The sequence below is a fragment of the Primulina eburnea genome, chromosome 14 (assembly GCF_022965805.1).
Source record: "Primulina eburnea isolate SZY01 chromosome 14, ASM2296580v1, whole genome shotgun sequence".
NCBI classification, from domain to species: Eukaryota; Viridiplantae; Streptophyta; class Magnoliopsida; order Lamiales; family Gesneriaceae; genus Primulina; species Primulina eburnea.
This window is the reverse complement of record NC_133114.1, coordinates 17,336,569-17,408,657: the sequence shown is the minus strand read 5'-3', so window position 1 is coordinate 17,408,657 and position 72,089 is coordinate 17,336,569. Positions and strand designations below refer to the sequence as shown.

The 72,089-nt window shown below is 36.4% G+C and overlaps 1 protein-coding gene, 1 long non-coding RNA gene and 1 pseudogene across 5 annotated transcripts; 2 read left to right on the top strand and 1 right to left on the bottom strand.

Annotated features, from left to right (window-relative positions):
- Positions 1-1,498: 1,498 nt before the first annotated feature.
- LOC140811219 (protein gamma response 1-like) lies at positions 1,499-3,874 on the top strand (annotated as a pseudogene).
- Positions 3,875-32,950: 29,076 nt separating this feature from the next.
- LOC140811438 (SURP and G-patch domain-containing protein 1-like protein) lies at positions 32,951-46,358 on the top strand. 4 transcript variants are annotated; one of them, XM_073169323.1, is made up of 9 exons: positions 32,951-33,111; positions 34,098-34,538; positions 35,816-35,942; positions 37,162-37,268; positions 38,208-38,351; positions 44,619-44,753; positions 44,900-45,079; positions 45,805-45,983; positions 46,123-46,358. In XM_073169323.1, the coding sequence occupies exons 2-9, from the start codon at positions 34,142-34,144 to the stop codon at positions 46,147-46,149; spliced, it is 1,296 nt and encodes a 431-aa protein (XP_073025424.1). In that variant the 5' UTR covers positions 32,951-33,111; positions 34,098-34,141; the 3' UTR covers positions 46,150-46,358. The 4 variants fall into 4 exon arrangements, with proteins under 4 accessions (XP_073025424.1, XP_073025425.1, XP_073025423.1 ...); XM_073169324.1 differs by having other exon boundaries at positions 32,954-33,111; positions 34,101-34,538; XM_073169326.1 differs by having other exon boundaries at positions 32,964-33,111; positions 34,077-34,538.
- On the bottom strand, positions 35,041-37,155 carry LOC140811439 (uncharacterized). The gene is made up of 2 exons (XR_012113459.1): positions 36,171-37,155; positions 35,041-36,051 (listed from the first exon to the last, which is right to left on the bottom strand). It is a non-coding gene; the product is annotated as an uncharacterized lncRNA (long non-coding RNA).
- Positions 46,359-72,089: the final 25,731 nt, after the last annotated feature.

The window sequence follows — 72,089 nt, the reverse complement described above, 5'->3', positions numbered from 1 at the left end:
AGGATATGATAAGTAAGTGATAAACAGTATAAGGATAAATCAAGGATAAATATAATGATAAGATAATATGTGGAATGTTTGGTATGATTTTAACAAGAGTGATTAAATTTATATATTGACATGTCACACATATATAAACCCATCCACTTCATTTTTTTATAGATTACAATACTGGCTTCTTTTCCCATATTTAACATTGACAAAAATTATTTTTCATTTTTGTTCCTTTAACATTCGTACTCCAAAAGATTAATTTTGATTAATACCTTAAAAATTTGAAGTATTTATTGTTAGTTACGTCAATTGTTAATTATAAAAAGATCAATAGTTGTTTTATTTTAGTTTATAATTAATTATTTATTAGACATCAACAAAAATTAATATAATAAATTTTAAAATTTCATGAAATTTATATTCCCTCCCCTCCTCTGGCTTGGAGACAACTTCTAAGAGACGCTCTTCCAAGCTACTGCCGTTCCGACCATATTTGGGCTTCTTCCATTCCACTGCAACCGCCGGTAACCAGAACCACTGCCCTCTCTGTATATAATAATCGGATGATGGATTCCTATCATGCCAAATTTGAGTTTGAAATTCGCAGCGTGTTTCATTTCATTTTCTCCATACTTTGAAGCGTTGAATTTTGTTGCGATGCGCTTAATTTTGATCCAATTGCATAAAATCTTACATTTCGATGAGAATTTGTGAATGTTTTGGTGTAGATTTATGATTACATTGTTATTTAAATCTGTTGCAGTGTTGTTATTCGCTTGCTGGCTATTTACTGTATTCGTATCAAGTTCCTTCCGTGATTGTTGAAGTTGATTGAAAATTATGTTCATAAGTTATGTAAGCGATTTTCTTCTTCTGGTCTTTATGCATAGCTTTGATTTTGGGCAAAATTGTGGCGAGAGAAGAGATGATGGAAAGAGAGAATCGAAGTTTTTTATATTGGGCCTTTTTAAGGTGGAATAAGAGATGAGTCAATATAAAAGTATCGAAATATAATGATTATTTAGCTATTAATTGAACGGTGAAAGAAGTTTAATATGGGTCGTTGGGTTGCACTTGTTCAGTCTTGGTCTAGGAAATATGGTTCAAGCTATCCTGTTAATGCCGGATCAAACACCATATGAAATCTCAGTGAATGTGGATCTAATTACCGTTATTTTGTTGATTAGGTATCTAAGTTGGCGTATGTGCATTAAACCTGCCATTTCGAATTTTCTGGCGCACTTTTAATGAAGTGGTCACCAACAAGTTAAGCGGCTTAAATTGAAGCTTTAATGTTTTAAAATGGTTGTTAAACAAGTAAATACTGTATAGATTGTATTCTCTAGTAAGTTTTCATTGTTGGAGAAGCTACGTCCGTGTTCTTAGGTGTCAGAATATTGTTTAACATCTACCAATAATTGCAAATTTATCTTCAGATTACTTCCATTTGTTACTGCATTATCGGAATCAACATTTTTCTGCTACTACAGGAGTCCAATTCATTTTGGCTGATATACAAAGCCGGCAAGAAAAATGTGTTGAAGCAAGGGATGCTGCTGAAGATGTGCGTATAAAGAGGAGAAAAATGGTTTATTGTGTCAGATTGACAAGCTTAGTTTTGGAAAAAGAGAAGTTTTGGAGGAAAACCAATTACTGAATTTAGACAATTCAAAATTTTTGAACATGGAAAGTAAGTTATCTGATCATATCAAGGAAATCCAGAAAGAGTTGAAACAAAAAAATTTGGAAGTAGATGAGGGGAGAGTGCACACAAAATTTCATTATCTCCTTGAATCGAAGGAATGCCTCATACGGAGTTATGAAAATTCAATAAAAGAGCTCAAGGAAAGAGACACCATGCTTCTAAAGCAGCAGAAAACTCTGGAGTTAAAAAATGAGGAATTGAAACTAGAGCTGATGAGAAAGTGCATGGAATTTAATGAATTAATGGATTTACAGAATAAACTTCTTCAAATAAATCAGTCAAAAGTTTCTTCAATCGTTCAGAAAGAAATCCAATTGAAGCAGTGTGAAGAGAAGTCTCATGGACTCGGTATCAAACTAGAAGATATGGAGAAAAAAGTCAGTAACCTTCTTCTAACAGTCAGAGAAAAGTCCGAAGAAGTAGATAAGGGGAAGCAATTGCAAGGAAATTTGTTAAAAAAAATCGAATTTCAAACCTTGGAAATTATGAAGAATGAACAGTTGTTGAGGAACTATGAAATGGATAACAGACTTCTTGCTGCAAAAGTTCAGAATTTTTCGACCGGTGCAGATGAGATCCAGAAAGAACTTCAGAACAAAATTAATGAATTGGAGGAGGTAACCAAGGTGCAAAAGCAGTTACTCCAACAAAGAGATGCACTTGACTTGGAAAGGATCAAGAGAGGGCAAGAATTAGAAGAATCTGAGAAGGAAAGGAAAAAAGTACTGGATAAGATAAAAGATTTGGAGGAGAAAGTTGATAAGCTTCAAGAATGTCTCTATGCGATGACCAAAGAGTCTTCTGAAGGGATGGAGTTGCATGGCAAGTTGCTGCAGAAAATTGAAGCAAAAAATTCTGAGCTGCTGTCCGAAAAGAGAAGACGAAGGGATGCTATTACTGCGTATAAGAAGCTGAAATCTGAACACAACTTTCTTCGGAAAAAATATTACCCTACTCCAGAAAACATGCTTCTTGCAACAAAGGAAAAGATGAAAGCGAGGTAGTCAGAAATGATCAAATTCCATCAGCTTCATGCGGTAAGCTCCTTGTCTTTTATGTGTGCAACTTTCTTTTTGTTAACCGCGTGTAACAGTTTTTGTTCTCTATATGTCATTTGGACATACAACATAATGGACATATATCTTGTTTATCATCCTACTGATATTGGGCATGTATTTGTACATGCCAGGAATATATCTCGGTTGTCATCTTGCAAAGATTGGGCATGTATGCTAATATGTCGTATTGCATGTAGTCAATTGATATGAAACCTATGTTCTATGATCGCACATAATTTTCACGTACAATTTTTCCTTTGGGGTGTGTTTGTCTTTTAAAAAGAAAAAATTGAAAAATCTGTCTCCATCGCTATTTCTTTCTTATTTTAGGCATTGAGAAAAATGCTTAAAAAGCTTTTGGTATTGCAATGACGTAACAGATCAAGAGGGTGGGAAGGACATCCTAGAAGACAACAAAGGAGTTGCAATTCTTCAAACATCAAGTCCAGTCTCACCATCTATGTCAAGTATCCTCATTGCTGCAAAATTCCCAACTTGCGTAAAATCTTGCCCGCCAATGGTTACAAAACGAGTCGTTTCTCGGTGGAGGGATACAAGGTCCCGTCAGAGCCGTTTGGGGCCTGATCCCCATGATGATTTCCTCAATACTCCTCTGGAGAAAGTGCTGGAAAAGTTGGGGAAAGTTCCAATGGAGGAGAATCACGAGCTTCCCAAGCCACGTTCAACAGACACAAACTTTGTAAACTCTGACAATGAAACACAGGATATGAATATTGATTCTGGACCACGAAAGCAACAAGTGCCACCACCAAATACGGTAACTTCAGTTTTTAAGTACGTCAAGCCGGTGAGAAAGAAATCAGAGAGGGAAAGCCTGAAGGGCGTGGAATGCAAGCAATGCAAGAAATTTTATGATGCTGTTCTTCCTGAAGCAAGAAAAAACCCGGATGCGAATAAGCAAGGCATATGCTGTGAGCATCATGATGGAGTTTCTAGGCATCGATATCAGTATGGACCTCCTTCCACTCCTGATGGATTTTGGGATATTGGATTTGAGTCTGAAACTTGAATTCTTGTGTTTTATTCTTTCAAATTGATAATAACACATTTGTAATCAAATGTTATTCTTACATTTTAGCCAAGAAAATTCATTCCATTACCGTAATTTTCTTCCGCATGCTACCCCATATGCGCGGGTATGGCGCGCTAGCGCGAGTGTCCAGTACAAGGAGCTCGCGCAATGCGCGACGTCGGCGCATCTGATCGTGCAGAGAAATGGCCACATGCGCGACGTGATGCGCAGCCAGGCGAGGGACAGAAGACCCCGTGATATGCGCGCGATGGCGCGCATAGCCGAGGTGTCAGTAGCCTAGGATGTGAATCGTTAGATTATGAGTTTTCGATATGATTATGAGTTCTGGTATATATCTATGATGTGGAATTGACGTTACGGAGACGTCTGTTAGCATCGAAAATCTGTGGATTGATTTGATCGCGATATGATAGATTGTGTCTTGATTCGATATTGATTAGATTATGTTTTGATTTGAGTATTGATCAGAACATGTTCTGAATTGAGTGATATATTGATATTGTGTCTGTTCGGTATTGTTATTACCAGATTGAGAATGGACAGAGTTGAATTCAGGACTTCGTCTTCGTCAGAGCGGGAAGATAAAGGTATAAGTCAATGTGGTATTGGGAGATCGACTTGAGTCGGTTTAGACTTGAGTTTCCCTAAATCACATACTTTACTTTATTGCATTGATTTGATTGATGTACTTGTTCTCTTGATTTATAGATAGCAGGTATTAGAAGAGTAATCTTATGACAGAAGTGCCTGTTAGTGGTGGAATCGCCACAGGCACATTGCACGATGTCATAAGATAGTGTATTGACAATAGTGCCATAGTCTGTCACCATAGGATTGGTTATCGATGTGGATAAAATTAGAGCTTTTTCTATTACTGGTGATCGGTACCGTATCGATGTGGATAGAATTACAACTTCTTCTATTACTGGTGATCGATGTCATACCGATGTGGATAGAATCGGAGTTTTCTTCTATTACTGGTGATCGATGTCATATCGATGTGGATAGAATCGGAGTTTTCTTCTATTACTGGTGATCGATACTATACTGATGTGGATAGAATCAGAGCTTCTTCTATTACTGGTGATCGATGCCATATCAACGTGGATAGAACTGGAGTCTTTTCTATTACTGTTGGTTGATATGGAATGCCAATGTCTGGAAACCGGGATCCCTAGGCTAGGATTGAGTCTAGTCTGAGTCGTGGAATTACGAGTATTGTCCACAGTTTGATATTGATTATATTTCAGCTTTTGATATATATATATTGTTGTTATCTGTCCATGCTTTTATGTTTATCATATGATTGCATGTTTCGTTGATTTATACTGGGATTTATTCTCACCGGAATTATCCGGCTGTTGTCTTGTCTGTATGTGTACTTGACAACAGGTGGGACAGGTTCAGGGTTGAGGAGATGAAGAGGGAACGTGATTAGAGTGGAGATTCCGGACTTGAATTAAAGATAGGGTTGGACACTTGACATTAGATGTTAAACCTTAGTTGAATAAATGTATGTGATACAGGATTTGTACTTTTATATACTGAAATGTATATATATATATATATGTTTTATTTCACTACGTTCCGAATTTTTTTAAAAAAAATTTAGACCCTGTTTTATAATTGATTAATTAGTCTCAATGATGATTAAGAACATGATTAGCGTCCGGGTCCCCACATATATAAAACAAATGGTATATTTGGATTTGTTTTACTGAAATAAATGTTTCTCCATTTTTTATTACCCTATATGAATATTATTTTAGATTTATTTTTTAAAAAATACCCAAAAAATGTTAGAGTAGATGTCCAGCAAGCCAAATTGTGGCTTGAACTTTATTGGCTCTAGTGTAAAACGATTTTTATTTTAATAATATTTTACAATTTTATTCAATTATGAAATTATACTTTATCTGTATATCAATGCAAGCTGCATAAATAAAGAATTTGAATATATAATAGGTATCATAGGTCTGCCTCGCAACGTAAAATCATGAAACTCTTTAGGAAGTATGCCGTATATTCTAAACGAGTTCCTATTCGAATCAGCTGCCTAAAATAAAGATAATGTCTCTTGAGCTTGAGACTAACATCTGTGATGTAAACGTCATGTTTTATTGACAAGGCCATAGGAGATATATATTGATATAGATGGGTGATTGATAAGCCCAAATCTTATAGAGATTTAGGGATTTTATTTGTGTTTATCTAGAAATTTTATCCCTAATTATGTGCTTAATTTAATTAATAATTGTAGATTTGAATAAAAAGTGAAAAGTGTTTAAATTGAGAGATAATATAAATTTACTAGATTTCGAAGGGAACAAAATATTAGAAGAAAAGAAATTAAATACTCTTATATTCTATTCCTTGATGATATTGAAATCTGGGAAAAATCTATGTAAATCTTTATAAATATCTTATCTACACTTTATTTACTGGACATGGGCTTTAAAAAGGAAAGGAAGGAGGAGGCCCATGAAGAAGAATAAAAAGGGCAGAAGCGTACAAGAGAAGGGAGAAGCGCCGTAACGTACAGAGTGAAAGAATAGCAGAACAGCGCGGAAGAAGGAAAAGAGAGGAGGAAGATTGAAGGAAAAGCAGGAGGAATTCCTCACACACTACAAATCACAGAGAATCTCTTTCATTCCTTCTTAATCATGTTTTCTGCATTAACTTTAAACACTGATTTTGACTTTTGTTTTGAATTTATGGAGTAGATTTTTAGAGACTAAGGACATGATAGGGCCGAGACATATTATTTTCTGATGTTTTGAGTTTAATTCAATTCTATTGTTTATTTTATTCATTGATTGATGTCGTTTATCACGTATTCTTTTAATCTGACCAATTAAATAGAATACTTGTTGATTAATCTAAAACCGGAAGGCGATATATTCATATTTACTTCATACATCAATCAACATATGGTTAAATTGACTAGAAATAGTATTCGATTTCAGTGTGCGACTTTAGGTTGAAAAACTGGAATTTCACAGCAACTTAATGCGGTTGAATCTAATTAAATTCAGTTAAGAATAATTGGTCTGTTAGATTTAATTAGATTTATTAATTCGAGGAATCGTTTAATAAATAATTTTGAGAATTCCGTCGTGAATTAAATAACTAATATATTGAATATAATTGACACGTTGATTATAAGTTTGTCTCGGTACCGCTGTGCGCCTTAGTCGTCTTTAATAATTTGAATTTCCGTCTAATTTAATAATTTGGATTTTTTTGTGATTTAGTTAATTTATTTAAATTGTTTAATTTAGTTTTAATTAATTTATCTCCACTCATTTGAATTTTAATAGCCTAAATTAGGAACGATAATTTATATTCTAGTATTTAAATATCGATATCTGTGGGTACGATACCTGGACTCATCTCCAAATACTATTCTTGACCTAGTCCGCTTGCTAGATTTATTCCCAACCAAAATCGTCGGTCAAGTTTTTGACGCCGTTGCCAGGGATTGAATTGTTTAATTTTAGAATTTATTATTTTCTTGAGATTAGGTTTTATTTAATTTTGTGGATTTTACGCATATCACACTGTTTTAAGTTTATTTCTTATTTTCAGGATTTATCTAGCTGTGCATGAGCCGTGCTAAAGGTGACACAGAATTGGAGCCATTTGATCCAGAGATTGAGAATACCTTTCGACGGAGACTTAGAGCACAAAGGGAGAAATCCTCAGACTCTGACGTGGAAGAGCAATTCAAATGGCTCTGTCTATGATCTCACTAGACAAACTACTGGAGGTTATGGTTCAAGCATTACTCGTCCTATTATGGAAGCAAATAATTTTGAGTTGAAGCCATCCATCATTCAAATGATACAATATCAAGTGAGATTTGGAGGATCGTAGACCGAGGATCCTAATGCACATCTGGAGGGATTTCTATCTATCTGTGACACAATCAAATTCAATGGAGTGAGCACGGATGCCATAAGATTGAGACTATTCCCTTTCTCTTTGCATGGGGAAGCAGAAGAATGGCTTAGAGATCTACCAGCGGGTTCTATTACTACATGGAATGGGTTGGTGGAATTATTCAAAAATCAATATTTTCCACCCACCAAGCTAGCACAACTGCATATGGATATTTCATCTTTTCGCCAGAAGGATGGGGAGACACTGCATACAGCTTGGGGAAGATTTAGGAAGATGTTGAGGAGGTGTCCTTAGCATGGTTTCTCTTCATCTGAGCAAGTTCAAATTTTCTATAACGGAGTTGATCCTTCTGTGTGTTCCATGCTAGATGCGGCAGCCAATGGTATCTTATACAGGAAGACTCCACGAGTTGCACTGGAAATAATTTCAAATATGGCAGAAAATAGTGCAGGTTGGCCGGACATTAAACGAGAAAAGAAGGCTGGAGTTCTTGAAATGGATGTCTTGAATGCACTTACTGCTAAGATTGATGGGTTGGCTCATCAATTCTCTCAGCTGCAATCAAATCAAGCAAATCAAGTCCAAGGAATAGTCATCGAGGAACAACCCATTTTTGATGAAGAAGCAGTGAATTTTGTGGGGAATCACTGGAGACAGCAATCAAATCCATACAGTTCCACGTATAATCCAAGATGGAGGAATCACCCTAATTTGTCTTGGAAGAATACAGAGAATTCCCTTAATCCAACACATATTCCCCCACTGCCCATTCCTCAACAAATGAGACAACAAGGATTATTGGTACCTGCAGCACCTCCAGGATTCAAGCAAGAAGATCAAAAATCAATTTATGAGGATTTTATGATGAAACATGTTGTGGGGATGGAGACGAGGCTGCAAAATCATGATGCTATCTTACGAAGGTTGGATGCTTAAATGGGTCAAATAGCCAATCAATTAGCAAATCGACCCCTTGGAACACTACCAAGTGATACTGAGAAAAATCCAAAAGGAGTGAATGCAGTGAATACAGTGATCAAGGCCGAGGAGGAGAAATCAAAGAAGCAGAATTCTACAGATGTGGAAAAGAATGATGGATGAATGAAATTAAAAACAGAAGATGCTAAGGAACAGAACACTCACACCACCCTTCCACAGAAGACATGTAAGAAAGGTAAGGAATTTGATTCTAATGATAATATTGATATTAATACACTTCATTTTCCTCAAAGAGCAAGACAACTACAATTGAATCAACAATTTTCGAAATTTCTTGAAGTTTTTAAGAAATTGCACATAAATATTCCTTTTGTAGAGGATTTGGCTCAAATGCCTTCTTATGCTAAATTCTTGAAAGATATTTTGACTAAAAAGAGGAAACTTGTTGATTTTGAAACTGTTAAGCTTTCTGAGGAATGTTCAGCTATTCTGCAAAATAAATTACCTCCTAAGTTTAAGGATCCAGGTAGTTTCTCCATTCCTTGCACTATAGGTAATTCTAATTTTAATAAGGCATTGTATGATCTTATTGCTAGCATAAATCTTATGCCTTATTCCTGCTTTGAGAAATTGGAGATTGGAGAAGTTAAACCAACCACTATTTCCCTTCAACTTGCTAATAGGTCTATTAAATATCCTAGAGGGGTTATAGAGGATGTTTTGGTTAAAGTTGATAAATTTATATTTCCAGTTGATTTTGTTGTGCTAGACATGGAGGAGGATCATGAGATCCCCCTTATTTTAGGTCGTCCTTTCTTAGCTACTGGAAGAGCTCTCATAGATGTGCAAAAAGGTGAGTTAGTTTTGAGGTTGAACGATGAGAAGGTAACTTTTAATGTGTTTCGTAGTATGAAATATCCTGTTGAATCTTCTGATTGTTATAGAATTGATGCTATTGATGATATTGTTGAGTGTAGTGTGCATGATACTTTAATTGAAGACCCACTGGAAAAGCTTTTGGTTAACCCAAAGTCCACGGAATCCAACAGAGAAGAGGTGGAGGAATGTATGAACTACTTGGAGGGATCAAAACCTCTGCCAAGATTAGTGAATTCGAGGATTGGGGAGCTTGGATATATTCCAAAATCACTTAAACCTTCCATAGAAGAACCCCCATTGCTCGAACTCAAACCACTTCCTCCTCATTTAAAATATTTATTTTTGAAGGAAGAAGATAAACTGCCAGTGATTGTTTCTTCTTCCTTGACAGGTAATGAGGAAGATAAGCTCTTGAGAGTGCTGAAGGATCATATATGTACTATTGGATGGAGCATAGCTGACATCAAGGGAATAAATCCATCAATGCGCATGCACAAAATTTTAATGGAGAAGGAGCACTCTCCCACTACTCAACCTCAAAAGAGGCTGAATCCAGCTATGCAAGAGGTTGTCAAAAAGGATGTAATCAAACTCCTTGATGCAGGTATGATCTTTCCTATATCCGATAGCAAGTGGGTAAGTCTTGTGCATGTTGTTCTTAAGAAATGGGGAATCACTATTGTTGAAAACGAAAATAACGAATTAATCCCTACTAGAACTGTTACTGGGTGGCGTGTTTTTATTGATTATCGCAAATTGAATGATGCCACAAGAAAGGATCACTTTCCCTTACCTTTTATTGATCAAATGTTAGAGCGTTTGGCAGGTCATGCTTTCTATTGTTTTTTAGATGGTTATTCTGGATATATGCAAATCCCCATAGACCCCGAAGATCAAGATAAGACCACTCTTACTTGTCCCTATGGTACATTTTCTTATAAAAGAATGTCATTTGGTTTGTGTAATGCTCCTGCTACTTTTCAACGTTGTATAATGTCGATTTTTCATGATATGGTTGAAAAGTATATTGAGGTTTTCATGGATGACTTTTCTATATTTGATTCTTCCTTCGACTCTTGTTTGGTTAATTTGTCAAAAGTGCTAAAGAGATGTGAAGAAACGAATATTGTACTTAACTGGGAGAAATGTCATTTCATGGTAAAGGAAGGAATTGTCCTCGGTCACAAAATTTCTGAAAAAGGGATTGAAGTGGATGGAGCTAAAGTAGAGATCATAGAAAAACTTCCTCCCCCTACTAACGTAAAGGGAATTCGTAGTTTTATTGGGCATGCAGGTTTTTATAGGCGTTTTATCAAGGATTTCTCGAGTATTACTAAGCCGTTAACTAATATGCTAATGAAAGATATTCCTTTTGTTTTTTCTGATGATTGTTTACAAGATTTTCAGGTATTAAAGCAAAAGTTAACCACCACGCCGATCATTGTTGCACCAGATTGGCATCTACCTTTTGAACTCATGTGTGACGCAAGTGATATTGCTTTAGGGGCTGTTTTGGGGGAAAAGAGGAACAAATCCTTGCATGTAATCTACTACGCAAGCATGATACTTTCAGGAGCTCAATTGAACTACTCTACCACTGAAAAAAAGTTGTTGGCAGTTGTTTTTGCTTTGGACAAGTTTCTGCTTACCTTGTAGGGAGTAGAGTGATAGTCCACACGGATCATTCAGCTTTGAAGTATCTCTTAAACAAGGAGGCCAAGCCAAGATTGATAAGATGGATCCTTCTACTGCAAGAATTTGACATAGAGATCGTGGATCGCAAGGGAACTGAAAACCAAGTTGCTGATCATCTATCGAGATTGGAGAAGCCCGAGGAAGGTAAGTATGTAATTAGAGATGAATTCCCTGACGAGAAACTTTATGACATCTCTAATTTACCATGGTATGCTGACTTTTTCAATTATTTATCATGCAAATTCATTCCTTCTCATCTTACATATCAGCAGAAAAAGAAGTTTTTTTCGGATTTAAAATTTTATCTTTGGGAAGATCCTCTTTTGTTTAGAATTTGTGCAGATGGAATTATTCGTAGGTGTATTCCAGGGGAAGAGGTAAGCTCTATATTTGCTCATTGTCACAGTGGTCCAACTGGAGGACATTTTGGGGCAAGTAAAACTGCTACAAAAATCCTTCAAGCTGGATTCTACTGGCCTACACTGTTCAAAGATGCACACACTTATGTTTTGAATTGCAATGAATGCCAACGTATTGGTAATATTTCAAGAAGACACGAAATGCCATTGAATAATATTTTAATCTGTGAATTGTTTGATGTGTGGGGAATTGATTTCATGGGGCCTTTTCCAGATTCCTTAGGGAATAAATATATTTTGGTGGCCGTGGATTACGTATCCAAGTGGGTGGAAGCAAGTGCTTGTAGAACCAATGACTCTAAAACTGTGATCCAATTTTTAAAGAAAAATATTTTTGCAATATTTGGCACACCTAAAGCCATTATTAGCGATGGGGAAAAACACTTTTGTAATCGTTATTTTGAGTCTCTGTTAACTAAGTATGGGGTCACGCACAAGGTGGCAACACCTTATCATCCTCAAACTAGTGGTCAAGTAGAAGTGTCAAATAGGGAGATTAAGAAAATTCTTGAGAAGACCGTTGGATCTTCGAGGAAGGAATGGGCTAGTAAATTGGATGATGCATTGTGGGCATATAGAACAGCATTCAAAACCCCTATAGGAACTTCCCCTTTTCGTTTGGTCTATGGAAAAGCTTGTCACCTTCCTGTTGAACTAGAGCATAGGGCATTATGGGCTACTAATTTTTTGAACTTTGATGTGCAAGCTACAGGTAATCAGCGTTTTCTACAACTCAATGAGCTGGAGGAATTTCGTCTTGATGCATATGAGAATGGAAAAATCTACAAGGAAAAGACAAAGAAGTGGCATGATGCAAGGATTGTGCACAGGGAATTTGAGTCTGGACAAAAAGTTCTTCTTTATAAATCTCGTTTGAAACTCATGCAAGGTAAACTTCACTCCAAATGGTCCGGGCCTTTTACTGTTACTGAAGTTTTTCCCTTTGGTGTTGTAGAAATCCGTGGAGATTCTGGATATCCCTTTAAGGTGAATGGACATCGGTTGAAAATTTTTCATGAAGGAATTATGGAGCAAGAGGAGCCGAGTACCTTTTTGCACGACCCAACCTAATTTATAAAGGGAGTTGTCTAGCTATAGACGATAAATTTAGCGCTTGCTGGGAGGCAACCCAGTGATTTATTTTATTTTATTTCGTTTTATTTTATTTATTATTATTATTTTTACTTTTTCAGTCTGTTAGTTTAGTTCTCTGTGATTTTGGTGTGTGTAGGGAATATTGGAGTGAAACAAGATGATTTAAATACGGGAAAAGCTAAAACTATTGAAATAAGAGATTTCTAGCAGTGAGGAATTCCACCATCCCCATGTACCACTCCATGGAACTCAAAGCACACTGCCAGGGAAGTGTTCTCTTACTATTCTACATCCAAATGCTATATAATTTTTGAATGGTATGACACTGGGGACAGTGTAAATCTAAAGTGTGGGGGGATTTGTGTTTTGTTCCACAACACCACAATTAGTATGTGCTTAAATGTTTAATCCTTGAGCATGAAAATTTTTCTGGTTATTCTTTGAGAAACTGCACTTGTGATTACATGACATACTAATTGATTTTCTAAATTTTTGATCACTCAAGAGATTGAATCACGCCTATAACTGATTGAGATGAGTTGTAGTTGTAGTTGAAGGATTTGAGCATGAACTAGTTTTGTATCATATTTTGAGACAACATTTATGCACGTTAGGTCATACTTATATGAACTTATTGTGAATGGGAAATAGGTGTGTTCATAAAAAAAAGAAAAAAAAAGAAAAGAAAAGAAACAATCTAGAACTTGTCTGATTATCTTTCGAGGAGAAAATACGGAGGAGAATGACTTAGGGATGATTTAGGCGATCTTTGGACCGTTAGAGCCTTTCGAGCCTACCCAATGCATCATTCATATCCTTAGTATCCTTTTTTGAGCCTAATAAATGGAATCGATTGTGCCAAAGACATACAATTAGCCTCCATTCGTATTCCTTCAAAATCCCACATCAACTACCCAGTTTTAGCTCATACACTATTCCTCTACCTTAATTTTGAGAGAAATAAACCCGTTTAGTACTTTAAAATTTTCAATAACTCACATGTGTTGATAATTGATAATGATGGAATTTGAAAAAAAAAATCATGAAGAAAGGGAAGGGGATTGTTAGACATGAATTTTATTGTGGCGATGATAAACTAAAACCAGCAGACCAGAACAGTTGACTAATTTATCAGGAGCAACTGGTCTGATAAAACTAAACCAGTAGAAAGGACAGTAATACAAAACCAGTAGAGGACGTTTCCTAACGTTGCTACCTTAAATGTTACCGTTAAAGAGTTCCTAGTACTAGTATTAATTGTAGCATTAATTACTATACGGACTCATTTAATGCATTTTACCCAAATAAGTATGAAACAAGACTGATTGTTTTATAGCTTTTCTGCAGGAACTTCTTTTGGTAATAAAGCTGATTGTATCAGTTATCTGAAGACATCCTCTGATTGTGAACGTTGAACTCAGTCGTTTATATATACTTGGATCAAATCCTTTTACGACAGCTCGCTTGACATAATATTATCTTTCAAGGAACAAAGCCATTCTCATCGTTTCAGACTTATCTCGAAATTCCTTGAGTAATCAAAAGTTCAACACAGAGAAAAGTAGCACACGCTTCATAGCAAATATCTGATCTTTCGAAGATCATCTTGTGCTACTGATTCTTACATTCTTCACAATCTTTACATCATTTATACTTTATCAAGAAGAGTCTGTAATCTGAAAAGAGTCTTTTCAGAACTTTGTGTTTCGCATTCTTGTGAGTTGAGAAACTAAGAGTTTCAGTAGGCCGAAGTGTAAGTCCTTCTGAAGTGGGTGTGTACAAGAGTTGTACTGTAATATCCAAAGTCTTTTAGTTATACCTTCTGGAAACAGAAGAAGGGGAGACATAGAAGAGTTTATCTTCGAACTTCCATAAACAACTGCTGCCTACTGTTTTATTGTCTTTCAACTATTTCATCAGATTGTTTCCGCACGTTCTATTGTAATCAGGTGAAAGTATTCGCACAAGATAAACTACTATCCCTAACAGGATTTTAGTACCTCATCAGAAACGAAAGAAAAACGAGTAGAGTTTATTCACCCCCCCTCTAAACTCAACTTCAATCCCCAACAGGGATTGATGAAAAATACACGTACATATATTGAAAAAAAAGGAAGGAGGAAGGAATGTTGTATGATATGTTGATTGAAAAAAAAACAAAAACAAAACTGATAGTGAATGTTGCTGAGGATTGAAAGAAAGCTGAAGGATGATGAAAAGGTTAGATAGAAGATGATGAAATTCAATGAGGAGGAAGATAAGAGATGAAGGAATGCGCTGAAGGAATAATTGTTTATTTTCTCACTTTGAATCTCCCAACCTTTATTGTAGCCGTGAGCCGTGGCCTAACCTTATAAGCTTGAAAAGACCTATTGACCGGGTCATATTCCTCCAACATTTAGTGGAGAAAGATATGAAAGACAAGCTTATGGAGAGTTTCTTTGAAAAAAAATTCAGAAAATATGAGCACTCCTTGAACTAAAACACCTTTGAGGAATATGAGTTTTGACTTCCACACAACACACGTCTCATTATCTTGATCTCTTCTAGTGAATGTTTGAGTTTTAAAGTTGCAACGAAAGTGAATTTTATGATTTTCGAAGTGTGATCTTTTGATTGAGTGTGACGGAATTTGGTACGTTGAACAGTGAGCGTGACGAATTTTGGTAGGTTGAAGAGTGTTGATTGTGTCATTTGTTGTGGTGAATCATTGAATATTCTTTCGTTATATTTTTATTCTCTAATTTGCTCGAGGACGAACAAAGGCTAAGTGTGGGGGGATTGATAAGCCCAAATCTTATAGAGATTTATGGATTTTATTTGTGTTTATCTAGACTTTTTATCCCTAATTATGTGCTTAATTTATTTAATAATTGTAGATTTGAATAAAAAGTGAAAAGTGTTTAAATTGAGAGATAATATAAATTTACTAGATTTCGAAGGGAACAAAATATCAGAAGAAAGAAATTAAATACAATTATATTCTATTCCTTGATGATATTGAAATCTGGGAAAAATCTATGTAAATCTTTATAAATATCTTATCTACACTTTCTTTACTGGACATGGGATTTAAAAATGAAAGGAAAGAGGAAGCCCATGAAGAAGAATAAAAAGGGCAGAAGCGTACAAGAGAAGGGAGAAGCGCCGTAACGGACAAAGTGAAAAAATAGCAGAAAAACGGGAAGAAGGAAAAGAAAGGAGGAAGATTGAAGGAAAAGCAGGAGGAATTCCTCACACGCTACAAATCACATAGAATCTCTTTCATTCCTTCTTAATCATGTTTTCTGCATTAACTTTAAACACTGATTTTGACTTTTGTTTTGAATTTATGGAGTAGATTTTTATAGACTAAGGTCATGATAGGGGCGAGACATATTATTTTTTGATGTTTTGAGTTTAATTCAATTCTATTGTTTATTTTATTCATTGATTGATGTCGTTTATCACGTATTCTTTTAATATGACCAATTAAATAGAATATTTGTTGGTTAATCTAAAACCGGAAGGCGATAGATTAATATTTGCTTCATACATCAATCAACACATGGTTAAATTGACTAGAAATAGTATTCGATTTCAGTGTGCGACTTTAGGTTGAAAAACTGGAATTTCACAGCAACTTAATGCGGTTGAATCTAATTAAATTCAGTTAGGAATAATTGGACTGTTAGATTTAATTAGGTTTATTAATTCGAAGAATCATTTAATAAATAATTTTGGGAATTCCGTCGTGAATTAAATAACTAATTTATTGAATATGAATTTGACACGTGGATTATAAGTTTGTCTCGGTACCGTTGTGCGCCTTAGTCGTCATTAAATAATTTGAATTTTCGTCTAATTTAATAATTTGGTTTTTTTGTGCTTTAGTTAATATAGGTGAAGAAATCCTATGTCATCAGATCTTTTAATAGTGCAACAAATCTCTGGCTAGAGCAAGAAATGTACTTTAGGAAAATGTATTTTCCTAATTGCACATATCATGCCACTATTATTCAAAGATAAATCACATCGTTATCGAATTCATATGCATCTCTCGATACACCATATATTTGATCGGGATATATGTGTTAAAGGATTGTATTGTACGCTAATCATTACTTAAGGTTCTTGCAGGTACTATCAATGATATCTAAGGGATCCTAGGACGATGCTACTCTTACCATGATCAAATGGGTGTAATCAGAAATGAGTTATGACATTCTTGATCAAGGAGTTGATGAAATGAATGAGGCTAATTAGAGTAAGCGCGAATAAGAATAAATGTTATTTTGAATCATATGGAGATGTGAACCCACGAATAGCTGTATTGTAAATGCCTCTTAATTCGTGTTTAAAAATTTGTGAAAAAATTAAAAATTTTCTTTTAAATAATTAAAATATCTTATTCATAAGTCAGACTAATAAATAAAGTTTAATATTCAAAAATAGCAGCGGAAGAATTTAATGTTTGCAAAGTAACAATTTAAAATAATTCATCAACAGATGGAAACTGAGTTTGGAAAATAATAAATGCTAAAAATGAGGTCATCGGGTTCCACTACTGCCGACCCAAGCTAACTCACTGGTCCGCGCCCTCGATCCCGAGCTTATCAGTACCTACAACAATCAAGTCTAGTGAGTCTAAAGACTCAGCATGCATATATCGTAAATAACAAGTAAATAGATAATAATAAAATTGAATGCGAAGTGAAAATATCATGTCATGAGGAATTATAGTGCTTGCATAACTGAACTGAAAATCAAACCATGGATAATTATAAATATGTGCATAACTGAACTGAAAATTGTAAGTGAAATGTTTGCTCCGTAGAGCCTTGGCATGAAATAGCATGTAATGATTTTCTGTTGAGAATATGTTCTACGCAAGTGGCCCCATGAACTACACTGAACTGAACTGACCGGTAAGTGACCACCGAGTGTAGTAATAATCGTCTGATCAGACTAATGCCACAGTATACTGGGTGGGACCGGTAAGTGACCATCGGGATGAACTGAACTGAACTGAACCGGTAAGTGACCACCGGGTAGAATAATAATACCATGACAGTGGAGTGGCCACAAACAATATCGCATGAATCTCAAAAATGAACATTTTATATTTTTATGCACGTAATATAATTTAAATAACATCATTAAATATCCTGTAATAATTTTACTGATTGATTTGGATCACTCCCAGGCTCGCTGCGACTTAAATCTAACATGAAAAATATGCAAATGATTTATCTTGACCAAACTTTGTAATTGAATCAAAAAACGAGACAATTACACCCGACGACTTTGTATTTAATCATGACTCCGCACCAACCCGAACCAACACCGAACCATCATTTAGTCAAGATTAAAATACGCCAAAAATGATGAAATAATTCTCCTAAATTTACAGTACTCTAAATTTTGTGGATGGAGGCCAAAAACATAAAACGCTCTTTCGAGAGTCATTTTGGCAAATTGCACCGTAAATTCTCGTACGACCTCTAAAATGATCCGAATCACAAACGGCCAAAAACATGACCTTCCTAACTCGATGAGGCACTTTCCAGTCCAATGCCATAGGCTAAAAGCTAACCAAGGACCCGGAACACGCCTCTGAACCACGACGTCACTTGCTGTCAAAAATACAGCAGCAGCGCCTTTGATTCCTTGCGTCGTTTTCGAGACTACCGGCCATTGGGCTTGAACCACCGACCAGAGCCTCTTACCATCGTCCTAAGTAGTGATTTGAACCATGGCTAAGGGCCCTAGGCCAGCCACAATTCGAACCACGCCATGAAACAGCCGAGAAGTCCCACCCGAGAGCACCCTTGCGTGCGTGAGGTGTGTTGCTTCGCTTGCTATCACAGGACCGTTCCAATGGCCATTTGATTGACCACGGCACGATCTAGACGTCAAGGGGTATGGTATGAACTGTGGCTATGGGCCAGAGGCCAACCAAGATTCACACCACACCACACAAATCAAACTACACTTGCTGGAAATAAAAATGGAGGGGACTGAAAATCTGTTCTTGTTTCTTTGATTTAAAACCAATTCCACCATGGACCAAGCTTCGAAATACTGACTTGGCCACGTCTTAAACATGATATGGAGGTGTTATAACCATGGCTATAGGCCCCTAGGGCAGCCAAGATTAGAAACTCCTCCTTGACAGCAAAACAGCAAAAATCGAAACTCAAATGGCATAAAAGGAGAGTTGCTGTCATTTTTCGATTTCCAGCATGCATGGGACTTGATTTATTGGACCAACACCGTCCTAACACACCCTATTACATGTCTAGGTGCAGCCTAGGGAGCCTGGATACGAGCCAACCACCTGTACTCAAAGACACAAGCAAACCGTGAAGAAGCAAGGGAGGTGAACGAAAAATCTGTGCAGAATTTGTTGCAATAATCTTGCTGTAAATTTCGGTTTTGGTTGAAAATCATGATCATGTAGTGTTTAAAAATCATAATACGACTTGATTGAAGAGCAAATAAGAACATATACATGCCTGGATATTTTTGTTTTGAAGAAAACAAAAGAAACACAACGGCTCAGCGCGGAGGAGACGGAGCACTTTTCTTTCTTGTTTGCTACTCGATTTTTACTCTAGTTTCCTCACACAATTCCCACGGTTTTTACTCTGATAATAGCTCTGAAATTCGGTGGTAGGGTGAGGGAGAGGAGTCTAGGAATTAAATGGGAAGATTGCAAGATAAAAGGGAAGAGAATGATCTTTCTATCCTTGAGTTGAGAGATAATGGAAATGATTTGCTATCAAAAAGATTTTGAGGAATATTTTCTAGGGTGATGGCCGAAAATCTCAATCAAATAAGGTAGAAAGTGCTTAATTATATAATTGTTGGTGATTCAAAAGTTGAAGGATTATTTACCTAGAAAAGGTTAAGGGAAGAAAATAAAGAATGCGTTGTAAATTAAATCTTTTCAAAAATAGGGGATGGCCGATTTTTACTAATTACATGGGGGAAAAATATTTCTTAAATATTAATTAGTGGTGATTATTGGTAATAAAATCTTGCTATCAATGAATTTGTGAGATAAGAAAAAATATGGATGATATCAAGGAATAAATTGTCCAATTAATTAAAATCTTTCAAAAGGGAGAGGATGACCGAAAATTTAATTTTAAAAAATGAGGGTATGGAATTGCTTAAGTAATATTTATTGAATATTTAGTGTAATAGAATTATCTCCCAATAAAATGGATAAGGAAAAAATTAAAGTTGAGTTGTCAAAGAAAAATTTAAATCTTTTAAATTGCTAGGGCCGAAAATTAAAGGGTAATGAGAGGGAAAATATTTCTTAAATGTTGTATTTTAATTCTTTAGAGTTGTATCTATTCATTAAATATTTTAATGAGTTAATAAATTAATTAAGGAATAACATTATCTTGCATGCATGGCTAAATCTTTAAATTTTAAAGGTAAATTTATTATCATGTTAAATTATAATTTTTTAAATAAAATAAGCCTAGATTAACTTATCTCAATTGGTCACATATTTTAATTTAGGCTTTGAAATTAATTAATGAACCTAAAAGAATTTATTTACTACTTATCTTCTAATTACTTAAATAATTCCTTAAACTTTTTTTTTTACAATAAATTAACTTATTATTTAACTTAAATAAATTTTAGGAATGTTTGCTTAATATTAAATTTTATCTCTTTACTCCAACTCCGGTCCGGCCTCACTTAATTAACTGAAAAGCTAAAAATTAAACTACTGCATAAAATATTTAAATTTAAAGAAAAGAATTTAAATACTCATGCAATAAAATCATGGGGGAATTGGTGGTCAGTCCCCAAGTGAAACAATTCTTAAGCCTAGCTCCCTGGAGAGAGAGAAGACTTTTTATATCCCAAATTTACCCTTTTACTTTATATATTTTAATTGATCCTCGCGCCTCCGAAAATGGTATCAGAGCATGGTTGATTTATTTCAAACACAAAAATTTATTATTATAAGTAACTAATTGTATGAGAAGGAGAATTTCGAAAAAATTATGAATCCGAACTTCGGTTCAAGGAAAATAATTTACAAGGAATATTCCAATATTTTGGAATATAAACAAAGTACATCTAACTATTGTTAGATATCAGAAACAGAAAGGGAAGCTACTGCACCCTCAGGTAAATTCTCAGGTAAACTTATGATTCAAAATAATAAGTTTCTGGAGATAGTTCCAGATTCCTCTAAGCTCTCTTCAGATCTTAGAGAGATCCAGAAAACGGTACAAAGTTATGGCACTTTGCTATATTATGTACCTCAAAGAGTTGAGAAAATCCTAGAGAAACAAGAAGAAATTCTTGTAACCTTAAAGGATATTCAAACAAGAATTCAGAGACTAGAACAACAACCAAGTTCTAGTAGACGAACTTCAGGAGGTTGGTTACCACCATCCTTTGGTACCGAACCTTTGTTACATCAACAAGGGAAGGCCAGAGTGCTGTCAAAACCTTTAACTGAAGAAGAAAAGATGATCAATCTAATCAAGTCAGTGTCAGAAAAGAAATTGATCTGATGACAACTTTAGAAAGGATTGGTTTGGAGGATCTACAAGAGCTTGCGGAATCTTTCGCAAATCTCAAAGTAGTATATCTAAAGATGAACACAGCAGTAGGTGAAACACCACCTGCAATAACCTGGTCATCTTCTCAGGAACCACCAAGAGAAAGTAGGGGATCTCATAATGTAAATATGAGAGAATCTCAGACTGATTTCCATACTGGTGGAGGATCACACCCAGCGGGAACAAGGGCAAGGAGAACTCAAATTCCTTTGCACCAAACACCCTATGGGAAAACTGTTTTGGATCCTATACATCCTTACGGGGTTATGCTTAACCTTGATGTATTAGACTTCAAAAACAGAGAAGATCTCATAGATGATTGGACATCGGCTATGAGAATTGCAGCAGGGACACTCGATCTCAACAAAGAAGGATTCATTAAACTGTTGGAAATGAGTCTCATGGGATCAGTGAAAATTGCTTGGGAAATGACTTCATTAGACATGAAGGAGTCAGTCCTAGCTGGTGAATCTCTTAGTGAGATTGCTGGAAAAATGGCTACCCTATTTAAAGCACATTTTATAGGGGTAGACTATTTCAACAGTCAAGATACAGAGAAGAAGAAGAAATATACTCAAGCTCTGTATAGTCTTGAATTACATGACATATGTTTAGTGGATGAATACATTATGTTATTCACTAAATATAGATGGAGTTCAGGAGTCGAAGAAGATATAGCTATGCAGCTTTTCTTCGCAAAAATGCCGAGCCCTTGGAGAGAAATGCTCATAAGGGAATACGTACCTGGTAATCCGGATACGTTGGCAAGAAGAGCCTCTTTCCTTAAAGGAAAATTGGCAGAATGGTGCCACATGGCAGCATTACAAATGAATTACAAACACTTAAGGGGAATCAACAAAAGAACTCCTTTGTGTTGTAAAGAAAATGATATTCCAACAATTATTGGAAGTAAACCACAGAAGCATAAAAGGAGAAGTTTTAGAACTCATCCTTATGCACGAAGTGGAAGAAGTTCTTGGAAACCAAGAACTGTATGTGTAGTATCCCGATGCCTAATTTGAGTTAATTATTGGATTAATTTATTTCGGTGGGATCGGAAGGACCGAACAGGGTTCGGATCGTCCGATCAGGGTTCGGATCGTCCGATCAGGATTCGGATCGTCCGAGACAGGTGGATGGAACCGTGGAAGACATGCAGGATTCGGATCGTCCGATCAGGGTTCGGATCGTCCGAGCCAGGTGGCTGGACACGTAGAAGACATGCAGGGTTCGGATCGTCCGAAGTGTACCGGATCGGAGCTTCTGAAGTGGATCGGATCGTCCGAACGTTGGCTATAAATAGAGGCGCGAGGCTTCACTTCTTACTCGCCAAGTCCGAGCGTTCCAGAGCATTTTAGTCGTTTCCGATTGGTTTCTAGTCTTTTCCCGAGGTTCAGGCACTAGCGGGGAGCTACTGGTTTTGTAGCGGAGCTGTGCTCTAGTTGGGAGATAGCGACATCAGTGGGCTGCGGACGCAGGCTTGATTCTAGGGCGGATTGTTAGGATCTGCTGGTTTGAGGTACGAAAGTACTATCCGAGATATCCTGGTCGAGTATACATTCTTATATGTGTTGCATGATTATTTGGTGCATTGATATATGTCATATGATGCATGCTATTATGTCACGTTTATTACTGCATGTTACACTTCATCTTGAGCCGTATCTCTTTCGAGATAGCCTTTATTGTTGAGCTGTATCTCTTTCGAGATAAGCTATATCTTGTGGGGCCGCTCAGCCCTGTCTTGTGGACGCATGGACACCGAGAGTACACAGTGGCCGACGGGTCCGGAGGGCTTCGGTGATCCGGGACATTTTAGGTCCACGTCTGATCTTGTAGTGGATGCAGTGACCCAGAGGAGTACCGCGCGGCACTATCCACTTGGCGCCTCTAGACTGAGCATATTGAGATCTTTTGTGACTCCTGTTTCTTGACTACCCTGGTATCATATCATAGCATGTGCATTTCATATAGGCTTGTATACTCATGCTTTTGTACTGGGCGTTCTTATCGCTCACGTCCTCGGTTTTGTTTATCTTGGACACCCCATTCCCACGGGGCAGGCCTCAGGTTGGATGGCTCAGGAGGAGGATGTTGAGGACGTGGAGTAACCGGTTGGTTTAGATCTTCAGTACCATTTGATTCGATATGGTTGTACCGCATACTTTCATTTTAATTTGAGTTGTTCTGGATTTTCGATTGGGTTGTATAACTTTCATTTGTTGACCTTTTCCGCCATTATCTCTGATTGTTATTAATTAAGTTAATTGCATGCTTAGTTCTTGATTAGTAGGTGATTCTGGAACGGGTCACTACAGTATGGTCTAGACAGAAAGCCAGATCTTATAAATCTGGACAAAGAAGCGGACCATCAAGAAGTAGGATATCATCCCAAGCATCGAGTTCATCTCGAAGCACAGGAAGAACACCTACAAAGAAAACTTTCAGAAGAGCTCATACTCGAACCAATGAAAGTTTCAAGGATTGCAATTGCTGGACATGTGGAGCAAGAGGTCATATCTCGACCAACTGTCCAGAAAATGAGAAAAGAGGTATTAAACGCTTTGATCCTACCCCGGATATTGAAGAAGCAGTTTACTACCAAGATCTTATTCAAGTATACCGGTTTGAGGACATCGCCTCAGATGAGAGTATATATGAAGAAGAAGAAGTCTTAAGTCAGGAAGAATCTGATGGAACAGAAACGGAATCTGACTGAAGACGAGGAGTTTCGACACGAAACACATGAAAATCTGTCTGGATTTTTCAGCCAGACAACAATATCTCATAACATGGTTCAAAGAATCATGAGAGAAAATCCGAGTCTACAGAGATATCAAGGTTTCTCTGCAGGACAGGTAGAAAAGTTCTTAGGAAGTCTATTACCTATCAAATTTCATATGCTCTATCTAATACACATCATTCTGAATTGTTTATTAGAAATGAGTTTATTGAAATCCCTGAGATATTCGGAAAAGTTGCTCAGGCAATTTATCCAGAAAAGAGTCGAGTTTCCTTTAATACAGGAAACAGATATCCAGATCCAAGACAAACCGATTCTACAAAAGAATCAAAGTCTTAGACTGGAATCAAGAAGACTATCTTTTCAAGGAGATAGAATTACAAGTTACAGATGGGATAAAAAGCCTGTCATAGAAATCCAACAGGAGCTGAAAAGTTTTTCTACATTAGGAAAGCTCAGAGGCCCAGAAGGTTGGAAGGAGGTAGAAATAGTATTTGATATTACAAAACAAAGGAATCAATTTCCTTGTAATTCAATATACTATTTGGAACAACCTATGATAGGAACTTACCAAGGACTGATTAATATCGGAGAATTGGAAGTCAATATCCAAGGGATTCCAGGTAAAGAATCAGATCGACTGATTCTTGGATTAGAGTTTCTCGAGGAACACAAACCTTGGAAACGTCTAGAGTATGAAATGGAGTTTATGGCAGAAGATAAAATGTGGAAAATCCAATGACCACAAGTCCATTCTCCATATACATTCCAATAGGAATGTTATATGAACAATATAAGGCAGAATACTTTGCTGCTTATATTGATTCAGGGGCTGGAATCTGCACAGCAAAAAGAGGAATTTTTCCAAATAATTTGGAAGAAGAATTACCAAAAATTGCTGGCAGAGATTTTTCTAGAAGAATCTTAATCTTATGTAAAGGGATTAAGATGACTGAAATTATGATTGGCGGTGCGGGACAAACACCTTGGTACAAGGTAAAGACACCACCCATTTATTTTCATGATACCGGAGCTGACATATTGTTAGGAAATAATTTCCTACAAATGTTCAAATCCTATACACAAGAAAATGAGACTAGAAGATTAGTGTTCACAACACCATGTGCTCACAAAATCATAGTCCAGTGACTTCGAGAGGCATTTTACAGAAAATTGCTAATCCAGTTTCGCAGCAAGCGTGGTGATTCAGGAAAACTTCTGAACCCAAAAATGAAGGATTCTAGACGGTTTGGAGAAACAATGCTCCAATTGAGAGCTGATAAAGAACTCCAACCAGAAGATATAGAATGCCTTAAGATAACTCTACAAACAAATGAAGTAGAGTTCGAATCTAAGGTATCATTGGAAGATGTCAAGAAGAGGATCAGAGAAAATTACAATGAAGATCCCTTGGCATGGTGGGACAGAAATCAACTCAGGGCTTGCCTTAAGATTAAGGAAGGCAAAGAGTATGAATTTGTCCGTTGTAAACCCATCCTAATGAACATCATTGATAAAATGGATATGCAGATTATAATCAAGGAACATTTGGACCTTGGCTTGATCAAAGCAGGTATGTCACCATATAGCAGTCCAGGATTTCTGGTAAGAAATCATGGTGAAATAAAACGAGGTAAACCCAGATTAGTTATTAATTATCAAGAAATTAATAAGATTCTGGAGTTTGATGGGTATTTTATACCAAGCAGAGAACATCTAATTAGTTGCATACGCAATGACAAGATATTCTCTAAATTTGATTGTAAGTCCGGATTCTATCAGATTCGGATGGAGGAAGGAAGCAAGAAATTTACAGCTTTCTCCACACCTCAAGGACATTATATTTGGGAAGTATTACCAATGGGATTGGCTAATTCACCCCAGATATTTCAAAGGAAAATAGATAATCTTTTCAAAGATTATTTTAAGTTTATGTTAGTTTATATTGATGATGTTTTAATAGCATCTAAAGATATGAATGAACATGTCAAGCATTTAGAGATTTTCTCTAATGTTTGCAAAAAAGAAGGACTTGTTTTATCTGAAAAGAAAGCAGTCATTGCTACAAGAAAGATTGAATTCCTTGGAATTGAAATCGACGAGTCAGGAATAATTCTGCAAGACCACATAGTCGAGAAGGTGCAGAATTTTCCAGAAAGTCTCAAAGACAAGAAACAACTTCAAAGTTTCTTAGGAGTTGTTAATTTTGCTGGGATGTTTATCAAAAACCTAGCAAAACACAGGAAGGTGTTCAGTCCATTGTTGAAAAAAGATGCTAGATTTTTATGGACAGACGAACACACAAAAGGACTTATCCATTTAAAGGAAGTTTGCAAGAATCTTCCAAAAATGGCTATTCCTCAAGATGAAGATGATCTGGTGTTATATATTGATGCCAGTGATCATTGGTGGGCAGCAGTTCTTACCAAGCTCACCCCAGATGGAGAACAACCATGCAGATATTGTAGTGGGTTATTCTCAGATGCAGAAGCCATAAGATGGCATATCAACGAAAAGGAACTTTATGCAGTAAATAGGGCTTTTGAAAAATGGCCATTATTTCTACTTGCAAAGAAATTTACTTTGAAAGTTGATAATACACAAGTTAAGACTTTCTTAAGGAATAGAATTGAGTCTAAACCTGAGAAGGCTAGATTATTACGGTGGCAAGCACTATGTCAAAATTATATTTTTGATATCATGATAATTAAATCTCATGAAAATATTCTTGCAGATTTTTTAACAAGAGATGGACAGCATTGACATTGATGCTATTATCAAGATGCAGAGGCATTTGAGGGAACACCTTGAAATGCTTCAAACCGAGTTTAACAAGTTGGCCGTTAACGCAGAAGTTGCGGGAAGGCTACAACAAGCTGATAAGAGAATTGTCTCTGATCGAATTACAGGTTGTTTACAGGCATATACTCAGTTATGGTCTGTAATGCAAAGACCTATCCTCCAAGGCATTGAGAAGCCACTGGTTTCCCAAATGGAGAGTTTTCGAGTACATGACTCTATACCTGTAGCGGGGGATTCAAATACCCCTTGCACAAGTGTTAAGTCGGGATCATCACGAGATGAGTCGGCTGAAACAAAAATTGAGACTCCTGATCCTTATCTTGAGTCCTCAAGTCAACCCTTCACCTCGGGGATTGAAGAGGGAGAGATCAACCTTAGGCCTCGTATTGACAAAGGCAAAGCTAAGGTTGGTAATAATGAAGGTGTAATTTCTCCATTTCAGGTTTATCAACAAAATTGGGAGAAATTAAAAACAAGAATTGGCATTAACCCAGCTACCAACAGGGTTGATGTTTCAGGAAAATATCCAAGGGTATGGATGAAACAAAATTCATATCCAAAGGAAGTCAAGGCATGGTATGAATTCGGGGCTCTTGCCTCAGTTTATACAACATCACCCAGCTTTCCGGAAATATCAGGTCTACCAAAATGGATCCAGGAAGCTGTTCACGAGACTTGGGCAAACAATGATTATTTGTCCAGAGGAGATGTTTTGGAGCTATACTTCTTTAGTACAGCACCAGAACCAGCAGGGAAAGGTTCTCACGAAGCCTTTCATTTCATCAAGCTAAGGAGGCCGGATACAAATGTCCAAAAATTTATCAAGGATCCTCCAACAAAAGAAACACCCCTGGTTGCTTCAATCACTGAAGATGACATTTCTACCAGAAGAGCTTGGGGTCTATGGGTCTGTCTAACTGAGATGGACAAAGTCAAGTTTCCGTTCAAATTTTACAATCATTCAGTGAACGGATCATTCCTGTTGAATACCATGACAGGAAAAACAACAAGTTTCGCAGAAGATCTATTTGAAAAGAAAAGAAATCTCTTGTGGAACAGCAAGCTACCGGCAAGCAAAGAGACTCGCCGAAAGTTCTGTAATATGGCACACATAGGAAGATGGTCGGAGAACATCTGCCCTGAATGCCAAATTCAGAAAGAACCAGAGTTCGGTAAAGGTTTCAAACCGAGATCTGATCGGAAACATTTTACCGAAGCAAGGACAAGTGGGGAAGGACCACATTCACATTTTCCTCGAGGAAACAAAAAGCCTAAGATTCCTCGACAAAATTGATAGTGTACATGTGACTCACCCACTAACCAAAAGAAGGACCACCATGTGAAGAATCGGGTGAGTGGAAGGACAGGACCACCAATAATCGGTGGAAAGAAAACAAGGACCACCAATAATGGGTGGAAAAAGACAAGAAAACATTGGATACAAAAATTAAAGAGAATCCAATGAAAGAAAAGTAAAATAACTGGTCCCAAAATTAATCTATAAATAAGGATCGTAGGGAACCAGTGATTCACACCAAAAAAACTGGAAACAAAATGTATTTTTCATATCTCAGAGTTTCCAGAAGAAGGATTAAGGCAACAAGACAAGAGCTGAAAAATTTTAAAGCATATCTAAAACGGCTCAAAGAATCAGGAAGGGAAATACAAGCTGATATAATCCAGGTGCATATAAATTATATATGCCGACAGATAAAGAGTCAAGAAATGGCTGTTTCTAGATTAATAATCTAGAAAAGACAAGAGAGGACCACTCAACCACCAGATGGTCCACAAGCAAGCTGTAAAGGCTTATGAAGATTTGAAGTCCGAATTTCAAATCCGAAAGAGCCTTCTATAAATAAAGAAGAAGAAGGAAGATGAAGACATCGATCAACCTCTTCGTTTTTCTTCTAAATCATTTGTAATATTATTTCCTTTCAAGTTTATGTGTGCAGTGAGTTCAGCTACTATTAGTAGCTAAACAAGTTTCTCCTCCTCTACAGGAGGTTACTATGTAATAAAGAAATGATTGTGTTTGAATAAAAGAGATCTTTGCTCTCAGCCCCTCTCATGTATTATTTTCAAAATTTCATATTTTATCATACACTCTAAGGTAAGAAACGAATTAGAGTAGTGCCGAGTATTGCTGAAGGAATCTGCGTCGGTAACCATCGGTTGCGATCGCGTGGTTGGGCTGTGAGGAGCAGTCTGTAAAATACGGTGGATATAACCCGGTGGTACTTCGGTCAAAGAGGTAAAATATTTAATTTTATTTTACGGAAGCATGATGGGCCATTAATTTTAAAAGAAAAATCAATTATTTAAAGATATAGTTGAGGGGTAATTTTGGAAAGTGAAAACTAGGAGGGAGTTGGAGGAAAGAAAAGGGTCAAAAGGGTACTGAAACAAAATTTTCCCTAAAATCATTTTAATGTAAATACTAGAATTATGCATGGCTTATACGTAATCTAATTTACGGGTTCTACATGTATCCTTGAACTATTGAGGTTCACACAAGTGCCAGATTATGTGTTCCCGTTGAGAAAGTCAAATTTCAAGGAGTTGAATGGAGATCAAACATGATGCTTATAAAGGAATTTATAAGTTGATTTCATAAAATGAAGAAATGGAAGTTAGTTTAATTGCTAATTGAGGAAAGGGGGTGTAACTGCATGTTTTGGTGAAGAAGTTCACTAAACTGATACCTGTCCAATATGGTTAGTGAAAATTTTGATTTTCGAAATTTTCAATTTTTATTATAAGACAAGATTTGTATCCTTGATACATCGGCGTTTTCGGATCGATTAGGGTTATAATGAGTTCAGAATAATTTATTTAGTGAATTTAGAATTTACTGATTAAATTATGATATGAGTAATAATGACTAATAATATGTACAAGTTCTCATAATATGTTATAGAGGAGTCTATAATTAATTAACTAATAAGTTATTTATATAAATTGAATAATGGTTATTTAATTAATATTATATGCATTTACTAATTGTGCATGTATAAATGTATTAATGTCTATATTTATGTATCTATATATATATATATATGTGTGTGTGTGTGTGTGTGTCTATGCACACACACATATATGTATATAATATGATCTATATACCTATAAAAGTGTGGATAATTGATGTGTTTTCCGATTGTGAAAAGACACAAATGCCCTCCTTAAAGATATATATGCACAATTCTAACAATTATCACTTATATATATAAAATTCTAATAAATGCTAATAAATTATCATTACCCTATTCATTGATTGTTGTAGAACAAAATTAATTATATGTTTAATAGTATAATAACATGATAAATATAAAATAATATGATAATATGATGTTTAATACTAACATATTTTATTGGTTTTTTAACACATAATTGAAAATAAAGAGTTTAATAAATTTATAATAAGAATGTATATAAACAATTATGAATGTCAATATATTAACAATCTCATAAAACATGAATCTCTTAGAAAAATTTCGAGAGTTTGGCTATAATAAGAACATTAAAAAATTTAGTACCACTTTTATAAAATATTATACATACGAAAAATTTATAAATTCAATATACAAATTTAGTGATATTTGAAACATCTACTAAAATTGATTAAGATTGAGACATTAAATGTCTAAAGCTAAACCAGACCATGATTTACAAGAATAGTACAATCAAAATCAGAATACTTTTCATGGATGACCCAAATAAGAAATTCGTCTCACAAATACGACCCGGGAGACCGTCTCACACAAGTTTTTGCCTTAATAAATTTATTAGAAGAGTTTATATCAACATTTATGAATGTCAATATGTTAACAATCTCACAAAATATGAATCTCTTAGAAAAAATTGGAGAGTTTGGCTATAATAAGAAAATTAAAGATTTTAGTATCATTTTTAAAAAATATTATACATATGAAAAATTTATAAATTAAATATACAAATTTGTTGATATTTGAAACGTCTACTAAAATTGATTAAAATTTAGACATTAAATGTCTAAAGCTAAACAAGACAATGATTTTCAAGAATAATTGAACCAAAATCATAGTAAAAAATTTATTCGTTTCAATTCCAAAATCAACTATCATAATATATATACATACGAAACAATTATAAATTCAATACACAAAAGTTTGTGATATTTGAAACATCTACTAAGATTGATTAAGATTTATACATTAAATGTCTAAAGCTAAACTCGACCATGATTTTCAAAAACAGTAGAATCAAAATCAGATTAAATATTTTCTTAGTTTCAATTCCAAAATCAACTATAATAATATATAAATTTTGCTGCATAATTGATAAACAATTAGTTTCTTTGTATCATATAGTGTATAACTATTTTATTTGATACAATGAATTGAAATCAAAGAGTTTAATAAATTTATTATAAGAATTTATATCAACAATTATGAATGTCAATATGTTAATAATCTCATAAAATATGAATCTCTAAATTTTTTTGGAGAGTTGCTCTAATAAGAAAATTAAAGATTTTAGTAGCAATTTCAAAAAATATTATACATACGAAAAATGTATAAATTCAATATACAAATTTGGTGATATTTGAAATGACAACTTATACGTGGTAATGACAGCTTATACGTATAAGTTCTTATAAATCATCTAATATGATAAGAAATTAAGCTTATATAAATAACAAAATGATTCAAATTATTTTTTAGAAAATCAAAATTAAAATTTTGATAATATAATTGATATTACGTATAACGCACGTACATCATGCTAGTGATATAAAATATGTGTATATAATGTATTAATATATCACGAATTGTCAAAAGTTGCTAAACACATTATATATTAATAATATGAGAATTTTTTATTATAACAAAATAATATAGTCCTGTTTCCTTGCTGGAGGAGACTCCTAATGTGATCAAGAATCACGCTTTATAAATATACAATAAGAGGCATAATACATAACAGAATTTTTATACACAATACAAGCACCAAAATTCATAAAATCTTCCTCCCCTTCCTTTGAAAAGTTTCTGTCAATTGGAAGAAAATTTTGCCCACTTATTCCCTTCCATCGCCACGCCTCCATAGTTGCACCGACTCTGGATTTTAGAAATTCGAATGTCTCAGTTTCAACGCACAAATCGTTTGATGTTTCTAGTGCAATCCAAACAAGAAACACAATCTCCGATCGTGGACCGGATTTGATGATCAACCTCAGAGAGATCCGTTCGTAGGGATTTACAAGAAAAATTATCTCCGCTTAAAATCCGGAATAGTTTGGAGCCAACGTTATATACGCGCATGTATAAATATATAACCTATGAATTGTTTAATAAACACACACACCCAGTGACTGTTTCGAATTTTGAAATAAAATTTTTAAACTTTCGTTGTACCTTGAGTGCGAAAAAATGGTGCCCCAATTAGGGTACATATATAGAGTAGATCTCTTGTGAGACGGTCTCACGAATCTTTATCTGTGAGACGTGTCAATCCTAACGATATTCACAATAAAAAGTAATACGCTTAGCATAAAAATTAATACTTTTTCATGGATGACTTAAATAAAAGATCTGTCTCACAAAATAAGACCCGTGAGATCGTCTCATACAAGTTTTTGCTACATATATATAAAAGTTCATATATAAAGTTAAAATATGATTTTCCAAATATCATACATGATTTAATATCTAAAAAGCTATCTTATCTACAAAATATAAATAAATATTAATTTCATTTTAATTTTTAAGAAATAAATTTTTATAAGGTAAATTAATTTTAGTTTATCTATACTATCTTATGAAGTGTGAGGGCATGATAATACCTACCTAGAGAGGACACCAACTTTTTTCTCAATTTTATCCTTATATGGTACTAATATTACATTTTTTTTTGTTTTTTTTAAATTTCAACACATATTTTTATTTATTTATTTTTATTTCAACCATTCAAATATCAATTTAGTTCTTTCATAATTTTTCAAATTTTATTTTAATCAATTATTAATAATTAAAATGATTGTACACACGGATGCGTGTGCATAATAACTAATAATAATAATAACACCATTAAATAGAGAGAGTCGGGATTCTCCGATGTTTTTAAACAACGAATAGCGCGTTCGTTAGATATCATACGAGACTCTTCAGTGTGTTGCAGCTTTGTGGGGAAAAGACCCGATTAGGGTTCCGATTTTGATCTTTTGCATCAACAATTTCCAAATTACCTATTGATTTCACCGTTCCGGTAAAAATATATTCTTTTATCAATCAATTGATGTTAATATTCAAATTCGGGGGTTCGACACTGTTTTCGCGTTAAAAGATTGAATTTTGTTGCTACAGCTACAAAGCTTCAGATTTTTGAGATTTCGATTTATATTCTATCGTTTTGGTCCGTTTTGCCCCCTTTTATCGTTCTTATTTGTAAATTGAAGCGTCCGACTTGTTCTAGCTATAGTTTTAAGTGGTTCATGATCGACTGAAGTGGTTTTATGATTTGCGAATTTTTCCTAGAGATTTGTTTTATTGTAATTTTCTACCAAGGTTTCCTTTTTGCTACTTATTTTTCAATATAAAAAATGTAGCTTAGCTTATTTATATTTTCATACTTATTTCTCTCTTTTCCCCTTTTGCTTGTTTATGATCAAAATGGGAGAAGGTCACTGAAAGAGGATTGTTGCCCTTTAAATGAAGGGTTGTACCTTTATATTTGAATCTGCCGAGTTTGGGTGTTTCTTTTAGTTTTGCTGCTTTTCCATGGAAGATGTTATGTTTGAGTTGTAATATATAATTCTACTTTGATAGAAATACTTGCCCTTCTAACTAAGTTGAGGTACATTTAAAAAGTGGGACTTTTGGTCTTCTCATTATTGCATATCCCTCAGAAATGAATCCTTTGTAGTCAGTTGCAGTTGCTTCTTCGAGCGATATAGATCCTAATTTTAAGTTCGAAATGAAAGTTATTTCTTCACTGTTATGTCACTGCTAAATCATATGTGCGTAAAGATATTTAACTTAGGTTGACACTTGACAGTTAAAGAAAATTCTTTTTGAAGTTTTCATTTTTCATTGAGTGGTGATTTTCATTTATTCCATGAAAATGACCATTTCGGAAACTGGAATTTTTTTCTTAATATGCATCCACATAAAAAAATGTGCATCCTGTTAATAGCAAGAGTTATCTGATGGACGACTTCTTTGGCTAAATAGCTTGTGAGCTTTCTTGTTTAGCAGTGAGTAATTGCAAGCTGTGAAAGATACTTGTCACTTAGGCAATGGACAAAGCAAAAGATCGTGGCATGTTTGTTAATGATGGGTCGTTCATGGAGAGGTTCAAACAACTTCAACAGGAAAAAGATAAGAAGGATGAAGTACTGGAGAAGTCTTTTTCTGGTTCAAGTACATCTGTAACTTCATACCCAAAAACAGTCAATAGTAATTCGACTCTGAATTTTAAGGCTATTAACCCCCAGAAAACTATCCAATCTCCAAGTGGAAAACTTGCCTTCAGTTTGAAACAAAAGTCAAAACTTGTTTCACCCGCTGTTAAATTTGATGAAGATGAGGATGGAGATGAAAAGGAACCTGGAAATTCCTCAGGTGATGGACCTATGAAGCGGCCAAAATTGGCTGAGCTTGGTGCGTCTGAACAGCGGTCTCAAGCTGATGTTGGTAACTACTTTTCCTTTTTTATTCCATGTTCTATATTTTTGTGCGTACCTGGTGAATCTGGCAGGATCTTTGTTATTTATATTCTCATGATTATGCCTGTTCAGTGTAATGTTCCAAGATAATGCTCATTATATGCTTGGTAGTGTTTTGGAATTTGAACTTATCTAATTTATAAAAATGTAGGAAATTATTGTGCAGAGTTGAGTTCAACCTGGCAAAAAAAAAAGGAAGAAAAAATATAACGGCCAGGATGTTAGTTAGACAAGTTCAATTTTTGGTGCATGATTTTCGTTTAAGGCTGGACAATGCAATCAAGCAAATTCTCTCCAGTTTTGAAAATTAATTTTCAAAGATTTAAGTTATGATATGATGACTTGCATAATTTTTTAAAATGAAAAAAATTACATATTACAACTCTGATTGGTTATCTCAATAAATCCTTTAACTTTACTCAATCCGTACTTGGTCTGCTCGACCTGAGCTTTGACCTAGCCACTCGTCAACTATTTACGAGTGTCTTGGTTCGCTCACACCAATATCTCAATTCATTTTCTACTTTTTTTTATATGCCAAAAGTCTCGTACTTTGGTATGTCTTTCTGCTGAGTGTGAGTGTGTGTTACCTTTGTCCAGTAGTCTTGTGCGGATTGGTAAATTGTTTTGAATCCTTCCAATCAGTCTTTTTTTATAATGCGAGAATTTTTAGTTCTTCCTCAAATCTTTGAATGTTAATAATTGCATAAGTTTGTCGTATCTCAACGTCATCCTTTTCATTTTGATCAATTCCTCTGGTTTACTATGTTTCATGATGCTATTTAATTTATTTTGAGGCTGGCTCCTGGATGCTTTTAGTTGATAAATTTGTGTGTTTTTCCACGATTCTTATTGACCAGATGTTTTTGGTCCATACTTCCTTTGTACTTTTTTACACCGCTTCTTATTATTTTGATTGGCGCTCCATTAAGTTACGACGTGCATTGGCTGGTAAGTCATCATTATATGCGATGCTATTTTCTTGAAAATTCGCTTTAATTGTAGTTAGTCCATGTCAGAATTTGGCAAAATATCGTTAGGTATTTGCCTGAGCTTGTTGAAAGGTAGGGTAAGACATTCTTGTGTTACTTCTATCTGATGAATGCAGCTTAAGACTAAAGATTTGGAAAATCTTTGTCAAGGAAAGGAGATACAGAAAAATTTGGAGACTTTGGCATGCCTGCTTCAAAGTAATTCGCACTTGATAATTCTCTTGTTACTAATCAGTTTATTAAGTACATGCAGTACCGCCTTTGCCAAGTGATCCGGCAGTGAGGAAAGTAGCGGAGAAACTAGCGAGTTTTGTGGCTAAAAATGGAAGGCAGTTTGAGCACGTGACACGACAAAAAAACCCTGGAGATACTCCCTTCAAGTATGTTGTATTCTTTTCTTGTCTATGTTAAGAGCCGCTTACCTTCTTATAGAATTGGTTGTCCCTGTGAATTCAACTTTAGATCATTATATGATCTTTGTGGTGTTTTCTGAAAATTGATGTATGTGGGTAGTGATGCTCTTTTTTTAGTTTCTTATGTCTGACCTCTATTGAGCTTTGCTTAATTTTGTCTAAATGACGTAATTTTTAGAAATAAATTTGTGCAACTGAGATACATGTATTTCCTATAAAGAAAATGAGATTATTCCATGAGAAGAATAACGTTATTCATTGTTTTCATTAAGCGCGCACTGATGTGCATAGGTGCGCCTTTTGCAAGGCCTGCACCTGGCGCATGGGGGTTTCCTGGCTGCGCCTTTCACCTAAGGATTATTTTATAGCTCTTCATGGATTATTTTATGTTGATAATTTTGTAGCTCTTGATAGATTATTTTAATACCATATATGCTAGAATGATCTTGTGGAGTTGAGATCCAGCGTCATCATCAGCTTGAAAATTAAACCAAACAGGCTTTCCTGCTTCATGAAATCTGTTTTGCCTTAAAAAGAACGATTCTTTAGTTTGTGTGGTTTATGCAACGTGTGAGATTCTTTCTGAATCAAGTGGGCATAAAGCTGGCTACTAGCAAATATTTAGAATGTTACCACTCCGATCTGATTAATAATGGAATATTGATATCTATTATGCGTACATTCAGCTTTTTCGTCTCAGGTGTCTTCTTTACTGGAGGCTGCTCGGAAATTTATTATCAATTTCTGGCAAGACTGCTTTATATGATTAAAATTGGATAGAAATATACTTAAGACCCAAATGCAAATGCTGTCTCGTGTCTACATTTATATTTTTTGGGGGTTGTACATAAATTATTGTATCCTGTATGTAAGTGAGATTTGTTAAGTATTGAGGCAATCTAATGATGTGACGGGGAATGATTTTTGTAGCATGCACTATAATGTCAAGTAGGAAGATTTGTGATAGATAAGTAGGCTGGATATAGATTAAGTTGGACTTCACATGGTCATGACAGTCTTTTGTCGTATGATTGGTTTATTTTTATTCCTTTGTTTCTTTTACTCGCCACTTAGCTTTAAATGTTGTGTAAGGATTACAGTTTGTTTATTCTTAAATTTTTTCTGTTACTTTTCTTTAAGCTTAGTGTAAACATTTCGGATTTCAATTTAATTCCATTGCGTGCAGGTTTTTATTTGATGAAAACTGTTCGGATTACAAGTATTATTTGTATCGACTGAATGAAGAGCAAAAGGCTTTGGACCAAAGTACGGATTCCCAAACATCACAAAATGGTTGGTGTTTTGATCCTATAGTTCCTGCTATGAGTTGTATTCCAACGTTCTGTTTCAGTGCATTTTTTACGAATGCTGAAATCACATTATCCAGTATATTATGAATTCTTGTAACCTACTCCATGATCTTGAACATATGCTTTTGTATCAACTGGAATCATGTGTTCATCTTCTTTAGCCTTCAAACAAATGGTTCAATATGTTTATCAACTCCACTAAATACGATTACACTTATATCATACCGGTATGTTCTAACATAAGTATATAACAAAAATTTGTTGTGTCTCTTTTTTATTTCTCTCTCCTACTTCATCAACTCTAATTGTGTCATCTGGGAAACACAAATCCTAAAGTATACCCTTCTAATTAGTGAGGAATTTCTCCTCTTTTTGGCTTCTACCACCCTTCCGTGCTGAATCGAAGTGGATTCGTTGAAGCAATTTTTCCTTATCTAGGTCATTGATACAACATATTAGTTGGCATTATCGTTCCATAAGATGCATCCTTTTCTCAAATAGCCAGGCTCTTTTGGTGTTTGATCTGTATGTATCATTTCTTAATTTGTTGTGTCTTCAATTGATTGAGGGAGGAGGATGCGATTGATTGGACCACATTGGTGTTGTAGTTCAAACCTAATTTAAGGTATTTAATGGCAGCATCTAGCTTCCCCCTCTCTCTTTGTTGCATGATGAGATAAGAGTTAAGATTTTATCATGAAGTTGTTCATTAGTTTGTAATTTGTGCCCCGATAAAGTGATTAGTTTCTAATTTGTCCCCTTTTATCCCTTGTTTGACTTTTTCAATGTTTTTCTGTGGTACCCCGTGGTTATAGCATGCTACAGAAATTTTTGCCCTCCTGAGCATGAAATTTATGATTTTAACTGTTTAGTTTTCAAGTCGGTTGCATTGTAATCTGGTTCCTTATGTGTGCTGGTTTAGGCGCTGCAACCCCCTATTCAGGGGGTACTTCTCAGAGGTCACATCATCAGCATTCAAAATATCAAACTCCTGCCTCGGCTTTGTACGAGCCTGCAGAGCGCATGGAACATACTCATCCATCCCAAACAACAAGCGGAAAAAATGGTCACTCTCCCTGAAATCAATTTTGTTCTTCAGATCTTTGTTTAGCTTTCATTTACTGCATCATTGGGAAAATATATTCTATAGTAACGAAAAACTTGAGTTGCCTTGATGATTTTCTCTGAATTAAGCAGTTGCAGCTGTCAGTATTTTAGTGTTGCACGTTCTTTGAATAAACTTAATGACTTAGAATATGCTTTTGTATGGAGCAGTAAATTGTTTTGACTTTTGAGGCACTATGAAGTGTTTTGTTAATTTCTGGGAGAAATTTGCTGCATGCCTGTGAGTTGCATAATTGTATGTTAGGATAAGGAGTATTGGAAATTGGTACTGGACCTTACTGTATTGTCGTTCCTATATACCACAGTATTGTTGTAGCAGGATATTTATTGCTTTGTATGGTCAGGAAGGCGTGTTTTATGTGTTTGAAATGCACTCATTTTGAATTTCCACTTGGCCATTTAGATTTATTTCATTTCAATGAATGCTCATTGACCGACGATTTCGGTTGGGAATAAATCTAGCAAGCGGACTAGGTCAAGTTATAATAAATGGATGATGAGTCCAAGTATCGATCCCACATAGACTAATATTTAATTACTAGAATTTTTATCACTTAACTTAAACTAGACAAAATAAATAAAAATATGATATGTGGATTATTAATCTAAACTTTAAATAAATAATTGCAATTAAAAACGAGAGATTCAAATATCAAGGAAGGATTCAAATTCAAATAAATAACTAAGACACACAACGGTACCAAACTTTACTATGTTGACACGTGTTAAAATCCAATTAATTTTTAATTCTTGACAATCACGGTGAAATCCCCAATTTTATTTACTAAACGACTCCTCGAGTTAATAAACCTATTTAAATCTAACAGTCCAATTATTTCTAATTGAATTTAATTAGATCTAAATGCATTAAATCTTCGTGGAATTTCAGTTTTCACCTAAAACCGCACACTGAAACCGAATACTATTTCTAGTCAGTTTAACCATGTGTTGATGACGTCTTTGTTGCTATATTTAATCAATCATCTTCCGATTCGTGATTAATCAACAAACATGTAAATAGTTGATCAGGCTATTAACAAGAAATATTAAACCAACGTCAATCAATAATTAAAATAAAAAAAATAATATATTGAAATTGAAAAGAAACTAAATATCAAAAAAAGTATTGTTTGGCCCTATCGTGGTCTTAGTCTAAAGAAAATTATTCCATGAATTCAAAAGAAAAGTGAGAACACATATTTAAGTTCATAAAAGAAAACAAAATAAAGAATGAGTGGAAGGAATTCTCAGTGATTTGTAGTGTGTGTGAGGAATTCCTCTCTGTTTCTTCTCTCTTCTTCCTCCCTGTAGCCTTCTGTTCTACGCTTCCTTCCTCTTTTCCCCTTCTCTGGTGTTCACTTCCGTTCCCTCTCCTTTCTTCTCTGTCCTTCTCTGTCTCTCTCTTCTGCACGCTTCTCTCCTCTCTCTTCCGCGCTGATTTTTTTCTCTTTTGTTGCGCCTCCCCCTTCTCTGCTCACGTACTCTGTTTTTTATAATTCTTCATGGGCCTAATCCTCCAATTTCTTTTTAAGCCCATCTCAAACTTAACCCTTGTAAATAATATTGTAGATTTTATTTTCAAATATGAGACTCGATCTTTATCAAAACTTAAATAATATCAAGATAATAAAATACAAGAATATTTTATTTCTTTTCCTTTGGTATTTTCTTTCTTTGAAGTCTTGTAGATTTATTTTATTTCCAAATTTAATCATTTTTCCTATTTTATTTAAATCTACAATTATTAATTCAATTAAGCATATGATTAGGGATAAAAAGTCTAGATAAGGACAAATATTATAAAATTAAATCCCTAAAATCTTTGTAAGATTTGGCCTTATCAATCCCCCCACACTTAAGCCTTTGTTCGTCCTCGAACAAATCAGAGAATAAAAATATAATCGAGGAATATTCAATGATTCACCACAAAATTGACACAATCAACACTTTTCAACCTACTAAATTCCGTCATACTCAATCAAAAGATCTCACGTCAAAAATCATAAAATTCACTTTCATTGCAACTTTAAAACTCAAGCATTCACTAGAAAAGATCAAGATAATGAGACGTGTGTAGTGTGGAAGTCAAAACTCATATTCCTCAAAGATGTTTTAGTTCAAGGAGTGCTCATATTTTTCTGAATTTTTTTTTTAAAGAAACTCTCCATAAGCTTGTCTTTCATACCTTTCTCCACTAAATGTTGGAGGAATATGACCCGGTCAATAGGTCTTTTCAAGCTTATAATGTTAGGCCACGGCTCACGGCTACAATAAAGGTAGGGATATTCAAAATGAGAGAAAATAAATAATTATTCCTTCAGCGCATTCCTTCATCTCTTATCTTCCTCCTTATTGAGTTTCATCATCCTCCATCTAATTTTTTCATATTCCTTGGACTTTCGTTTACATTCTTTCTTTTTCTTTTTTTTTTTTCCTCCAGCTTTTTTTTTTCAATCTTCAACAATATTCCCTTTTAGTTTTCTCAATCACCACATCATACAACGTTCATTCCTCCTTCTTTTCTTTTATAATTATATATATCTTTTCATCAACTCCTTCCTCAGTCTTTATGATTTTTTTTTTTCAAACTCCTCCAATTTTTCTTATCTATCGGCACATGAGAGTTATTGAAAATTTTTAAAGCGCTAAAGAGTTTATTTCTCTCAAAATTAAGGTAGAGGAATAGTGTATGAGCTAAAATTGGGTAGTTGATGTGGGATTTTGAAGGGATACGAATGGGGGCTAATTGTATGTCTTTGACACACTCCATTCGATTTATTAGGCTCAAAAGGGAATACTAAGGATATGAATGATGCATTGGGTAGGCTCGAAAGGCTCAAACGGTCCAAAGATCGCCTAAATCATCCCTAAGTCATTCTCCTCCGTATTTTCGGCTCGAAGGATAATCAGACAAGTTCTAGATTGTTTCTTTTCTTTTTTTTTTTCGAATTTTTTATGAGCCCACCTCTTACCAATTCACGATTAATTCATATAAGTATGACCTAAAGTGCATAGATTATGTCTCAAAATATGATACAAAACTAGTTTGTGCTCAAATCCTTCGGGTACAACTACAGCTTATCTCAATCAGTTCTAGGTATGATTCAATTTCTTGAGTGATCAAAAATATAGGAAGTCAATTAGTATGTCTTGTAATCACAAGTGCAGTTTCTCAAAGAATAACCAGAAAAATTTTTTATGCTCGAGGATTAAACATTTAAGCACATGCTAAGTGTGGTGTCGTGAAACAAAACACAAATTCCCCCCACACTTTAGATTTACACTGTCCTCAGTGTCATGTTATTCAGAAAGAATATAAAACTTGCATGCAGAATAATAAGAGAACACTTCCCTGACAGTGTTGTTTAAATTCCATGGAGTGCTACATAGGGATGGTAGAATTCCTCAGTGCTGGAAATCTTTTATTTCAACAGTTTAGCTTTTCCAGAGTCTAAGTCATCTTACTTCATTCCAATATTCCCTACACACACCAAAATCACAGAGGATTAACTTAATAGAATGAAAAAATAAAAAAATAAAAAAACAAAATGGAATGAAATAAAATAAATCATTGGGTTGCCTCCCAACAAGCGCTAAATTGATTGTCTATAGCTAGACAATGGAGAAGCAGCCTTCAAATAGCGGCTTCCGTCCATAGTAAGTATCATACGATATTACATATGGGTCTTGATTATGTGTGCCCTCAAGCTTGGCATGATATTGACATTGTAAGCTCGTCGCTCCAAGAACACTCGGCAAAAATTGATTTTTAGGGGAAGAACAATCCAATCCATGATAAAGCTCGTAAATGATGTAATATTCTTGAGTTTGCGTTGATGGAAATAAAGAATCTGCTGGTGGAATATATGGTAAGACAATATATGAGTTCAAATCCTTCGACTTGTGTTCTTCTACATCTTCCAACTTCACTTCTGCCTCATCTTTGCATAGGAATTCCTCCAACTTCACTTCTGCCTCATCTTTGCGTATGGATTCCTCGAAGAATTCTTCTTCCTCCAGCTTCACTTCGGCCTCATTGCGTATGGATTCCTCGAAGAATTCTTCTTCCTCCAGCTTCACTCCTGCCTCATCTTTGCATAGGGGTTGCTCATAGAATTCTTCTTCCTGATTGGTCATTAATTGATCAACAAAAATCGCTTCGTCCTCTTGGTTGATTTCGGACACTGGTTGCATTAGAAGCTCAATCTGTTCATCGATGAAACACAAAGAGTTGACCATCTTCTTCCACTGGGCTATGATTTCATCTAAATGTGCACTACGCTCTTCTTGTTGCTTAAATGGTTGGTTTACAAAATCGGGGCAAAATTGTGTAGGATATTGGTGACTCCAACCCTGCAGTGAGGGATCACAATGCCAGTGGTAGTCGAAATCTGCCATATCATTTAACAAGTGCATCGCACTGTTGTATTCCCTATTAAATAAGTGACTACCAGTTGCCAAAGCCCCATAATTTACCCAACTTCTTGTTGTCTCGTCCAAACCAAAATAGAAAATTTGAATAAGAGTGTAGTTTGAAAAATCATGAAACCGAAAATTGTTTGCCAGATCATTGAATTTCTCCCAAGCAGAATAGAATGGTTCCGAGTATTTTTGGGCAAAATTCGTGAACACTCTTCGATGATCCATCTTGAAGTACCTCGCAATAAAACAAATAAATTAGAAAAAAAAATTCGAAAAAATGTCTTGTCTCAAATAAGTAATTTATTCTAATATTAAATAAATTAATCCCCGGCAACGGCGCCAAAAACTTGACCTACGATCTCGGTTGGGAATAAATCTAGCAAGCGGACTAGGTCAAGTTATAATAAATGGATGATGAGTCCAAATATCGATCCCACAAAGACTAATATTTAATTACTAGAATTTTATCACTTAACTTAAACTAGACAAAATAAATAAAAATATGATATGTGGATTATTAATCTGAACTTTAAATAAAATAATTTCAATTAAAAACGAGAGATTCAAATATCAAGGAAGGATTCAAATTCAAATAAATAACTAAGACACACAACGGTACCAAACTCTACTATGTTGACACGTGTTAAAATCCAATTAATTATTTAATTCTTGACAATCATGGTGAAATCCCCAATTTTATTTACTAAACGACTCCTCGAGTTAATAAACCTATTTAAATCTAACAGTCCAATTATTTCTAATTGAATTTAATTAGATCTAAATGCATTAAATCTTCGTGGAATTTCAGTTTTCACCTAAAACCGCACACTGAAACCGAATACTATTTCTAGTCAGTTTAACCATGTGTTGATGACGTCTTTGTTGCTATATTTAATCAATCATCTTCCGATTCGTGATTAATCAACAAACATGTAAATAGTTGATCAGGCTATTTACAAGAAATATTAAACCAACGTCAATCAATAATTAAAATAAAAAAAATAATATATTGAAAAGAAACTAAATATCAAACAAAGTATTGTTTGGCCCTCTCGTGGTTTTAGTCTAAAGAAAATTATTCCATGAAATCAAAAGAAAAGTGAGAACACATATTTAAGTTCATAAAAGAAAACAAAATAAAGAATGAGTGGAAGGAATTCTCAGTGATTTGTAGTGTGTGAGGAATTCCTCTCTGTTTCTTCTCTCTTCTTCCTCCCTGTAGCCTTCTGTTCTACGCTTCCTTCCTCTTTTCCCCTTCTCTGGTGTTCACTTCCGTTCCCTCTACTTTCTTCTCTGTCCTTCTCTGTCTCTCTCTTCTGCACGCTTCTCTCCTCTCTCTTCCGCGCTGATTTTTTTCTCTTTTGTTGCGCCTCCCCCTTCTCTGCTCACGTACTCTGCTTTTTATAATTCTTCATGGGCCTAATCCTCCAATTTCTTTTTAAGCCCATCTCAAACTTAACCCTTGTAAATAATATTGTAGATTTTATTTTCAAATATGAGACTCAATCTTTATCAAAACTTAAATAATATCAAGATAATAAAATACAAGAATATTTTATTTCTTTTCCTTTGGTATTTTCTTTCTTTGAAGTCTTGTAGATTTATTTTATTTCCAAATTTAATCATTTTTCTTATTTTATTTAAATCTATAATTATTAATTCAATTAAGCATATGATTAGGGATAAAAAGTCTAGATAAGGACAAATATTATAAAATTAAATCCCTAAAATCTTTGTAAGATTTGGCCTTATCACTCATTATCTTTTTTGTGCCAAATATTGATAGGTGAAGCAAGTACCCCAACTGCCTCAGACCCTATAGCAATGATGGAATTTTACATGAAGAAGGCTGCACAAGAAGAAAAATTGAGGCCTCCTAAACCATCAAAGGATGAGATGCCTCCTCCTGCTGCTCTCCAAGGTTGATTAATATTTAGGGTTTTCCATGTTTTGTATTATTGTCCTTTCCATCGACAATGAACTTTTTTTTTTGGATTCCAAGTTTAGTGCTGTATCATTCAAAAGTTATAATGTTACTTGTACTAATGATGTCTTCTTAATGCGCAGCCTCTTCTAAGAAAGGGCACCACATGGGTGATTATATTCCACTAGAGGAACTTGAAAAATTCATGGCTACCTGTAATGATGCTTCTGTGATGAAAGCTGCAAAGGAATATGCAGATAGAACAAAAATCCAGGCAGATAATGTTGGTCACAAGCTTTTGTCGAAAATGGGCTGGAAGGAAGGTAAAGTGACGGGATCGCAATGATGATACATTGACACATGAATTGTGATCTCACTTTGTATGATTTAATAGATTTCGTCTTGTGTCCCGTGTATTTGGAGGTCAATTGTAGGCAACCAATATGATGTTTTCCTTGTTCTACTATTTTCTTAATTTTTCATTTATCCTATCAACATTTCTGTGAGCCTCTTTCTCAGAATCACCCTTCTAAATCGTTTCTTTATATGTTAGTCTATCAAGAGTGAAGATGCTCTGAGAGCATATCTTACAGTTTAGGGTCAAGGCTTTTTCGTTTTTTATATTCTTAATGGATAGTGAGAACATATTTCCTGGTTTGGTTGTGTCTTATATTTAATTCAACCTTAAGCTAATAGCAATCATAGGACACACGTACCGAGATATATTTGATACCTCAGTGGATAATTTATTTGAAGAGTGATGTCTGTGAAATTACATTGTTTCAATACTGCCCATTGTTAATTTGCTTTGGCTGTAAACATGATGGTTAAATTATCTGATGTTATTATATGGGAGGTCTCAACTGCTGTAATTCCTGTGGAATTCATTTCTGCTAAAAGTATATCTCCACTACTATCTCCGGAGGTTGTAGGAGTTGATTCGTCAGCATAACTTGGATGTCTGTTTGATTGTCTTTGTTTATGGACATTTGTGAGAGTTTGTAGAATGCAACTAGAATTTCTTTCTTAATTTGATTCTGAACTGCAGGTGAGGGCCTGGGGAGCTCCAAAAGTGGAATTGCTGCACCAATTATGGCAGGTGATGTGAAAAAGGATAACCTGGGCGTAGGTGCTCATGCTCCAGGTGAGGTGACTGCTGAGGATGACATATATGAGCAGTACAAGAAGCGAATGATGCTCGGTTATCGCCATAGACCTAATCCCTTGGTATAGTACATTTATTCTTAGAAACAGATTTTTTTTTTTTTTCATATTTAGATACAGTTTATTTTTCTTCGGCTATGTATTTAGCAGAAATGTTCTCATAAGAATCATCTCATGTGTCTCGTTGATTTGCTTGTTGCAGAACAATCCACGAAAATCGTATTACTGAAGACAAATGCCTCTGGTCCTTGATAATAATCAGAGGATTCGGACGTCTTTGGATTGAATCCGTGCTGCTTATTTGTGATTCCTTAATGCGCCAAGGTAGTTCCTGATTACCATCTTCTTGAAGCCGTGCTGCAAATTTAAGTTGAGGTTGTATCAAACAATTGTTTAAGGATGCTTTAATTTTTAATATTGAATTATTGTTGAAATTCATACGTATTTTATTTTATTTATTTATTTCCTGTCGATTAAGGACTTGTAGGGATGTAAATGAGCCGAGCCGAGCCGAGCCGAACAGTAGCTGGCTCGGGCTCGGCTCGTTTAACTATTTTTTTGGCTCGGGCTCGGCTCGAGCTCGTTACGAGCCTTAGGTTTGAAGCTCGGGCTCGGCTCGTTTGGAAATTATGATGCTCGGGCTTGGCTCGAGCTCGGCTCGTTAATGGCGGTTCGCTAATAGCGACGGATTTTGAATAAAAGCGTCGTTAATAGCGACGGGTATTGACAAAAACGTCGTCGATCTAGATCGGCGACGTTTTGCTTAAACCGTCGCCAACAGCGACTGTGCGCATAACGTCGCCGATCTAGAACGGCGACGTTTCACCGTCGCTATTTTAGCGACGGTATGTTAAACCCGTCGCCATTAGCGACGGGTATTATAAAACGTCGCTAATATCGCGACGGTTTGAACAAAACACCGTGGCTAATTGTTTTTCTTAATTGTTATAATTATTTAAATCTGAAATAAAAATATATTGTACTGTATAATCGAAAAAAAATTAACAAAATTTGAAAAATGTAATCATGTTATTAATCTGTAAATAATAATACAAGTGTTTCATACAAAATGAATCAGTCATGTAGCGCTCCATCTCCTCCTGTGATGTTGATTTAAAATGAATCAAATTGAATTTTCTTAATGTAACGTTGATGAGAATAACGAAATTTAATAAACTTACGTGGAGCAGGCGGGATCGCGTGTCAACGAAAGATCCATCTGCATGTCGATGTGTGTGAACGTATAGCTTCCATGACGTTGGATATCTGTCATGTCGTGCTCGCTAAAATAAATTCAATAATTGTAAAACATTAACATTTATAATTAATGAAATATATATTTTTTCCAAAGTACAATTCAATAAATGTCACGAATATCGTCGCTCGAATATTGAACCTCTTCTGTTTCACTTTCAGTTCAAATCAATTTCGTTGTCGTACATAACATTAACATCGACTATATTTTGAGACGATAAAAGAAATTGAGTTGAGATGTCATGAGGTCCACTTTCGTTGTTTTGAAATGCATCGTTCGCATCAATTTGATTATGCTCAGTATTTGGCTCAACATCAGTGACATAAGTTCGCCTACGTAGAGTACTCACATGCATCCAATCTGATTCTGCTCTCTTCGTTGTTGGATAAGTCAAATACACAACTTGCGAGGTTTGCGTAGGAAACACAAATGGTTCGTAGTATCCGAGACTCTTTTTTCGATTGACATCAACAATTTTGTACTTTTTATTAGGAAACACAAATTGTTTGTAATTTTGTCTAAATATGGTTTGTTCTGACATTTTTTTCGATTGTAAGGACAACGTATATATCTATTTAATAAACACTCAGGATGACTAAGTGCAAATGTTACAAACGACTCTAAACGCGACAATTAATAGACAGTTTGCTAAAACCTAAACCCTAAACCCCAAAACCGTTGCCATCAACGACGGTTTGCTAAAACCGTCGCTTATACTAATCGGCGACGGTTTATTCATAACAGTCGCCATCAAACCGTGGCTATAATAGCGACGGGTTTTAATAAACCGTCGCTTAATTTAATATGCGACGGTTTTAATGCAGACCGTCGCTATATAGCGACGGTTTAGTAAAAACCGTCGCTGATATTTCCGTTTTTTTCGCCCATCAACCACTTAAACGAGCCGAGCTCGAGCTCGAGCTCACGAGCCAGCTAAACGAGCCGAGCTCGAGCTCACGAACCTATTATCGAACATGTTCACGAGCTAACGAGCCGAACATCATTAATCTCAAGCTCGGCTCAACAAAATTGTCGAGCCCAAAATAAGGCTCGGGCTCGGCTCGATAAGCTTAACGAACGAGCCCGAACGAGCTTTTTAACGAGCCGAGATCCGAAAAACTCGCGAACAACTCGACTCATTTACATCCCTAAGGACTTGTAATTCAATTCTCCGGACTTAATATAATAGTATGTTGGATTGGCAATTTTCAATTGATTAGTGTTTTTACTATTTTTTTGGAGTAAGGGTGACACAGACACACGCACACAAATATATACACACAAACACAAATACACACACAAATATGTATGTATATATATATATATATATATATATATATATATATATATATATATATATATATATATATATATATATATATATATATATATATATATATATATATATATATATATAGTTTGCCTTGATGTCGGCATTTCAAGATCGCGTTGAACAAACGAAGGTCTTTTCCCAAATCAAGTTTAACAAAGATCATTGACCCAATTTTCTGTGGCTAGGCATGTTTGTTTTATCAATATTTATATTGCCTTCTAATTTTGATTTTGGATTTCAATAATAAAAACATGGCATATTCAAGATTCAGACAACACTTCCTTTATGCAGTGCCATTTTAGAATAGGGAGCAATATTAAAAATTTGAGGCACGTACAATAATATTTATATATATAATTAGAGTTGGTATATTGTGATATGATCTTATGGCGAAATACATAATATGAGTCAATCTGATCTTCACCGATCATAAAAAGTAATGATTTTGACATAAAAAAATATTTTTTCTGAATTGAATCAAAACGTATTATAAAATTGATCGGTAAAAAGATATAATAAATTATGGAAAAGATTAAGGGAATGGATGAGCTTTGGCTTTGTCTGCCTTTGTTGACTTTGTATGAAACTTTTGTATGTCAATCACAAGTGTAGATGATACGTTTGTGGTGTCCAAAGATTGTCCATATGTATGACCTACCTTCTACTTAACTTATCCTTAAAACTCTCTCAAAGGGAAAATACGTGAGCCTGACTTTAAAATGACAAAAACTTGTATGAGACGGTTTCACGGGTCGTAGTTTTGAGACAGATCTCTTATTTGGGTCATCCATGAAAAAGTATTAATTTTTATGCTAAGAGTATTACTTTTTATTGTGAATATGGGTAGGGTTGACCCGTTTCACAGATTAAGATCCGTGAGACGGTCTCATATGAGACTCACTCCTTTAAAATATGATAAATTTAAAATTGATTCGGTAAAATAGATTGCATAGATTATTAATATCTGATGTCGTATCAGTACTGTAGTAAATATCAAACTAATTCCACAAAAATCAAAATTAATATAACTGAAGATCCAAAACATTTTCCAGACTAACTTTACGAAATAATTTTGAAATTTTCCCGATAAAATTAAAAATTGCTGGAATAAGGTCAAAATTGGGATATAGCAGGGAGAAGACAAAAGGAGAGTGGGGATCATCAAGTAGTTGTTCAGATTAATTGAATCTGTAATGTCAAACAAAAAAAGATTAAATAGATTTTGCCTAATGACTAATGCCCTCTGTCCAAGCTAGCAAGTCATTTCCAATGTAATGAATTTGGGAACATTGCATTAAATCCTTGCTTTTTGTGTATACATGCATTTTGAATTAAATTAATTAATTTTTTCGGGATTTTGAATTTGTAATTATTATGACAAAAAAAATATATATATATCTTACAATCGAGTGTAGGTACAAGGTATCTGAACAGATGAACCTAAATCAAGTGTATTGATCTCCCCCAAGTTGAGACATTTATTGTTGTTATTATGTTCTGGTCCAGACATAAAAATTGCATACTTCAAATTTAACAATTTACTTGTCCATCACTTCAATTTCAAAAAACAATTCATTTTTTCTTTAAAACAAGATATAACACTAATCATAAATATCAGCAAGAGCTACATCCATGATCAACGAAGGAAAACACCTTCGACCCAAGACGATGGTGATGATTATAAGGTGCATAATGTACAGTTCAATGAGCAACCAAATTTGCATCACGACTAACATGTTCTAGTGAAATGAAATTGATTGAAACAAGGATAAGAGCGTACTTCGTCAATAATGATATCATCAGGCTCGCGATTCTCCATTGCTAAGTTCACTCCTGACAGCAGGGAGGAATTTCCTCTTAGAAAACCAAAACTTTATCACCCTACATGGATCGCTAAAAGAATGTCATGATAAATAGTATTGAGTTCAACAATAATAGTAGAACCAAGTGTTGGAGTATATTTTTCTCCCACCCAAGGTGCAACGAAAGTTTAAATTTTTTAGTTGACAATTAAAACATTTCTTGGGCGTCATATGATATAAACATCCATATGATGTTTTAGAACTGTTTACTTTTACGTATTTAACGCTGGACACCAAATCAGTTCGAGATTAGCGGAGTATGTCCTTTTTTTAAATCCTTACGAACGAGTTCTTCCTCCTCTGATAGCCTAATCAAGTCCACGACTGAAAACTGATTTCCTTGTTTAGATCACACTAGAGATCTTAAAAAATTTTGTGTGGAGACTGAATCGCCGTGGTTTTAGAGATCCTGCGACGATGAGGTCGTGGAAGTGGTCGTGAAATTTTCTTGTGAAAAACAAGGTGGCTGATATTTTGAGTAGAGGAGGTGGAAAAATTTTGTATGCCAAAATCTGTGTGTAAAACTTATGTCATTCAATATGACTATCAATTAAATATTTATAAGCTTTGATTCATAATCTCATCAGAAATCTCGCTTATATTAGAATTTATAATTATAATTCCATTAGGATTCCTATTTTAATTATATATATATATATATATATATATATATATATATATATATATATATATATATATATTTATATACACATATATAGAAATACATGTAAAATGAATTACTTAATCAATTCTCCCTTCAAGAATATTCAACGAGAATCATGTATATATATAAATCACAATTACTAACATTATTATTTAAGTAGATTCTAAATTTATTAAATAAATAATTGAGAACTCTCCGATTGACGATCAGAAAGTGCCGATGTACCGAAGGCACAAATCTTGTTCATATAATGAAAATTGAAAATTTCTGTAATACCCCAACCTTTGTATCATTCTATTGCCAATAATGTATTATTTGGATATATGGTTATTGTCATGGTTATTGTGTTATGAGATTGTTAGTGGTTATGGTTGTGAAAGTATATTGGTGAAATTTGATTGATGGTTTGTTGTTTATGCTAAAAGAATGGTTATTGTTTTGGTGTTATAGTTGGTGATGGTTATGGAGGGGAATGAGTTATGATTGTGACGTTTTTATGGATGACTTGAGCATGTATTTGGATGTTTAATTTCATTGGTATTGCATGGTATTGGAAGATGTGGATTCTAGGTGTGTTGGTGATGGTTTTGTGGTGAAAGGGCACGCATCAGCGTCGGGAGGGCAGCACTGCTGGTTCAGGGGGCAGCGCCGCAGGTGCTGAAGCGCGGGCGCCGCAACGCCAATTAAGTGGCGCCGCGGCGCTAGTCGGGCGAAAGTGTTTTTTTTTTAAAACACGTTTTCGAGGGATTGAAGGCTTATATGTTGTATTCTAGATGGTTCCACTCATTTCTATCAAGCTTCATTAGTTTCCATCGGTTCTAGCATTTTTCTCCTAGGTTTTCTCTCCTTCATCTTCTACTTCAAGCTCAAGGATTTTAGTTTATTTCCTAGGTTCTCCTATCTCAATTTCCAAGCTTCAAGGTAAGGATACTATCTTTTGAGTTAATAAAGGTTTGAGAAGTGGAAGGTTTTGTTGGCTTGGTTGATTCCTATGATTATTGGTGAAGATTAATGGTAGAAATCATGTATATTGTTGTAGGAACTCCTTCAAGATCATTGTAGCAACCAAGTGCTTGTGGGTTGTAAGTAGAAACTGTGAAGGCCCGAAAATCATTGCTTGAAAATTTGCGGGAAATTTAAAATTTTTCTTTTAAAATAAATGGAGTGTCTCATTCATACCAAAACTGATAAAATGTTTAACATTCAAAATAGCAGCGGAAGAAATTATACTTGCCAAAATAAAAATTAAAGTATTCAACAACTGATAAAATATTTGAGCATTAAAAATAAAATGACAAGTGCTGAAACTGAGGTCCTCGGGTGCCACTACTGCCGACCCAAGCTGGCTCACTGGTCCCCGCCCTCGGCCCTGGCCTCATCAGTACCTACAACAATCAAGTCTAGTGAGCCTAAAGACTCAGCATGCATATATCGCAGGTACCGAGTAAAATCTGAAGTAAAATATGCATGGGATAAAATATCATGTCATGAGGCATGCTGAAAATAATCTGTACTGAGCAATTATAATACGTGCATAACTGAACTGAAAATCACAGTAAAAATATTTGCTCCTTGGAGCCCTGTACTGAAATAACTGGTAAAATTTTCTGTTGAGATTATGGTCTACGCCTGTGGCCACTGCACTAAGCTGAACTGATCGGTAACTGGCTACCGGGGAGTCTGAAACTGAACTGAGCTGGCCGGTCACTGGCGACCGGGTCGTACCAAACTAAACTGAGCGGTCACTGGCGACCGTATAAAATAATACTCCCACATAGTGAATGAACCACAAGCAATATCGCATAAATCTCAAAATAAATATTTTCTATTTTCATGCACGTAAAATAATTAACTGGCATAATGAAAATATCCTGTGTATTTTACCAACTGGATTGGATTGGATCGTCCCCAGGCTCGCTGCAACCTAAATGCGTCATGGAAAACATGCAATAGCTTAAACTTGGTCAACTATGCGCTTTAAGTTCAAAAATGCGACTATGACGCCTAATGACTTCGTATTTAATCATGACTCCGAACCAACCCGGACCAACACAGAACCGACGTATAGTCATGATTAAAATACGCTTAAAATACCGAAATAATGCACCTATAATGATGATGGTCGAAATCTAGGTGAAATGGAGGTCAAAACATGAAACGCTCTTTCGAGAGTCAATTTGGCACATTGCACCGTAAATTCTCGTACGACCTAAAAAATGATCCGAATCACGAACGGTCGAAAACATGACCTTCCTAACTCAATGGGGCACTGTCCAGTCCAAGGCCATAGGCTAAAAGCCGACCGAGAACTCGAACGAGCCTCCGAACCGACACAGCAACTTGCTGTAAAATTCCAGCAACTGTATAATCGTGTATCTTGTGTTGTTTTCGAGACTACCGGCCATTGGGGCATGAACCACCGACCAGAGACTCTTACCAACATCCCAAGGAGTGATTTGAACCATGTCTAAGGGCCCTAGGCTAGTCCACAATCCGCGTCACACCAAAACTCAACCGAAACTCCAACCGAGAACGAACGTGCATGCGTGTGTAGTGTTTTGCCTTGATCGATGTCTGATCGATGTCTTGCGTCGTTCCAGTGGCCATTTGATTGACCATGGCCCGATCTAGACATCTAGGAGCATGATATGAACCGTGGCTAAGGGCCATAGGCCAACCAAGATCCATACCAAGCAACAAAAGAAACGAAACCATATGCTGAAAAATGGAAGGGGCCGAAGGGTTATAGGGGGCTGTTTTGATGTTTTGATTAAAAACCGATGAGCCATGGACCAAGCCACCAAAAGGGCGACTTAGTCACGTCTTAGACATGCTAGGGGAGTGATCTAACCATGGCTATAGGCCCTTGGGGCAGCCAAGATCAGATCCTTCCTCCTTGCCATCAAAACTGAATTTTCGAACTCAAAAAGGGACACAAATGGTGTTGCTGTCATTTCTTGCTTTCCAGCGAGCATGGGGTGAAACCGATGGACAAATGTGGACACAAAAAGGGGAGACTTGGTCTTGCATGCATCCCACCTATTTTGCACCCCTTCTCCTCACCTTCTTAACCACTTATTCTCTCCCTCCCCCACCGAATTCAGCAGCATTTCAGATAAAAAAAATCGTGAGTTCTAAGCTAGAGAGAAAGGGAAAGAAATCGAGAGCAAAGAAAGAAACAAGAGTAGCGCTCCACTCCTTCGCGCCGCGTCGTCGTCGTTTCGTTCATTTTATTTCGAAACGCAACCAGGCATGTATTTATTTCTTTCAAAACCTCAATCAAGTCATATTACCAATTATTTTTCAGTGCATGATCATGTTTTTAATGAGCAAGAACCGAAATACATAAAATTTTCAGGAAAGAAACAAGTGCAGATTTCGGCCTTCCTTGTGCAGTTTACGGTTTCCCTTTTTTTGTGTTGTGGTTTCAGGTGGATGGCTCGACTCCAGGCTCCCAAGGCGACATCTAGACACATACTAGGGTGTGTCAAGACCGTGATGGTCCATTCAAACAAGCCCCATGCATGATAGAATTCGATTTTGACAGCAACCTTCCCCCTCGCCCCTTTTGTGTTTGAAAATTTCAGTTTGTATGTCAAGGAGAAAGGATCTGATCTTGGCTGCCCCAAGGGCCTATAGCCATGGTTAGATCGCTTCCCTAGCATGTCTAAGACGTGACTAAGTCTCCCTTTTGGTGGCTTGGTCCATGGCTCCTCGGTTTTTAATAAAACATCAAGAACATCCCCATGTTCCTCCGGCCCCCTTCAAATTTCAGCATAAGCATTTTGGTTGTGGTTGCTTGGTATGGATCTTGGTTGGCCTATGGCCCTTAGCCACGGTTCATACCATGCCCCTAGATGTTTAGATCGTGCCATGGTCAATCAAATGGCCACTGGAACGACGCAAGACATCGATCAAAGCTAAACACTATACACGCATGCACGTTGGTTCTCGGTTGGAGTTTCGGTTTTGTTTCTGGTATGGTTCGAATTGTGGTTGGCCAAAAGCCCTTAGCCATGGTTCAAATCACTACTTGGGTTGTTGGTAAGAGTCTCTTGTCGGCGGTTCACGCCCCTAATGGCCTATAGGCTCGAAACCAACGCAAGTCTTGTAGTTGCGCAGCTGCTGGAAATTACAGCAGGTTGCTGTGTCATTTAGAAGGCTCGTTTGAGTTTTTGGTTGGCTTTTAGCCCATGGTGTTTGACTGGACAATGCCTTATTGAGTTAGGAAGCTCATGTTTTTGACCGTTTTTCATTCGGATCATTTTTGAGGTCGTACGAGAATTTACGGTGCAATGTGCCAAATTGACTCTCGAAAGAGCGTTTCATGTTTTGGCCTCCATTCCACCTAGAATTCGACCCTATCATTTTAGGAGCATTATTTTATGATTTTTCAGCGTATTTTAATCATGACTATACGTCGGTTCAGTGTCGGTTCAGATTGGCTCGGAGTCATGATTAAATACGAAGTCATTAGGCGTCATAGTCGCATCCTTTGAACTAAATTGCATAGTTGGTCAAGGTTTAGCATTTGCATATTTTTCATAGCACAGTTAGGTTGCAGCGAGCCTGGGGGACGATCCAATCCAATCCAGTTGGTAAAATTACAGGATTTTTCATTATGCCAGTTAAATTATATTACGTGCATGAAAACAGAAAATGATTATTTTTGAGATTTATGCGATATGGCTTGTGGTTCATTCACTATGTGGGAGTGTTATTTTATACGGTCGCCAGTGACCGATCAGTTCAGTATGGTACCACCCGGTCGCCAGTGACCGGCCAGTTCAGTTCAGTTTCAGCCTCCCCGGTAGCCAGTTACCGATCAGTTTCAGCTTAGTGCAGTGGCCATAGGCGTAAAACATAATCTCAACAGAAAATTTTATCAGTTATTTCAGTACAGGGCTCCAAGGAGCAAATATTTTTACTGTGATTATCAGTTCAGTTATGCACGTATTATAATTGCTCAGTACAGATTATTTTCAGCATGCCTCATGACATGAAATTTTATCCCATGCATATTTTACTTCAGATTTTACTCGTTACCTGCGATATATGCATGCTGAGTCTTTAGGCTCACTAGACTTGATTGTTGTAGGTACTGATGAGGCCAGGGCCGAGGGCGGGGACCAGTGAGCCAGCTTGGGTCGGCAGTAGTGGCACCCGAGGACCTCAGTGCAGCAGTTGTTATTTTATTCCGCAAACATTTTATCAGTCGTTGGATAAATTTTAAAATTGTTATTTTTGGCAACTTTATTTTCTTCCGCTGCAATATTTTGGAAACATTGAACTGATTCATCAGTGATTTTATGAATGAGGCCATTTAAGTTCTTTTAAAAAGAAAATTTTTAATTTTCCGCAAATTTTCAAGCAAGAAGTTTTTAGGGCCTTTACAGAAACTTTCATTTGTGCTCACATGATATTTATATGTATAAAAGCCATGTTTATTCATGTCTAGCTCCTTCCATTGTTATAGTTTTTGACATTATTATGGTTATATATCCATTGATCAAAAGAATATTCTTGAATTCATTGATCAAGGAGCTAGTAATCCATTGTGCCTACCAAGTGTTTGTTCAATTGCCTCAATGAAGTCCCTATGATTAAAGCCAAAGATTGATAGTAATGACATGCATGTCATTGGACAATTTCATGATTACGAGTATCTCTCACAGTTTTGATATTTATATCAAAGAGATACAAGTCACATGTCACAAAACTATCAATTCCTTCCTTTATTTCATGCCATGAGATACCATCTATATTTCTTTGATATCTATTGTTCATTGAAGATGGTATTTTATTATTTTTCATTGCCATATCCATGTTTCAAGCCAAGCCTATATATATGTACTTGTTATTTATAGCTTTCTACTTACTGAGTTTTATCTCATTTTAGTTAATGTCATGTGATGCAGGTGACAAGAAAGAATGAAATGGATTGTCCAGGCGGAAGAAGTCAGGTTAAAGATAAGGGGAAATTTTTTGTTATGTAACTATTATTTTGATGAAATGAACATTGGGGGTTTTTAGTATCATGTATTTGTATCAAATGAATTATGGGAAAAATAGTGGTAGCTTTTGGTTATATCTTGATGTTATTGTGTTAATGAATATTTATTAGGGATTTGTAATCTCTATTATGCAAATAGTGTTTTATATTTATCCTTTAAAAGGAAATGCTTCCGTGAATAATATTTCTTTAAATTTAATTGTCATGGGAGATGGGAGTTTCAATTTCGAAGATCAAAATTCCACTGATCCAATTTTGACTCCTACATATTTCGAAACTACGCCAAATGTCGCCACCTAATGAGCCTCAATGAAGTCGGTAAAGTATCAAAGTGCATGCTAGTACGTAAAGCCTCTACGTTATTCCGAGTCAAAAGAATAATGATGTACAACCATAACCGAGGGCTATTGCACTCAATAAGTGATAACCACTTAGATATTCCGAGGGAGATTTGTTCATTGCATCATTAAATGATCACCCATTTATATGAATGGACATCTCCATGCCCTTACTAATGAAACATGATGTTTACATTGCAAATGCTAGTCTCAATATCAAATGACCTTTATCCTTATTTTAGGTGGCTGATTTGACTTATAACTCATTTATAATATACGGTACACTTCCTAATGAGTTTCATGATCTAACTTTGAGAGACAGACCTCATGGTGCCTTTTTCATATTCAAGGACTTTATGTATATAGCTTGCATGTGTTATACATAAAGTAAATGCCATAATAGGATAAAATCATAAAATATTATTAAAATAAATATTATTTTTACATAAGAGTCAAGAATGCTTAAGCCACAATTGGCTCGTTGGGTCCCTACTCTAATAATCTCCCACTTGCTTTATAGCAAACTACCCACAGATTTTAGACTCATTGCTTCACGATGCTGATCAAACAATGGTCTTGGCTGGGGCTTCGTCAGTGAATGAACAACGTTATTTGCAGAGGCAACTCTCTTCACTAATATGTCTCCTTTCCCACAATCTCTCAGATTATGTGGAACTTCCTTAGTATATGTTTGGATAGCTGATGATACCTCAGTTCCTTTGCTTGCGCAATGGCACCGTGTTGTCGCAGTAGACCGGTACTAGATCAGCTGATTGAGAAATGACACTCAACTTTTTTGAACGAAATTCCTCATCCAAAGCCTCCTTCGCTGCAATTTATGCAGCTATGTATTCGGCCTCAGTGGTTGAATCAGCTATGGTGTCTTGCTTGGAACTATTCCAAGACAGAACCACCATTGAGCTTGCATACAAGAGGTTGATATCGAATCATCCACATCTAATTGGAAGCTAGAATCAGTGTAGTCTTTCAATTTTAATTTTTAACTCCCGTAAACCAAGAACAAATTCCTAGTTTCTTATCAAGTACTTAAGAATGTCCTTCACGGCTTTCCAATGCAATGGACCGAGATTTAATTGATATTTTCTTGCAACACCCAATGCAAATGAAATATCAGATCAAATAGATATCATATCATACATTATACTGCCTATAGCTGACGCATAAAGAGCTCATGGTTTCTATCTCATCATCAGCCTTAGGATACACAAACTTGGATATAATCACACCATGACACATTGAGCGATATCCGCTTTAGGATTCCTCCATAGAGAATCTCCTAATTATGGTATCAATATAATTGGATTGGATGAGCCCTATCAACTTTTTCGATCTATCCATATAGATATGTATTCTTAATATGTAGGATGCTTCACCTATATCTTTATGGAAAATTTACTAGCTAACCATACTTTAGTTGACTACAACATCCTTACATCATTCCCAATAAGTAGTATGTAATCAATATAAAGTACTAGGAATGTCATTGCACTCCCATTAATCTTCTTGTATGCACATGATTCCTCAGGGTTCTTGAAAAAACCAAACTCTTTGATGCTGTTTTAAAATATGAGGTTCCAGCTCCTTGATGCCTGTTTCAGTCTATAGATATATCTATGAAGTTTGCATACTTTATCCTCACTTCCTACTGATGTCAATCTTTCAGGTTGAGACATGTAAATCTTTTCCTTAATATCACAGTTAAAGAATGTTGTCTTCACATCCATTTGTCATATTTCATAGTCATATCATGCTGATATGGCTAGCAATATCTTAATGGACTTGAACATTGCGAGTGAAGAAAATGTTTTCTCATAGTCAATATCTTGCCTTTAAGTATATCATTTCGTTCCCAATCTTGTTTTTAAGGTCATTACCTTCCCATCAACCACAAGTTTCTTTTGGGTTTTATTGTTCAGAAGTGGGCCTGTTCCCGAATCTCTTCATGTTCTATCATCCCGCCTTTTCTAACTAATAGAAACTCGAAAACTCCTTTGTTTCATTAGGATTATAGAAATGATATCCAATGGAATTCTTTGGATATCTCATAAAGTAGCACAAATTGGCTTTAATCTTCAGTTTTTCTCCTACTGTTTGCTTCACATTAGTGAGGCACCCCTATATTCTTAAGAAAGAATATTTTGGTGGCTTCCCCATCCATATTTGTAATGTCTAAAAATCCGGTTACGTAAACCACATAAATGAAAATTATTAAATTGTTAAAATATTTTAATTAAATCAAAGGGTGCGAGTTTACGTTTTAAAAAATTTTAAGAAGTAAAAAAATAAAGTTATATGATGGTTTGGGATAGGCTAGAGTCAAGAAACGTAGAAAGAAGTCAAAACGGGAAGTTTGGGGTCTAGGGGTAAAATGATCATTTTACGTCCCGGGTGGTTCGAATGTCCTGGGAATGTCCTGAGGGGTAATAACTCATGTTAAATGATTTTAAAAATGATTATGGTGAATTTATGATATTTTTACGATAAATGCTACAGTTGAGCAATTTTCTCCAAAATGCTTATTTTACGATTTTTGGAAGATATGATATTTTTTAAATAAAAGAAAAGAAAAATATTTTAAAGGATATGAATTGACTGTGAAACAGAACAGAGGATTTTTGAGGGATCCCCTTAAGAAGGGGCCGTGAACTTACTTTTTGGCCACGACCCAGTGACGAGAGTTGCTGACGCCCCTGCCCCTGCTCCTGCCCCAGGTACTTGGTGTATAGATTGATCAATCGAACATATGATAAATGATAGCCACTTTCAAGGATAAAAATTCACTAAAATGATTTATGATAAGCGAAATTGAAACGTCTACTAATTTTTTTTTCTTAAAACTAAATCTCGAATATAAAAATTTCATGCATGTATGCGATAACAACTGAAAATTTACATATTTTAAAATAAAAGTACTCCACCATCAATAAAAACGCTGCCATAAAACATATGACAAAACGCCAAACATGCACAATTCCTGCCAACCATCAACATATAAAATGACAGAGTATGAAAATATCCGAAATCTCTCCCAAATCGTAAACATGATGTGGGAAAAAGTAAGGTCCTCGGGTCAGCTTGCGCACATCTAGCCCCACCCACCTACACAGATCTCGGCGCCTCCAGTCATCTCATCGATATGCTCACCTGCATCATTCACCCTAGTGAGTCTAAAGACTCAACACATTTAAATTTTATAACGAATACATATACATAACATGCAAGAGTGAAAATTACTGTAATCAACATACATTTCATGATCTTAAAAGCATAAACGTCAACGTAATAAAGAATAACGTGTCAAAACATGTCTCAAAATATCATCATATACGTGTTCCTTCTCTTTATTTGAATTCAGTTCATTAGTTGTGACTCTCGTATCAGCTCTATTCGATGGACCCATCTACGTGTAACCGTGGTACCCGGTGGCGGGGACATCAGCGACAATATTATCCATCCACTGAGCCTTGTCCTTACATGTCATCGTATTCGTATTAGTCATAGCCAACTCTCATCCTTTAAAACATGTTATCATTTTCATCATTTATAAAAACCATGCATATACGTAAATTTTCCTTAAAATCAAGCATGCAACGTGTTTCTCATATTATCATAAAAGTCATGTTCATGATAGCATATACATAAAAAACGTGTGATTTTGTGATCAGGGCACTGCCAGGACTGCTAACTCGACTCGGGTGAAAAATGATCATTTTGTCTCTGGAAACCCTAATTGACCATTTTACCTCAGACCTCAAAATTTCGAGTTGAAGCCAACCAAAAACCTCCAAACATATTAATAATCAATTTTTAGACGTAAAATCGAGCCCGCTTCATAACTTGTACGATTCGTTTTAAAACTTGGACCGGGGTCCCGGTTTTAACATGAATCAACCCGAAACTCAACCAAACTTTCCCCAACTTAAACCATGACTCAAACCTATGATATCAGCCCCTAACCACTTATTTCATTCCCCTTAGGACCTACGAACCATGCCTGAAAGTTGCTGGAATTTCGATACATGCATACCCCGAAACCCTAGTGCGACTCTCGGCCAAACCATCGATCCTACACCTAACTAGCTTGGACCAGCCTCAATACAGCCACTCCTAGCTCACCAGTGGACCCTCATTGACCACCCTAGGCACTGACCACAGGCTCCATGCAAACTTACCCCACGGTTCCTCAAGAAAATACAAGAACTAGCCACCGTTACGTCTCAAATTGACTCTTAGCCCTCGGAACTCCCTTCTATCTGAGACCAGCCACGTATGGACCTCCCATAGGCCTCAATTTGGACCCTCCTGGACCACGCCATGGCTTGGTTCAGTCCTCATTGGCCGTGCCTGCCCTTCTTTTCACTCGGTCGATAGAAAGCCCTAGCCATCTCAAACCAAAACCGATCGGCCCTCATTCAAACCAACCAAGACTCGACTCCAACATCATGCTCATTCACTCTCGTCCTAAGCAGTCCCCTAACATACCATTTCGGCAGCCCCTTACACAAGAACATGAAAAACTTGAGTTGCATAAAGGATATATGCATGTTCATGTCAAAACCTTTGCAAAAACGTAACATCATGTTTGAATAAATAATTTCTCATGCAAACACACACACATCAGCAATAAGTAGTGTGAATGATGAGAAAAATAAGATTTATGGCGTGCCTTTGCATTTAAATGCACGAAAACTTTGATATCTCCGCGTAGGACGAGCACCAGAGAGACGAAGAATGATTTCTCTTGAAAACCTTGAAGAACACGAAGGTTGGCAGCTGGAAAAATTTGAAAGGGAGGCTGTTGAAGTGAGGAAGGGGTGGCTGAGGCTTGCTACTAGGTTTAGGGTTAATTAGTTGATAGGTTTAGGTTTATAAAATGTGTTAATGGGCCCTAATTTAAGAAAATAAAGTGATTAAAATGGTTTTAGGCCATTAAGCAATAAAATAAACCCGAAAAGCCCAAAAACACTTTTAAAAAATATTTCGTTTTGGTACTTTTTTGAAAATGTTGCCTGCACTCTCAAAAAAGTCATCCGAATCATTAAAATTTTCATACCGGTTAAAAATACGATCTGGAGAGCAAAGATACCCAAACAAAGACCATTTTCAAAAAATCATACTTAATTACACCATATATTAAATAATTATTTAATAAAAACTATTTTCCTGACAATCTCCGGTCTCTTTACCTCGTTCGAGTGCGAAATACAACTTAAAAACCCTAATCATAAAATCTTATTAAACAATGAAATGACATATATAAACATGCCTTTAATGCTTTAAAATATTTAAACACTGATTTGTGTAAAATTCTAGATTGCATGCAGTCAGGTTACGTAGTTCGAATTTCTTGGACCTTACAATTCTCCTCCCTTAAACGAATGTTTTTCATCTAAATTAAAACATACCAATAACTCCGGGTATCGACCCTACATCTCAGTCTCCGTCTCCCAAATAGCCTCCTCCTCGGAATGATTCAGCCAATTGAATTTGATCATGTGGATCACCTTGTTCCGGAGCCTCCTCTCTTGCCTATCCAAAATCTGAGTGGGCCTCTCCTCGAAAGACAGGTTAGGCGTCAACTGCAGTGGCTCATAATTTAGTACATGCGAAGAGTTCGACATGTACTTCCGCAGCATCGAGACGTGGAATACATTGGATATGCTATTTTGGGATAAACTATTAGGAATATCCCGCCAGATTCGGCGGTAAAGAAACTCTGTACGTGAGTGTCATAACTCTCTCTAGGATCTTGAACGGTCCTATGAGCTGAGCTTGCCCTTCTTTCCAAATCTCATCACACCCTTCATCGGTGCGACTTTCACAAATTCATGATCCCCTACTGTAATTCAAGATCCCTACGCTGCTAATTTACATAACTATTATTTCGGCTTTGCGTGGTTCTCATCCTGTCCCGAATCTTAACCACTAACTTTGCAGGCTGTCTGACAATAAACTGGTGACTTACACTAATTCTCATACACTAACTTTCACAAATACATGATCCTCCCGTACAATGCCTCATATGGAGCCATACCGATGGATGTCTAATAGATCTTTTTGTACGTGAACTCCACAAGAGGTAACTTTGGCTCCCAATTGCCTTGGAAGTCGATCACGCAAGCTCTAAGTAGGTCATCCAATATCTGGATCACCCTCTCTGACTAACCGTCGGCCAGAGGATGGAAGGAAGTAAGGAATACTAGCTTAGTACCTAATGCATGATGTAGCTCTTCTAGAACACAGATGTAAATCTCGTATCCCTGTCTGACACGATGGACACTAGAATTCCATGTAGTCTGACTATCTCTCTGATATACAGCTCTCCATACCGTGTCACGGTGAAAGTCTTCTTGATCGGTAGAAAATGTGCTGAATTAGTGATCCGATCAACCATCACCCAGATGACATTATATCCCCATGTCATCCTCGGAAGCCCTGTCACGATATCCACAATAATGTTCTTCCATTTCAACTCGAGAATAGGGAGTGGTATTAGCTTCTCTGCAGGTCTCTGATGCTCTGCCTTGACTTACTGACACGTCAAACACTCGAAGACGAAAATCAGAATATCTCTATTCATGCCCGACCACCAATACAGAGTCTGTAGGTTCTTATACATCTTCGTGCTCCTTGGATAGATGGAGTACAGGGTGCTGGGGCCTCACTCACGATATCTGCTCTCAGGGAATCACTGCTTGGAGCCCACAGTCGGTCACGATATCTGACTATGTCGTTCTCCACTGTATACAACCTAAGGCCCTTAGACTCATCCCTTTTTCTCCACTTCTGTAACTGCTTGTCGGAAGTCTGCCCTGCTCGAATCTTGTCTCTCAATGTCGACTGCACTGTCAAGGTAGAAAGACTAGGGGCATCGCCCCTCACATAAACTGCAAGCTCAAATCTCTAAATCTTTGCCTGCAACGGTCATTGTACCGACAACTGAGCGATCACTGTGTTCTTCGTGCTCAGGACATCTGCAACCACATTAGCCTTACCCGGATGGTAGATAATGTCACAGTCGTAATCCTTCACTAGATCTAGCCACCTCCGTTGTCTCATGTTCAGCTCTTTCTGTGTGAAGAAGTACTTCAGACTCTTGTGATCAGTGAAAATCTTGCATTTCTCCCCATACAGATAGTGCCCCATATATTTAGGGCGAAAACCACTGCTGCTAGCTCGAGGTCATGAGTCAGATAATTCTTCTCATGGAACTTCAACTATCTGGACGCGTAAGCAATAAATCTATCATGCTGCATTAAAACTTCACCCAAATCAAGCTTCGAAGAATCTGTGTAAAGCACAATCTCTCCTTACCCTGATGGCATAGCTATGACTGGCACTGAAGTCAATGCCTGCTTCAGTCTGTCGAAACTCTCCTGGCACTCGGGTCTCCAAACAAATTTCAAGTTATTCTTCGTCAAGGCGGTTAATGGCACCGCGATGGAAGAAAACCTCTGTATGAACTTCCTGTAATATCTTGCTAGACCTAAGAAACTGCGGATCTCTGTCACACTCTTTCACACTGGCCAGTATCTGACTACCTCAACTTTGCAAGGGTCGACCTCTACTCCATCTCAGGATATGATGTGGCCCTAGAATACCACTCTATCTAACCAAAACTCGCACTTAATGAATTTGGCATACAATCGTCTGTCTTGTAAAGTCTGCAGAGCGGTTCTCAGATGCCGACTGTGCTCCTCCCTGCTATTCGAATTAATCAGTATGTCATCTATGAAAACTATGACGAAATGATCAAAATACGGCTGAAACACGCAATTCATGAGGTCCATGAAGATCACTGGCGTGTTCGTCAGTCCGAAGGGCATCACCAAAAACTCATAGTGCCCATAACACTTCTTGAAAGCCGTCTTATGCACGTCAGACTCTCTTACCTTCAGCTGGTGGTATCCTAATCGGAGATCTATCTTCGAGAATACTGATGCTCCCTGAAGCTAATCAAATTGATCTTCAATTCTAGGCAGAGGATACTTATTCTTAACTGTGACCCGGTTCAGCTTCCTGTAGTCAATGCAAAGCCTCATGCTGTCGTCCTTCTTTTTAACAAACAGTACCGATGCGCCCCATGGAGAAAAGTTCGGGAGAATGAAACCCTTATCTAGCAAATCCTATATATGATCCTTTAGCTATTTCATCTCTGCAGGTGCTAGACGATAGGGTGCCATAGAGATCGGCATTGTACCTGGCATCAACTAAATAAAGAAATCAACCTCCCTGTCTGGTGGAAGGCCTGAAACATCGTTCGGGAAAACGCTGGAGAAATCCCTGACCACCTCCAGTCCGAGAAATAGATTTCAGCATTGAATTGATACCAGGTACTGTACCTATGTCAAAAACTCCATACAAAATGGCACCGATTGAATTGAAAGAATTGAAAGATCAGTTAGATGATTTACTGGCCAAGGGTTACATCAGACCGAGTGTTTCTCCTTGGGGTGCTCCGGTACTGTTTGTCAGAAAGAAAGATGGTTCCATGAGACTCTGCATTGACTATCGGCAACTGAACAAGGCTACGTACGGTAAAGAATAAATACCCTTTGCCTGGTATCGATGATTTATTTGATCAGTTGCAGTGTAACGCCCCAGATTCGACAACTGTCCTCACTGTACCAAGACGAGTCTTTCCAGCGTGCTTATGTCCTCACTCACACGCACCCTAGGAAACTTCCCAGGAGGTCACCCATCCCAAAATTGCCCCAAGTCAAGCACGCTTAATTTTGGAGTTCTTATGTGATGAGCTACCGAAAAGAAGATTCACCTTCGTGATATGAGTAGTACCAATCAAATATTTTAAGCCCTCTTCAACTGTACAGTCCATTACATTGAACAATCTCGGAATCCCTCTCCTTCCGGTGTAAGAACGGTTCATTCATGTTTCCTCCACCTAGAAGCCTGCCAGGAGCCGCTCATTGTCCGTGCCACCTCATGGCACCGGCGATCACCCCCGGCCCTCTTCGGCTCCGGGCCTCACATGCCCACCAGCTTCCGCTTGGTTCGTCCCCGAACCACACCGTACTCGGAGAGGTCGGCTCTGATACCAACTGTAACGCCCCAGATTCGACAACTGTCTTCACTGTACCAAGACGAGTCTTTCCAGCGTGCTTATGTCCTCACTCACACGCACCCTAGGAAACTTCCTAGGAGGTCACCCATCCCAAAATTGCCCCAAGTCAAGCACGCTTAACTTTGGAGTTCTTATGTGATGAGCTCCCGAAAAGAAGATGCACCTTCGTGATATGAGTAGTACCAATCAAATCTTTTATGCCCTCTTCAACTGTACAGTCCATTACATTGAACAGTCTCAAAATCCCTCTCCTTCCGGTGTAAGAACGGTTCATTCATGTTCTCTCCACCTAGAGGCCTGCCAGGAGCCGCTCATTGTCCGTGCCACCTCATGGCACCGGCGATCACCCCCCGCCCTCTTTGGCCCCGGGCCTCACATACAGGGTTCTTCTATGCATTCCAAGATCGATCTGAGATCTGGATATCATCAGCTGAGAGTCAGAGATTCAGATATATCGAAGACAGCTTTCATAACTAGGTATGACCATTATGAGTTTATAGTCATGCCGTTTGGTTTAATGAATGCTATAGCTGTATTTATGGGCTTGATGAACTGTGTATTTCAGAAGTATCTTGATGATTTTTTGATTATTTTCATTAATGATATTCTGATATATTCAAAGAATTTGACTGATCATGCTGAACATCTGAGAATTGTATTGAATACTCTGAGGGCTGAAAAACTGTATGCAAAATTATCCAAATGTGAGTTTTGGCTGAGACATGTATTTTTGGGGCACATTATATCTGAAAACGGTATTTCTGTTGATCCTAGCAAAGTTGAGGCCGTGATCAACTAGCCTAGACCAACATCAGTTCCAGAGATATGCTGTGTTATGGGTTTAGCAGGGTATTATCGTCGATTCATCAGAGATTTCTCTAGTATTGCTAAGCCGATTACTCAGCTAACTCAGAAGAATGCACCTTTTGTTTGGTCAGAAGCTTGTGAATCCAGTTTCTTGGAGTTGAAGAAGAGATTAACCAGTGCTCCAGTGTTGACTAACCCATCAGGTACTGGTGATTTTGTTGTTTATTGTGAAGCTTCTCACAGAGGATTAGGTTGTGTTCTGATGAAGTGAAGACATGTTATTGCTTATGCCTCGAGACAATTAAAGCCACATGAGACTCCCTATCCGATACATGATCTTGAATTGGCTGACATCGTATTTGCATTGAAGATTTGGCGACACTATTTATACGGTGAGAAGTTTGAAATTTATTCTGATCATAATAGTTTGAAATATCTGTTTTCACAGTCTGAACTGAATATGAGGCAACGAAGATGGCTTGATTTATTAAAATATTTTGATCGTGAAATCAAATATTATCCGGGAAAGTAAAATGCAGCAGCTGATGCACTGAGTCGAAAGGTATGTTCTTTATCCTTATCGATGATTGCTGTTTCAAATTTGATTGAAGATCTGTCTTTCTGGACTAGTATTTGAAACAAATTGTAAACCTCTGAGACTCTATGCTGTTCAAGTTGAACCAAAGCTGATTTTGGGAATTAAAAAGACACAGAAGGTTGATCAGAATATTCAGGATTCGATTGCGATGGTCAGATCAGGGCATCGATCAAAATATCAGGTTTGTGATGATGTGTTATATGTGAATAACCGGCTTGTGGTGCCAAATGTTTCATACTTGAAACAGCAGATTCTGACAGAAGCGCACAGTTGTCAATTCAGTATTCATCCTGAAGGCAGAAAGATGTATAATGATATGAAGAAACAGTTTTGATGGAAACAGATGAAATCAGATATTGCAGATTTTGTTTCCAGATGTCTGAATTGCCAACAAGCGAAAGAAGAAAGAAAGAAACCAGGAGGTTTGTTACAAAGCTTATCCATTCCAGAATGGAAATGGGATCATATATCCATGGATTTTGTTACGAAGCTACCACGTTCCTCCAGAGTTTGCGATGCGATTTGGGTCGTTATTGACAGACTGACCAAATCAGCATGTTTTATTCCATACAAGATTACATACTGACACGAACAGATGACAGAGATTTATGTCAGAGAAGTTGTCAGATTGCATGGAGTGCCGAAGTCCATTGTATCAGATCGTGATCCTCGATTTACTTATCACTTTTGGCACAGTTTGCAACAAGCTCTAGGTACGAAATTGCACTTGAGTACTGCATATCATCCTCAGACTGACGGACAGTCAGAGCGGATTATCCAGACATTAGAGGATATGCTTAGAGCTGTAGTGCTAGATTTTGACACTAGTTGGCAAGATTCTTTGCCACTTTGTGAATTTTCCTACAACAACAACTATCAGACGGGTATAGAGATGGATCCATTTGAAGCGTTGTATGGCAAGAAATGCAGATCCTCTTTGTATTGAGATGATATCTCCGAGGTACCTGAACTTGGTCCTGATATGATTCGAGAAATGACTGAGAAAGTGAAGTTGATTCGTCAAAGAATGAAGACAGCCCAAGACAAACAGGACAAATATGCGAATATTAGACGACGACCGTTAGTATTTGAGGCAGGAGACGGAGTATTTTTGAAGATTTCAACTTTTAGAGGTGTTGTCAGATTTAGCAAGAAATGGAAGTTATCTCCGCGATATATCGGTCCGTACGAGATTCTGGAGAAGATAGGTGATCGTGCCTATCGACTTGCTATTCCTCCATCTCTTTCTGGAATACATGACGTCTTTCATATATCTATGCTACGAAAGTATATTCCTAATGCTTCTCATATTCTTCAGCCAGACGAGGCTCAACTTGATGAAACTCTGAGTTATTTTGAAAAACCGATTCAGATTCTAGATCATAAAGAAAAGCAGCTCAGAATGAAAACTATTCCACTTGTGAAGGTTCAGTGGAGTCGTCATGACATTGAAGAAGTTACTTGAGAGTTTGAATCAGACATGAGACAGAAAGTCCCAGAGTTGTTTCATTGATGTGAGTTTGCTGTTTAGCTTCTGTTATACATTTCCTATTGTATCTGATTTGATTGCCTGTGATTTTGGGGACGAAATCGTATCTTAGAGGGGGAGAAATGTAATGCCCGAGATTATTGATTTATGAATTGTTGCGATAAGAATGATCGCGCCGAGACAAGAGTTGAGAAAGCATGTGTATTATGTGCGAGGACAGAACACCTCGCACATATGCACGAGAAGAGGCGCGCATATGCGCGAGCAAGGCAGAAGACCTCATGCATATGCGCGAGACAAGGCGCGCATATGCGAGAGCATGTAAAAAAAATCAAAGTGCCGAGACAGTAGGTCTCACGCATATGCGCATTGCCAAACCGATTACTCAGGGCACGGACGTCGGTCTTGGCCAAGAAATCACGCATAAATTCTACTCCTTGATTTTACTATATCATAATATAAATTCAACTACTTGAATTTATTTTCTCAACGGGAAACAAATCAATTTTTTTTAATGTAATACAATAAAAACAGCTCTAAATTAAAATGATGAAATAATGCTCCTAAAATGGTGAGGCAGGGCGCACATATGCGCGAGCAGTTACAATATAAAATGCCGAGACAAAGAGTCTCGCACATATGCGTCGGTGATGGTTGCGCATATGCGCGAGATGTGCAGTATGAGGAATTAGCCACTTGTCCTTGCCATGCATATGAGATATGAATAAACTATTCATTCCATTCATCACCTCCAGCAAGAACTGAGGAAAGTCCATGGGGGAATTCTCAAGCTTCATCTTATACTAGAAATTTGAAATTTCAAGATCCGGCCATCCGAATTTAGATCTGAACATATTTCCATGCTCCTCTCGACAATAGCTTCCAAAGGATGTAAGTTTTATTGAGTTCTGGATGGTTTGAAATTTATAGGTTGGGGGAATCATGATTTGAATTGCTATGATATGTGCTTGAGATATTAGATATTGTAGAATCGAAACCGAATCGAAGAACGGATTGGATATGCAATTGTTATTGATTTTCCAGCATATTTGATTGAGATTATGCAGATTCTGAGCATTGTGATTGGTATTTGTTGATGAGTATGGGTTATTGATATTGCCTCTTGTTGTTTGAGTTACCGGGGCATGTCGAGATTGTGCCGTATGCCGTCAAAACATAAATAGATTGCGTATTGTTTTGCCTTGAGTTGTATATTGATATTGTGCATCTCGAAACTGTTATTCCAGACCGGTATCGAATGTTTCAAACTTGAAAACTCAGCATCGAAATCAGTAGAGGAACGAGCGAAGGTTCTAAACTATTATATATGGAAGAACAGAAGGTTATCGAGCAAGAGTGAGCTTGATTTCATCTCACCGAACACTGAAACCGGAAAGGTATAAATCAATGATTACTGGGAGAAATAACTCGAGTCAGATACGATTTGAGTTTCCCAAAACCACGTACTATTTTGTTATTGCTTGGATGTATTTCATTCTTAGTATATTGAATTAATACAAAGGCATATAGTATGACATAGAGATGAGTATTTGGTTGAGGTGCCAAATCACTGGACATTTGGTTATATCAATGAGCTTAGGAGAAGATCGACTCCTATTGTAGACACTCGATATAGAGGACCAAAGTCCGGGAATAGGAACGTACCGCCACCCCGAATGTGAGAGTAGGTGGGAGAATTGTTACGTTCTTATTCAGACCGGGATCCCTAGACGTAGATAAGAGTCGAGTCAAATATTTAGAATTAAAGAGTTTGAGTTAGAGCCTTGTTTTGATTTATATGTTCTAGATTTTGATACATGATGTTTAACAAGTGTTCTATGCTTTTAGATATCTTGCATGATATGCATGTATACATTGTTTATACTGGTAAATATGTTTCTCACCAGAGTATCCGACCGTTGTGGTGTTTGTATGTGTGCATGATAACAGGTGGGACAGTATCAGGATCGAGAAGAGCTTGAACGAGTGAACTTAGAGTGGTGATCCGGGCTTGAATGGAAGGAAAACTGGTGGTTTATCACTAGACATGTAGTTGTGATTAATAAACACTAGTTGTATGACTTTCGTTGAATAAATTTTGTATCGTTGATCTTGTTGTAGATATTAAACTGGATCTGGTACATGAAATAAGATACGTAACGTGTGTACTCTTTTATATTTTGGTATGAGATATTCGTCTTTTAAAAAAAACAAAAAAATTTTGACCCAGTTTATTTTATTGATCAATTTAATCCCAAGAATGATTAAGAAAATGATTAGCGTCCGGGTACCCACACAGTCGCTGTCACAATACTCGCCAAAAATGCTTGGCAGCCTCTCCTCACGAGCTTTCTCACACAGATGCAAGAAATGATGTGCGGCATCTGCTGGAGTGTAGAGCCCGAAAACCAGTACACGTAAACCCCAAGCATGATTTAATTTGTCAACTTATTTAATTAATTTAAAATGAGTTAAATGGTGCATGTTACATGATTTAATTGATGCTAAATGTTTATTTTTATGCTAATTAAAATGTTTTCTCGAGCTTTTCAGGAATATACGATGCAGGATCGGGGAAAGGAGACCAGAGACGACGTAGGTGATTTAATAAAATATTATATTTTTATTTAACCCAAGAAAATTAGTTATTTTAAATGATGTATGAATTTTCGCAATTTAAAATTCAATTTAAATTATTAGACGATTT

What these genes read in the sequence shown, in the direction of transcription:
- LOC140811438 (XM_073169323.1), top strand. Translation starts at nt 34,142, where the DNA reads ATGGACAAAGCAAAAGATCGTGGCATGTTTGTTAATGATGGGTCGTTC. An exon ending in CCTGGAGATACTCCCTTCAA is followed by an intron (nt 35,943 to 37,161) that starts GTATGTTGTATT and finishes CATTGCGTGCAG; the next exon opens with GTTTTTATTTGATGAAAACT. An exon ending in GAAAATGGGCTGGAAGGAAG is followed by an intron (nt 45,080 to 45,804) that starts GTAAAGTGACGG and finishes TCTGAACTGCAG; the next exon opens with GTGAGGGCCTGGGGAGCTCC.